The 72,089-nt window shown below is 29.7% G+C and overlaps 2 long non-coding RNA genes across 2 annotated transcripts; both read right to left on the reverse strand.

The window, feature by feature from the left end:
- Nucleotides 1-2,739: 2,739 nt before the first annotated feature.
- LOC147816880 (uncharacterized) lies at nucleotides 2,740-21,676 on the reverse strand. Its single transcript, XR_015428589.1, has 3 exons — nucleotides 21,582-21,676; nucleotides 10,962-11,040; nucleotides 2,740-2,879 (listed from the first exon to the last, which is right to left on the reverse strand). It is a non-coding gene; the product is annotated as an uncharacterized LOC147816880 (long non-coding RNA).
- A 1,688-nt stretch (nucleotides 21,677-23,364) lies between these two features.
- On the reverse strand, nucleotides 23,365-47,462 carry LOC147816881 (uncharacterized). The gene is made up of 3 exons (XR_015428592.1): nucleotides 45,525-47,462; nucleotides 43,285-43,367; nucleotides 23,365-23,738 (listed from the first exon to the last, which is right to left on the reverse strand). It is a non-coding gene; the product is annotated as an uncharacterized LOC147816881 (long non-coding RNA).
- Nucleotides 47,463-72,089: the final 24,627 nt, after the last annotated feature.

Consider the following 72,089-nt stretch of genomic DNA (forward strand, 5'->3'; position numbering starts at 1 on the left):
GAACTAGTGTTCCTCTACTGTTTTTTTCCTAAATTAATGAAAATAAAAACAAACTTTAATTTTCTTGTACCTTTAGTGATGTTCCGCATCAAAAGTATGTTAAAAATAAGAAAAACAACTTCCAACCAGTGAGGGAACAGCATGCTCTTTTACTGGGCATAGATTTCCCAGTGAATAAACAGTATGTGTTAATAAGTTGACACTTTAATTTTCAATTCATGATTACAGAAAAGAGTTAACATTTTCCAAGTATTTATATGTTATAATTTCAAGAATAGGCTTGTTTTTAAATATTTGTATGGCTTATAAATTCATAAAGAGCATTAAAAAATAACCAAAATGAAGTGCTCCTTTACTGGGTGTTCATTCACTGGTAAGAGCTATTCCTTCACTTGGTCTTCTTACTACTTATTATTTGAACCTCCAAAACTTTAAAACAATATTATGTAAGTTCTCTACAATTTTTTTTACATAATTTGTAATTAGTAACAAATATGTTGACACTGTCATTTAACTAAAATTACGAATTTTGAAATTAATAGGACTTTTTTAAAAAGGCAAGCGAAGCTTAAGTGTTCCTTCACTGGTTAGTTTACCCTACCTTTTACTTGTAGTAGCCAGCCGGCAACAAGAAAGAACATATGTCCTGGTTGTGGGATTATATATGCGCCAAATTTTTGAAAAATTTGTAATTGATTCCAGAAATTTTTTTTTATTTCTTTTTAATACGATTATCTCTTTATTATATATTATCTTTGTTCAGTATATCCTTTTAGTATATTATAATTAACTGAATGACCTCCAGATTGATTTGCCAATTACTGGTCCAATAACTACAAAAAATTGTATAGGGCATGTATTATTGTTTGCTAATGCGTGTTGGCTCATTATTTAATAAATTATTTTTTTACAAATTGGAAAAGCAAACACTTATCCTTCAATCAAAAACAATAAATATCAAGTGTAATAGATGTAATTGTTATAAAAACTACACACTTTAACGTAAACAGTTCAATTTTAAACCTAATCAAATTCATGTTCCTACAATAATAAGTTGCGTTGACTTAAAGTTGTAAATTCTTATTCAATGTAAAATTTAACAAATGAATTTAGTTATACAGTCAATGCTAAACTTATAACAGTCCCAAAAAATAAAAATGTGACTTGTTTCTACACATTGGTGCAAGATAACATGCTTTGTTACAGTTTACTTTATTATTATTTTTTTAATTTTCTATTATTAGTGTAATTAAAAAAAACTGAACTTGTTAGATATTTATTGACCACAGATAAAAATTTCAAATGATGTAACCCTTCATTTTACAGCTTTGCCTATAAATTATGGAAAACTAACATTAAGTTAAAAGTCATTATTTCTAGATCTCCAGTGTTTAACCTTGAAAATGATACCTTGTTGCTTAAAAAATATTAAGTTTAGATTTTTTGTCATCTGGTTGATCTTAATTTGGAATTGCAAAACTAAAAACCTGTACAGTGCTGAACAAAAATAAATAAATAATATAAGTTTCAATTTCCTTCTTATTAATAAACACATTTGAATAAAATTCTATTATATTTTATGATTACATATCATTTAACATGTTTCCCATACATTTTTTAGTTTTTGCCAAATTTTTAGGATAAGAGAAGAAACAGTTTCTGAAATACCATTGCTAGAATGCAAGCAACGTTTAAAAACCTTCGACATAGCGATTACTACAAAATTCAAATTTTGAGTCGAAAATCAAATATTTACCAAATAAAACCCAGTAAAATTAAATGTAACATTTGTTGATTAACATTGCTGTTTGCGATTTTAAGAAACAGATGGCTTTGCTGAGAAAAAATAATTCACCGATTTCATTGGATGGGAGTACAAAAGCTTTCAGAAAGGGTGCAATAAAAAATCTATTATTAAATTGTAAGCAACTAATTTTAATTTTTGGAGAATTTTATAAAGTGAAAAATATTAAAACATTTTGAATAATGTTGTCAAAAGAAAAAAAATACCCCCAGGGAATCAGAACATACTTGAATGATAAATAGATTCAGCCCACAGAATAGAACAAATAAATAAGTAAAATTAAAAAAACTCATGCTTTTATATAAAAAAAAGTAATCCCCTTCTTCCACCTCCACAACAATCTTTGCCTTTCCTAAACTGCAGTCTCCAAATAGGTCGAAGGTTTTTCCATTCAACCATGACAGGTCAAAGGTTTTTAGCAACCATGAGAGACAGTTATAAGTGGCATTCAAGTTTAACAGGGTTATAATGGAGCAAATTTAAACTCAAGCAAAATATTGCTTAGTCGATTATATTTCAACTGTTTGGTGATAAATTTCCATCTAAAGAAGTGAATGTAATGGATGGTAAAATAATTTAAAGAAAAATTCTAGCTGATAATTCCAGGTGGGTGGCCACCCTGTTACTTACTAATCCCATTAGTCACTGAAGACTGTATAGTGGTCCTAAATAGACCACCATTAGAATGTGATTTTGAATGCTGAACTTAAATTATAAAACATAAATAATTGAGAAAGTTAATACAGCAAGTGTCAGTTAGAGTAATAAATCATAAAGTATGCAAACTACTAAGGAAGAACTCCATTATAATAACTTCCAGCATGCAGATTCTCATAACATAGTTTAAGATAGTTTATAATTTCAGGGTGGTTATTTATAGTTTCATGCAAGAAGTACCAATGTTAAAATAATTCCACTATTTTCAAATACCTGGAGTTTGCTTCAAAAACTGGTCTAAACACTTCAAAAAAGTTTTCTTTGGAAAAGTTATTGACCGAAGGTACAGAGTCATCAAATTCAGGGTCTACGCTGTCGTAAGACTGTCGCTTTATTGGATTGCCTAAGATTTCATAAGCTGAAATACAAGTCAGAATTATACTACTTGATGCAATTAAATTTTGAAAGGGTGTAAAAAATGCCAATAAAAGATAACAATAACTATGAGTAACAGTCATTTATACAATTCCATACAAATAAAAATAATCCAAGCTGCATTATTATTAGTAAATAAACAAAATCAATGATGATCATAAACAAAAGAGCCGACCAGTCTGTGTAGGGGGCAGGGAACTGTCCTTGCATCAGAAAGGTTCTGGGTTCGAATCGCGGGCAAGGCATGGATGTTTCTTTCCCTCCTGTGTTCTATGTCCTTTCTCCTTTGTGTGTGAATGTGTGAATGTGACCCGCCCTATAAACGGGTTGTGGTAGTGTGACGTGGGCGACGCTGTTCCACCGCCGTGGCTTCGCCATAGGTGCCCACTGGGTAACGAAAAGAGAATTAGCAGTTCTGGCACTTTCTGTGGCCAATGGACAATAGTTCCAAGTGCCCGCCATCAAAAAAAAAATAATAAATAAACAAAAGACTAAACTTTACAAACTAGTTAAGGGAAAGATCTACTAAAATTAAACAGGTCAACTTATTAATCCTGAATAAAGTTCATGACAATATAGACAAATTATTTACAATATTTGCATAACTGGTGTATAGATGATAAATATATGTGTATGTTTGTATGCTGTTGATCAGATTTTATCCAAAAATCTAGAATAAGATTTTTTTCCATTGAACTCCACAATACAATAATTTATATTTTTGACAGAAAGAAAATGTATGATTTTTAAGCTACAATGAAATTAATTTTATGTGCCATTTAAATAAAAAATTTAAAATAAATTATTTAAAAAAAATCCTTTTTTTTCTTCTTAATTACCAATACTTATTAGGTGTAATCATAGGACTTATCATAGTGGTTTTTTTCGACAAAGTTAAAGGGCTAATATCGACTTCCGGGATCTCTCTAGAAGAGAATACGTCTCGAGTCGTTGTCCAGATTGAATCTATACTCATCGCTGAAGAAAATCAACTCCCAATCATCTTCTATCAAAGACAGAGGTGTTTTCTGAACCATGCTAGATAGTATTTTGTGGTTCAGTGTAAATGGGACGCAGGCTGCAGGACTCCTGGTATGCGGGCCACCTGCATTAAGTTTCTAGTACTGTTACACGTAAAATAGATTTTTCTGCTGCATTATGCAGGTTGCGAGACAGTTGTGACGATTTCACGGAGCCAGCTTTTGGCTAGAAATCGCTTATAATGGTCTTAACCTCGCATTGTTTCCCTTTTGTGGTCTTGATCAGGTTGGCGAACCACTGCTCTCCCCCACTCTCTCTCTGTGTGAACTATTTCCGTAAAATGAATACCATATTTCTCAAAACCAGAGATCCTTACGTGTTCAAGAGTCCGTGACTCAATCACAGGCCGACCGAAGACTCCCCGTGTAGCAAGTGGTGACTGGTGCACGTTAAATCTGCCGAGTCACGAAGTCCTCCATGTTTCCATAACAAATCAATACCTGTGGGGGGTACTGATCCAGGAGTTTCCTTATCTTCTGGATTGGCCCAAAATGACAAGGTTACAGAGTTGAACATTAGAAGTCGTGGACCCAAAATTGGGTCGGCTGTTCAGCGACGGATATAAAACAATTAGTCTGGGCTGGGATAGCCCTGGTTGGTAGGGCATGGGGCCCATGTCCAAGAGGTCGTGGGCTCGAACCCCGCCGACCGAAGACTCCCCGTGTAGTGGATGGTAACTGACGCACGTTAAATATGTCGGGGTCACAAATTCCTTCAAGTTCCCTCGACAAATCAATACCTCTGGAATTATGTTTAAAGTTAACATGTTTAAAGTTGTTTTTTAGATGTTTTAGATTATCTAGAAAATTTTGAAGTGCATGATTTATAGATTTTCCGAATCGAAAAGCGAATTGTTTGTCTGATAAAATGTTATATTTTTCTATATAATAGTTGATTCTCTTGGTAATAAGTTTTTTTAGAAATTTGCCTAGACAAGGAAGTAGTATAATTGGCCTGTATGATGATAATAGTTTCGGATTTCTATTGGTTTTCAGAAATAGCAAGACTTGCCCTTTTTTAAAATGATCTGGAAAGCATTTGACTAAGAGGCATTAGTTGAAAATTTTTAGAATTAGATTACCAAAAAATAGAAAAAGTTTTTTGACTATTATGTTATCAATACCGTCGATGCCAGGGGCTTTATTATTATTTAGAGTTTTAATTAAATTATCTAATTCATTGTACGTAAAAGGTGGGTCAAGATAAGAATTTGGGTAATGGAAATTGTCTATTGGGATTATGTTATTGTCTGGGAAAAGATTGTAATGGGGTGTCTATGTTATCTAAATTACTATTTAATTCATTATGAAATTTTGAAAAGTTTTTCTTAATTTTGTTATGATTACCGTATTTTGTTTTAAATCTAATAAAGGATGAGAAATAAAAGGAATTGTTTAGTTGGATTTTGATGTATTTAAATCAGACTTTGTTTCTGTGTCTAAACCTTCCCAATTCGAATAGTTGAGGAGCTCCTGACTATTTGTTAGCTTTAAATCTAGAAAGGAGGAAGATCGAGTAGTAAAGGAGAGTCTCCTGACAGTTTTTACGATAAATGATGAGGCTGCTCCATGTTAGTTAAGACTTAATACCCATTTTAGTTCGATAAAAATAAAAACATTTTTCAAATTTAAAACATTTCAGAGAAAAATAAGTTTTTTCAATAAAAAAATTCCTAATTTATTTCAGTTTTAGGTCTAAGTCTCTTTGAGTTTCAACTTAAATTTCGATAAATAAAGTAGTGATAATATCGCCATTAATTTCATGCGCTTTATTTAAAAAACAATAGCTAATCAAAAAGTATCACATTGTTCTCAGACACAGAGGTGCAGTTGAAATTACGGTATCTATGCTATTTACTAAGTTATTAGTAGTACTAAATTATAAAGGTTATCCAAAATTTGTACTAACAAAATATTTTATTCCTTGATGAAAGTCTTCTTGTAGCTATAACGATACCAATGAAACATTCATTGCCCCCAATCACAGTGCTACAGAAAGAGATTTGAGTGCACTGGCTAGTTGGAAAGTGATCAAAATTTCTATTGCAAAATTTTCTATTACAGACTCGAATGTAATTTAATAAAAATTGTATTAGAAAAATAAACGTTTTTAATAAACTTGGCAAATTATGAAAATAGTTTTGTTTTCTTAAGTAACAATATTTTAATTGGCGTTTTCCTACGCAAAAATAATTCACGTTAGTTTTAAAATTGATTACTTTAAATATGAATTTTTAAATGAATATAAATACTTCATAAAAATATGAATAGTATAATAAATGAAAAAGTAGTTTTTACCATTCTCATTTAAACTAATTGTAGTCATCAAATTACTTTTTAGATTAGTTGTAAAAAAAGTAAGCCAAAACATAAAATTAAGACACCGTACGAAAATTTAAAATTAAAAAAAAATCAACACTTGAGTGAAAAACCGAGCTAAGTGAAATCCATACTAACAAAAACTTTTAACAAAAAATATTATCTTTCTGTGGTATCCATAGGATAGAATCACTTAGAATCTAAGATTTTTCATTTATTTTTTTAAAAGAAAACATTCTCGAATGTGTAACTTTTTCTTCTGTCCTACAAATTTAATATATTATCATTATATTTTCGTGTTTTATATGCAAAACATTTGCGTCGATTAAAAAAAAATTGCATTTAAGGGCCCCAATCACAAAAACCATCTAAAATTTTTTTAAATATATCTAATTTTCTATTTATTTAATTTTGATCTATAAAACTTTTTTTCCCTAGACCTGAGAATACTATTTCATCGTTATCATAAAACTAGACTTCCTGCTATCGAATTCTTAGAGCGTTGGTTTCAAAATTGTATAAAGAAGCTGGGTTGCAAAGACAATGGAATGGTTATCACACTTGGCGACACTTCATTACAATCTCTTTTTCTTCTTACGGGTTGGAAACTTTTAGGTTTCTCAGTGTTTAATTGGTATTTTAATTTTTAAAAATTTAAGTGATGCTGGAATTAAAGATATATTAAAAATAAAACTAGTATAGCATTTTAATTAAGAATATAAATTGATAAATCGCGATTAAATAAAACAATTATGAATTGGTTTAGTTACAATTGGAAAAGCAATAAACTGCAGCCATTTCAGAATTTTTCTTGTTGCTATGGTATCAATATTCACGTTATGCCCCTTTTATCTTTTCCCAGCACAAGAGACATGAAACTACGCCAAAGAACAGCAAATTTTTGATGCACTGATTAAGCTATTTAAAGATAAAAATATTATTTATTTTTGGTTTGTTTGACAAATTATCTCTTAAGAATAATTTCTTTAAGAAGCTAATATTTTCTCAAAAAATTAACGATTTATTTGACAAGAAATAACATGAATAACTTATGTAGTATAGCTATCATAATTTTTAAAATCTAATTACTTCACAGTATAAATATTTTGTTTGACATTGTATTTGCGTATGAAAGATAGTTTGAATGGTTTAGAATAGTTTTGAAAGCAAAGGAAAAGAACATGCACTCGAAATGAAATTGTGAAATTTTGATAAATAAAAATATTTAATCACTCCATGTTAAATCAACGAGAAAAAGTTTTTTTTTCCCGTTTCGTTAGGGTAAATCTCGACCCATGAGAGAATGTCGTAACTCTCGAACGAAGTGAAATGGAAGTAAATTCTACACAAAACTAAAAACTTTTGAATTATCAATACTGCACAATTTTAAAAGAATTACATTTAATTATTATTATTTTTAATCCGCATGGAGCTCTGTTCAGGTGCAAACTTCCCCTAACCTTTCATGGCTCTGCATACGTTACCATTTCTAGTTCCATGATATACTATTTAAATTAGGAAAGAAAATTCATTCAATTCATTTTTAAATAGAATAAGTCCCCTAAGAAACTATAATTTCAAATAAAAGTTTTTTTTGTTTTAACCGATTAAATATCTTATTTAATAAAGATGAGGGGGACTATCTGATCAATTGTTTCCAATGTGATTTTTATTAGTTATTAGTTGTTTCCTTTTTTTGCATCGCACATTATTTTTTAATGTTATAAAATCGAAACTTAGGAAGACGATGACAATAGAATAAAAGAATCACCTTGCTCGAAACTGTGGGAGAAAAAGTGAAAGATAGGCGCTATTGTTAATTGGCGAAATTTGATTGCGGTTAAGAGTGCTAAAGAATGTATGATTTTTATATATATACTATATATCCGCCGTTGAACAGTCGACCTAATTTTGGGTTTAAGATTACTAATGTTCAACTCAGTAGCCTTGTAAAATTGAACCAATTCAGAAGACGAGGAAACTCCTCCATCAGTACCCCCAGAGGTATTAATTTGCTATGGGAACATGGAGGACTTTGCGACTCGACAGATTTAACGAGCATCAGTCACCATTTACTACAAGGGGAGTCTTCGGTCGGCGGGGATCGAACCCACGACCTCTTGAATAAGGCCTTACCAACCAGACTATCTTGGCCCTATGATGTCTGATTTAGAAAAGTGCTTTCCGGACATCCGTAGCTGCTGACACCATAATGCATGGCGTTTTCATCAATGTACGACGGTCTTACCTCGGGCTGAATGCGTTAATGTTGTCGACCGTAAACTAGAGCAGTTCTTGTGAGGATTTCATTTTGTTGAATAAAATAATTTTTCGTCACTTTATCGGTTTCTTTTCATTTCATCTCTTTCTGTCCATCATTTCGTGTTACAGCATGTTTTGTGCTCTAAGTGATTCACGACCGTAGATTGTGTAGGATGATTTGGGCTCATACAATTCGGTTCTATCACCCTCACTTTATACAACCCCTGGTCAAATTATTCGACGCACTAAAAGATTCTATGTAAAATACTAATCATCAGGTGATACTAAACAGTTTTATTGTTTTTATGCGACTGAAACCGGTTTGCACTTGTTAACGCTCGTGTACCAATGGGTTAAATGAGACGATATATAATATCAATTTGACGATTGGATAAATTAGAAGATACATATAGAATACTTATTTTATATCAGGTATTATAATAGTACTAGGAGTTTTCGCCCCCTGCTCGCTGGCGCTCGCCAACCTCCGGAACTGCTTTCGCAGTTCATTTCGGATTGCCTCGCAATCCGATGCTCGCTCATTGGATACGTTCTTAACGTCCAGCTTTTGTATACTTTTTTGAATACTGAAATTCCGAAAACTTTTCACTGTAGAAAATTCTAAACCTGTGCATTTCAATATTAATTTGAAATTGAAAACAGTTCGCATATTTTTCTTAATCACACTATTCTAAATTTCAGTTGTTGAGAAAAGTAACTGTTGTACGTTTTGTTTTAAAAGTCTTTCCCACCAGAGGGCTAAAACCATGTGTTGTAAAACAATATGAAATAGTACTGAACGCCGGATGTAAAGCATCGGCTTCGATGAAGATAATTTTGTGAGAATGTTTTTGATAATTCGGTGAGAATTCACCCGATTAGACATATGATATGCTCACTACGTGCTCTTGCGCGCCGAAGCCTATCAATTAAAACGTATTAGCGTTTTATATAATTTAGATTAGCCATATGATGCTCACTACGTGCTCTTGTGCTCCGAAGCCTATCAATTAAAAATGAAAACTGTTGCCAACGCGAGAAAAGAAATATCATCGGTTTTATTGATACATACGTATTAGTGATTTATATAATATAGATAGATATTACAATAAATAGACGAAATTATTATACGCACTGTAGTGTTTAAATAATGACACGTTTTCCATGAGTTTATATGCAATACTTTTGTATTTAAACATAAATGTAATGGATGTTTATTCAGGAGATTTTTTATATACTTCCTAATTGTATTTATTTTTAACGTATTGTATTACAATGTTACCCAATTGATATATGAAAGTGCAAATCGGTTACATCGGCGTAAAAACAATATATAGCATCACCTTATAATTATAATTTTACATAGTACGTTTAACAATTTGGGGAGGGACTGTATATACGTTCATAATATAAACTGTCTATTCACACAAACTCCGTGGAAATCCATACGGATTTTCTATCGCTTTTTGGTCATTTCAATGAGGTTTATGAAATACCATTTTGAATGTTATGATACGCGAATTTTGAATTTGATTTATCTATTTTTTATACGCCCAATACGCTACAGTTACATTTCAAAATCACATCATTATTCCGTACTTATTTTTGGCCATTTCCAAAAACAGGTTTAAGGTCAAAATATCGCATTCAAGTAATCACTTTTTTTAAAATTCACAACGTACTTATTCCATCTTTTTCTCCCCCTTTTTCAATTTCCTTTTACCGGATTTTCTAAGCAGCGATTTGGCTATTTCTGCAAAATTTAGTTTCATTTCCAATGTTTTGATGTGATGATATTACGCGAAGCAAATTTCGAATCTGAGTTATCACATTTTGAAGTGTGAAAATCAACTTTCGAACTTACATCTACATTGTTTCAATATATTTTTTTCTAAACATGTACTTTGAAACTCCACTATTTTCAACATATATCAATACTACAATTTCGAATTATAAAGTAATCACATATTAACAGGCTTAATTAGCGACTAATTAATTATGAATCCATGTCGTTTTCTGATGAATTCCTCACAGTTTTTCACATTCCTATATTTTTAATTTGAGATTACATACGACACCTGAATTTCGAATTATAGAATGAGCACATTCTGACGAATTTAACTACGACATTCACTAATAAATCGACGCTGTTAACTGATAATTTAGTCCATTTTCTACGTTTTTTTTTAAATGTAAGATTCTGATGTATGATATTATTACGACACGCGATTAAAAAATTGAATTATCACTTTTTGATATTGCTCTCGACGCTTTTCACACAAATTCATATCTGTTTCCGAGCTTTATTTTTATACAAATTTGATAATTAGATACAGCGCAACTTACTAGTTTGAAAACAATAAGTTTTTAAATTAATCTTTTTGTTGCCATTTTTCTGAAAATTGTCAATTTTTAGCAATTTATTGTAAAAATAGTAGTCTTACCTCGAACTTAGTAGCAAACAATCGAATTTTAGTTGCTATTAGTGGCTTTCTCTTCCCTCTTAAAAATAAAGGCCGCAACCTAAAATTACAAAGAAAACAATGAGAAATCAAATATTATAATAAGTATTTCAAAGCACACAAGTTCAAAAATTCAGGAGAACAGGGGGAAAGAGAAGTAATAATTTCCATATTTTTTAGTGGATGGAATAACTATTAAAAAACAAAGGGTTATTATTTAGAGGAAAAATTCAATCCCGTTTTCTAGGTAAAAAATAAGCTAAAACTCTTTTTTGTAATTTCTTTTTTGGTGGAAAGGCTAACGATTTTTTGTTTTGTTTTGGGAGAAAATATTCAGATTTTTTTTAAAAACTTAATTTGATTGTAACTTAGTTTTGGTGGGTGCTCCTACGCATAATAAAAATTTTTATGCTTTAAGATTTGGAGGTCAAATTCGAGCTTGTTTATAGGTTAAAAAGTAGCTAAATTTTGATTTAACCATTACTTATTTCAGTGGGTAGGGTAACGATTTCCAAATATGGGATAACGGTGGCTGAATTAAAACTTCTGGAAGCTTGATAAAATTTTAGTAAGTTTGTTTCTTTGTAAAATTAGCGACTTTCTTAATCGGGTGCGCAATACAGTTTTAGCATTTGGATTTTTTAAGAAATGCTTAGATTTATCAAGAGTTTATAAAAATCTGCTTTAGTCAGAATTTTTTTTCCAGCAGGATATCTACCGTGGGCTGATGCTGTCTTAACATTGACCAAAATTTAAAGGCAATATTAAAATTTTAATCTTTTTAACAAATAGTTGGGTACTTGCACTTCAAACAGAAGATCACAGATACCCACTCATGTGATCTATGACGTCTATGCCAGCTGATCATTTATAAGGAAAATAGCGTGTAGAGCTGGTTGGACAGATTAGATCACCATTTTAACACCAAAATCGAAACTTTTTTTAAGTGAACGTTAGATTGCAAAACAGCAAATTTCGACTCTATTTTTGAGTTTGAATATTTAGCTGAGGACGCCTCCTTGAGGTCAGTTGCTCACTTTGTCACAAGTGATGTAACATTGACCATGTGAGAATAACTCAATGGTACTAACATGATACGGCAATAATATTTGAAATGGCTCTATAAGCATAAAAATGGCACAATTATACAAGACAGATATAATAAAACATAACTCGGACTTTACTTGTAAATATAATATAAGCGTTGACAAAATCATTTGATTTGTATGTTTGTAAATATTGACTAAGCTTTGATAAAGGGCACTATGAACTAGAACGAATAAAATAAACAAGATACTTGAGTATGTAATGAATGAGATGATAGTTAGACAATTTGTACCTGGGGCTTGCAAATATTTTGACAAACTTCTTACTAGAAGTTCAATTTTATTACTTATTTATCTATGTATTATTTATTTTATGTATCTCATGTACTCATTTATTATATTTTATGTTTAGTACTATATGTAATGTAACATGCATCATTTTATATGATTTTACTCGAGCAATATGTTCATTACTAATTCTTTACTCTCAATTTTAGGAAACAAGGATCTCACGATGAAGGGGCCGGTCTTAGGCACCCCGACAGGATTAGATTAGACTAGAAAATCGGCTAATTTTCTCCACATAAGTTAGAATGATAATTAAAGAACAAAATACGTATTGCACAGCGAATTCGTTGAAATGTAATTCTTTCTCCTCTTTTACTTAACTTGAGAATATTTATTTATTGTAACCGTGATTATAATTTTGTTTAAACTTCGACGCATAATTAGTTTATGTTCTTTATGTTCCTGTGTTAAATAAGAAATATATATGGAGAATTAAAATATTTGCGTGAGAATGTGTCACTTAAGAGAATTGATACTTGACGGGATTGGCTTACTCGAAATAAAATGGAAAGAGCACAGTTGCTAACAAATACCAATGAACAAATACCAAGTTTGGTCAACAACCAAATTAGATCAAGATACCCATATTGCGTCACTTGCAGGTATCCCTTTAGCTAAAACTTATTTTAGTCATAACTTTTCGTTTGAATAGCTAACGGAAAGATTTGGTGATCGAGCGTGAGCTCACGATTTGGTACAATAGGCTAGTGTTTTTGAACAAAATTCCAACTTCTGATTTTTTTTTTTTGTGTGGCTAAAAATCAGTTTTTGTCGTTCGTCGTATTATTATTTTTTTTGAAGTGTTGACTAAGCAATTACTTTTTATAAGGGTAAAAATAAGAATCTCCATAAACTAATATTTCAAAACAAAATTATGTAAATTTAGTTTAAAAGTTAGCTCTAATCAGCGAAAAGATGCAAAAAGTTAATGCAAAAAGTTTAAAAGATGTAAAAAGTTTAGTGAGCAAACTTGGGATTCCGGAAGTTAGTCCACATTAGTTAGAACTACGAGGTGAGATGTTGAATTTGATTTCAGAGTGGTAGATTTTTTAAGATTTAACTGAAAAAGCAGTTTTGGCTCTAATTTTTATTGGGAATGAAGGTTTTTTTCTAACAATTTTATACAGCAGGCGAACGCTTTGGGGTAAAACTAAAACTTGTGGCTTCTATGTCAAAAATCAGTTTACATTTGCTTTGACTATAGTAAACTGACTGGAAAAAAATCTCAAAACCAAGAAAGAGATAAACTAAATTTAGTGGGCTTGTTTGTACAACTAAAAGATTATGTCCATTCAGATCTCGCTCTTAGCGCATAAGTTTGGTGCTACTAGCGTCACTGTCAACATGCAAATCAGGGTTGCTTTAAATACGTGTTCAACAGTTCGTAAACATTATTTTTCGTAAGCTTTTGACATAGTGAGTTGATGTTAGAGAATAATGAATTAATTTTTAATGTTACAATTTGTGTTTGTAAAATTATTGCAAGAATTTAAAGAAAAATTTGCTTTGAAAAATGCTTGTGAAACATATTTTCTTGCTTGTAAATGATTTTATTTTTATTTATCTCATAGTTCAGCTAACAATTTAGTAATAATGAATTTATCTTTTTCAAATATAGAAAAAAATATTTTTTCAAATTCCTACTGCATATTATAATTTTTTAAACTTTGGTAATGAACTTGATTCATTTTTTTATTCCGAAATTCATTTTATTTCAACTGATTTTGGTGGTTGAAATGCAAAGGCGAATTCTAAAATTCTTACATCTAATGCCTAGATTAGCGCAATCCGTTTCCTGCAATGGGCTTCGATGCAAAAATTTGAACTTGTTGTTTAAAATCCGATAAATATTTCTCACTGTCATAATTATTTTTTTGACTGGTTGGCCAGAAAATAACCTTTAGAGGCTAATGTTTTATTTTAATAAACTTCTGTTTCACGGTAAATGGGGCTATCAGAGAAATGAGCTATCAAGCAATGGGTTATCAATTTTAATGGATTACCATTCCGAGTGGGCTAATATCCGGTCAAACGTTTGTTCCAAAGATATCTTTGTATTGAATTTCCGAACAAAAAGTTTTGAAGGACTAAAGTTTTTTTTTTCTTCCAATGACCGCCTGGGGAATGACCTACGTCATACAGGCAGCTGAAGTGCATATTAGTTGGCCACTCTTTCAGGGGCACCCTATTAGGTGGGCCAACGTTGCTCTCACAGTTTAGGACAGAGAGGGAAAGAACATCCATGCCTTGCCCGGAATTTGAACCCAGAACCTTTCTGATGCATGAAGGACTAAAGTAAAGTAACGAAATTTCTACAAGCAGCTAACATTTTGAGTCAAAATTCAATATTGTGTTTTTTAAATTCTAGCATTTACTGTATCTTACTATTTATGCTGTTATCAACAAATATTTGATGTAATATTTTAATTTTTAATCTTCACATAACCCCCTTTGAGGGGGTCCAGGTTCTACTTATCGTTCTAAAATTCCAAATAAAACATAAGTCAACACTTGCTACTGCTTTTTTTTAACCGTAGGTTTATAGATCATTAAATTTGTAAAGCCAATTTCAGCCATAACTACATTTTAGTTAGATAGCTAACGAACAGGGTTGCCGGATTTAAGCCAGATAATACAAAGCTGGTGAGTTTTTATTGTTCCAACTACTAAAATAAGATCGGCTAAAAAAATTAAATGCAGGTTTTTATTGAAGAAAAATATTTTTCAAAAATCCAGGTGACGTAAAAGAAGCTTGGTAATTTTAATTACATGGTACAGTGCACACAAAAAAAAGACATCACTCTGAATAATATTTGTTCTAACGATCGGATTTTTACGTACATGTTCTAATGATCGAGTTATAATTACGTACAGGTTTTCATGTTCTAATGATCTAATTTCCAGTGTCAATCTTCATGGTTCCTGGGGGTGATCTCAAATATGCTAATTATTTAGGGATAACTACTAATAAAATTACGAAATCGGACACAGAAATGTACTTTCTCTGAATAAACATATATATATATATATATATATATATATATATATATATATATATATATATATATATATATATATATATATATATATATATATATATATATATATATATATATATATATATATTTGGATACTTAACCTTCAAAATATAGGGCATGGCCACAATCTGGGAAATTGGACCCCATAGTTTAGCCAGGAGAGAAATTCAAAGTACGACTTCTTAATGTTAATTTCCCTTTTTGCGTTTTTAGTCATATTTTAAAACTAATTAAGCACTTTAAAAAACAAACAAAAAAATGCACTCACTCATAAAACCCATTTACCCAAAGATAATTTCATGAAGAATTTTTTTTTTAATAATTATTACTTTTTATTATTTAATTTAATTATGGATAAAAAAAAATGAATCTTGAGGTACAATTTTTATAGCATTTTAATCTACGTATTTTTCTATATCAAAATCAGAAGTTTCAACCATTTTTAGTAGAAGCCGAGAAAAATCAAAATTGTTTTTAGAAAAATAATTTGACGAAAATGAAGAAATATATTAAAATGAGGGAGATTAATATTATTTAAATGCAGATAATTTACGACAAAATTAACTTACGCTTTCGCGTAGCGTAATGTTTGTTTCGGTAATAACCGATTGCTAATAGTTTTTTTTAAATTATAAAATACGATGTTTCTTTTGTAGTCCTAAAATATTTGTAGTACTAAAAATTTATTCGTAATTTAGTAAAGAAATTCGAATAAAAGATTTCATTAAATAAAAAACATTTCACTCAGCGAATGTCTAGTTTTATAAAAGCATGTTTTTGATAGAATAATTATACATCAGCTTTTTTAATTTTCTTTTTTAGTTTGTCTTTTCTATAATTGATACAATTTTAATAATATACATACGTATGTTTAGATTTGGAAAAATATATTTATCAATTTCTTAAGTATATATTTTATATTATTCATACAAATACGTAGTCAAAATTTTTAAGCATCTTAAAATTTTTCAGCATCTTACATATTGTCTTAATCTTAAAATAAATTTTTTAATTACCTGTCCGCGCGTGTTTCGCAGAACTATTTTACCAATTATTTAATTAAATTTTAACGATTCTCAAAATTTTTTTCTTTACGCTACCAAGTATATTATCTATCTATCTTCTATATTATATAAAACGCTAATACGTACGTATGTATGTATGTATGTATCAATAAAACCGATGATATTTCTTTTCTCGCGCTGGCAACAGTTTTCATATTTAATTGTTAGGTTTCGGCGCGCAAGAGCACGTAGTGAGCAACCAGATAACAATAACCAGAGTGAGCATTATCAGGTTGTTCTATTCAGATTCATGCACTAAAAACATGACAATATTTAATTTAAACTCAATTAGGAATTAATTAATTGAAGTGAGAATGCTTTAAAAGGCTGCTGTTGAATTGATATTTTTCTACTGGGAGCTACCTAAACGTCTAAAAAACGTTTAAGTGTTTGTATTGAATGCATTGAATTTTTTTATATTTCGCGTTTATTTATGCATTGAATTTTCACGCTTTAATATGCAGAATATTGGTGAAGCAATATTTGATAATTTATTTTGCTAATATGTTTCTTATTTAGCTAATGTTTTGATTTTTTCACCATGTACAATCTAAATAGCTAATATACTTTTTTAAAAGCCGATAAGAACATTGGTAGAATTCTTCTACATAAGTACAATACTATGTCTTTGATGATCAAAAAATACTATGTCTTTGATGATAATATATTACGTCTTTGATAATATATTATGTCTTTGTGCTAGAACATTGTGTTCATTGGCGAGCGAGCGCAGCGAGCCATGGTTCACGGCGTGAACCACATAGGATTGCGTAGCAATTCTCGGGGGTTGGCGAGCGTTAGCGAGCACGGGGCGGAGCCTCCTAGTATTATATAAAACGCTAATACGTACGTATGTATGTATGTATCAATAAAACCGATGATATTTCCTTACTCGCGCTGGCAACAGTTTTCATTTTTAATTGATTGGATTCGGCGCGCAAGAGCACGTAGTGAGCAACCAGATAACAATAACCAGAGTGAGCATTATCAGGTTGTTCAATTCAGATTCATGCACTAAAAACATGACAATATTTAATTTAAACTCAATTAGGAATTAATTAATTAATTGAAGTGAGAATGCTTTAAAAGGCCGCTGTTGAATTGATATTTTTCTACTGGGAGCTACCTAAACGTCTAAAAAACGTTTAAGTGTTTGTATTGAATGCATTGAATTTTTTTATATTTCGCGTTTATTTATGCATTGAATTTTCACGCTTTAAAATGCAGAATATTAGTGAAGCAATATTTGATAATTTATTTTGCTAATATGTTTCTTATTTAGCTAATGTTTTGATTTTTTCACCATGTACAATCTAAATAGCTAATATACTTTTTTAAAAGCCAATTAGAACATTGGTAGAATTCATCTACATAAGTACAATACTATGTCTTTGATGATAAAATACTATGTCTTTGATGATAATATATTATGTCTTTGTGGTAGAACATTGTGTTCATTGGCGAGCGAGCGCAGTGAGCCATGGTTCACGGCGTGAACCACATAGGATTGCGTAGCAATTCTCGGGGGTTGGCGAGCGTTAGCGAGCAGGGGGTGGAGCCTCCTAGTTTTTTTTATTAATATACTAATAATTTTTTTTTAAATTCAGATTTTTTTTGAAGTAAAATTCATTTTTAAATTATTGTCAAGTTTTCATTAAATGAAAACTTTCAATTATTACCAGCTAGCTGGGAATTGAATCTTGCTAAGAAATTAAATATTCTGCTGATAAAAACTCTTCTATGCTAAACAGCTATTCTATGCTATTTACTAAGCATACTATTAGGGTTGCTGGAAAGTAATGTCGTTTCGGTGCATTTGATATTTGTTAAGATTTTAATTTTAATCAATGATGTATTCACCCTCGTTAGCAACAACGATTTCAATGCCAGATCGAAAAGTAATGAATAGGTTTTTAAGACTAACAAATATTTATTGCGACAGAACGGCATTAATTTCGGGTCCCCTAATACTTTTTTTCGAAAAAAAAATCGCCTTTTTCATTGTTTCTTATTTTTTAAGAAACGAAAAGTAAATGCATATGCATGCACATCAAAAAACTACAACAGATTGCTTTCTTCTTTAAATGAATGAAAAATTGTGCACATACAATTTTATGTTCCAACTTGCTCTCGCCCGCTAATTTTAAGAAATTGCCCTCTTAAAAAGGTTAATGTTGAAAAAATTTGCTTAAAGTCAAAAACTCACCTTTAGAACAATAAAAACAATAAATTTTTATATCAGGAAAATGCCCGATATGCCTTATTTTGTGAAAAAGCAAACACTAAAAATAGAAAATTGTAAAAAGATTCCAAAAACGTAAAATTTTTAGAACCATCTAAAAAAATTGTTTTCTTAACTTTGGAATTTCCTTAACCCTTTGCGGTCGTATTAAGTTTATGCATGGGTGTCATGCTGGTCGGAATTAATTTTCGTTGAACGAACATTAACACATAATATGCAACAATGCAAGATTATGATGGAAAAATAAAAATTTTTAATTCTTTTTTAAACTTTAGATATATGTAACACAATATGTTTTAATTTTGTGTAAAAAATATATTTTAACAATTCTCCGTTGTGTGATATCTTTCAAAGCAGTCTCCAATATGAAGCCCTGGTTTTCGAGAACATGTGTCGGGAAAAAAAAAATTAGTATGACATCTTCCGCCTTTGATTTTTCTGTTTGAATATTCAGAATAATCTTTACATCTTCACCAGTGTCGCAATATATGTAGTTTGCCATTAAGCTGTGTGGCTAAGATATTTGATGTGGTGGCTGAAAGCAGACATACGACTGGAACAGTAAAAAAACGTTGGACGCTCAGAGTAGAGATACGACAGCAAAGGGTTAATACTAAAATAAGATATATCAAGAGATTTCCAGATAACAAATTATTTTATTGCTGTAATTAATATGTTCAGTAAATAATTTTAATATATATATTTTCTAAAAATCACCAATTGAAATCGTTCTTTTATTTCTCCGTAAAAAAAAACTGGAATGTTAATGTTTCATTTATGATCAATTGAAACGTGACAATTAACCCCAGAATTTAATTTGCTTGGTAGTAACATTTAATTGCCTGAAACTGTTAGAAACAATTAAACTTATTAAAAGTGCTAGATTAGAAGCTAAACGTATTTCTTTATTTTGTTAAGAGCGGCAGGAAAAAGGAGAAAAAGTAGTCCATTAAGCTTAATACTTATATGAATATCCGATTATTAGAAAGAAAAATATCCAGAGTCATGCCTTTTTTTTCGTGCACTGTGCATTATTTGGTATGATTTTATATGATAATTTGAAAATCGTTAGTTTTTTGAAGAAACAGGTGTAAACTTTAAAAGCATTAAGAGCAATAATTTTAAACTACTTGAAATTATAATAATCAATTTCCCACAACTTTTACAACAAAATATATTTTAATTAGTACTTTTAACAAATATATGATTTTTATAGAAAATTCCTGATAAAAATATTTAGCACAATTTATGAAAAATGTTTGCCTAAACAGGAATATTGTATGAATTAAAACTTGACTATAATATATTTAGAATAATCTTTCAGGCTGATTTTAAAGTAAGTAGGGTGAATTGCACAAACAAATGAATTACTGTATATTACTCACATTTTAACCATTTTTGTAATAAGTACCGTTAAAAAAAGTAAATAACTTCAATTAGGAAGACATTTTGTTTAGAAAAAATTGAGTGGAAAAATATACTTATTACTAAAGTTTATTTGCGCAGTGGAAATTTTAACTATTACAATCTTATTAATAATTTATTTTTACATTGGGAAAGATCGCGGCAACCCCCTATATTTTGATTATCAGAAATTCAAATCTGTTGAGAAAACAGCTATGTTTATTCAGAAAAACTAAGTTTTTGTCTCCGATTTCGTAATTTAAAATATCGTCCACACAAATCGCCATGTTTGACACCTGGGAAGCATCCCTGAGAAGCATTTAGTTTATGGTAAGTATTTAGTTAAGGAGTATTTAGTTAAGGAGAGTCTTAAAACGTGAAAATCCGATCATTGGATTAAAGTTATGCAGAGTGGTTTGAGTTTCTGGTGGGATAAAGGTTTACCACTATAAGCTAACATTTGAAGGCAAAAATCAAATTGTTTTTTTCAAGGACAAAAATTTTGTTTTATAGTTTGCTCCTGTTGCGACATATTATTTTGCGGATGGAATAAAAAAGTTTTAGGCAGTTTAATATGCGTAATAGTTTAATATATAATTTCCTGCAACGGGCTACTGTTTGGAAGTAAAAATGAATTGCTTTGTTATTCAAAATATAGTTCAAATTTATTTAATCCAAAATTTGTTGACAAATGGTCAAAGAGTATTTTTTATGGATTAACAATGTCATAAACTGGCCTTTAATTTGGCGACGAAATTTAAATTTCTTTTTTTTTCGTCGTCAAGTCAAGTCAAACTTTTAGTTGTTTTGTTAAAAATCAGTGAAGACCTGTGTTGGGCATTTTTTAATAGTCAAGCAAAGGAAACTTTTTGATGATCAAATTTAAGTTACCAATTTTCTATAATTTTTATTGCAATTTAAAACATTTTATTGCAATTTAAAACATTTGCCAGATAGTTGTTCTGTTTGTAAGGCGTCTCTGAAGGAATTCTCAAAAAAGGACATAAAAGCAATGCAGTTTTATTTATGATGTGTTTTTTTTCGAATAACTATTTGGACGAAATAGTTTTTCTTAAATTAATGAAGAGAAAAAAAGATTTGTGTAAATCAAAATTCTAGTTTATAGGAGCAATAGTTTAAAAAAATGTGTAGCATGTGTTTCGAAATTTGCAGTTTTATAGAGAAGACAGATAAGAAAAAGAAAGAGAAGTTAGAGAGAGAGAAGAAAAAATAAAAAAAGAAAAAAGCGAGAAGAAGAAAAGAGAGCAAAAGGAACAGGTAGCAGCAATTATGAGTGACGCTTGTTTTCCTTCAAAAAAGCATAAATAGTATTACTGAACCTGAAATAAAAACTAAAATTGTATTTTTAATCTTTATTGAGAAGTGAAAATTGAACTAAATATTTGGTCGGAACAAGTGGAGGTCTTAAAATGAATGGATCATGAGAATGAAATTCGTACCTGAGTTAAGGTTTATCACATGTTGTACCTCAATCAACGTCATCGCTCTTCATTAACGGAAAAAAAGGCCACAACTTGCTCTATAAAAACTGCAAAGAAAATTATAAGAGAACAAATGTGGTTATCGGCATTTCAAATCACAAAATTGAATTAAAAATTTAATAGAAAATTAACGACACTTATATTTTACAAAACGAATGTGTGCAAGATCACGGGAAAAGGTAGAAACGAAACAGCAACTTATAGTTTGTCTATTCAAAGAACTCCCCTTAGGACAAAGTCTAAAACAGTCTAATGCTGTGGAAACTAGAAAAATAGCAGAAATAGTTTATCACAAGAGGGTGCTTTTTTCTTCCCTGATTCCCTTTCTTTCACCAAACCTATCTTAAATATTGACACAACACTCTTACTTGAAATAGTTTAACTTTGTCACTGTCTCTGCTCCAGACGAATAGCGGGTGGAGTTCTTTCCATAGACAGACTGTATAGGAGATAGTTTAAGTAAGTCTTTCATGTGTTTTGAAGAGACGGACTGTGATTGCTTTGCTTAATTATGTTTATACGCATAGGTATAAACAATAAGGTAAAAATTGAAAAAGCCAATAAAATTTAGCTTTTAAATAAAGGACTGTTATTTTTAAAAAAAAAATATTTTGACTCTTTAAGAAAAGGGCAACTTTTATTGCTACCCTACTAAAGAATGCTTACAATGGACGAACATTTTAAGGACACGGATAAAAGTTTACTACCATGGAGACTAACATTTGAAGGCAAAATTCAAATTTGTCATTTCAAGGACAAAAAGTTTTATAATAGTTTGCTCTTGTTAGGTAAGAATATTTTGCGGATGGGATAACATAAATTTTAGGCAAATTAATATGTACTAATAATTTCCTGCCACGGGCTACTGTTTGGAAGTAAAAATGAAGTGTTTTCTAAATCAAAACATAGCTAAATTTTTTTCAATCTAAAACTTTTTTGACTAATGGCAAAAGTATACCTTATTAACAGCGTCGTAAGTTGGGGTTAAATTTAGAGGCGAAATTTAATTTTGTTTTTTCTTCCGTCGAAAACTAGCTAAAATTAATTTGGAATATTATTATTATATCTCTTAATATATTAATTATTATAGTTTTTGAATATTATATCTTATTTCGTGCAGAAATAACGAAACATTTATTGGGATATCAATTTTCTAAATTTGGTATTAAATTTAAATTTTTCGTTATTTTGTCAAAAATCAGCGAAATCTCGTGGGCATTTTTTCAGCGGTCAAGTAAACAAGAATTTTTGGTCAAATGAAAGTTAACGATTTCCTATAATTTTTATTGCGATTTGAAACATTTTAAAAATTGTCAGAAAATTTTTCTGTTCTTAAGGTGTCACTGGAGGAACTTTTAGAAAAGGACATAAAAGCAACGCAATTTTCTTAAAGATTTTTTTTGGAATAACTATTTGGGCAATAAAGCTCTTCTTATATTAAAGAAAATGAAAAAAGATTGTGTGCATCAAAATTCATATTTATTAGAGCAAAAGTTTAAGAAAATGTGTGCTTTGAAATCAGCAGTTTTGAGAAGGAGAAAAAGCCATCAAAAAGAACAGGTTGCAGCGTAAACAGTTTTTTTTTTGAAAAACATAAATAGTATTACTGTAACTTAAATTGCTTTTAAATCTTTATTGAGAAGTGAAAATTGAATTAAATTTTTGGGCGAAACAGGTGATCTTAAAATTGAGGGAACATGAGAATGAAATTCGTACCTGAATTATGGTTTATCAACCTCAATCAACGTCATCGCTCTTCCCTATCAGGAAAAAAAGACCACAACTTGTTCTGTAAAAATTGAAAAGAAAATAATAAGAGAACAAATTTGGTATTAGGAATTCCAAATAATAAATTTCAATAAAAATTTATTAAAAAAATAATTATACTTATATTTTACAAAACGAATGCGTGCACGGTGCAAAAGATCACGGGAACAGGGAGAAACGAGACAGCAACTTTATAGTTTGTCTATTTAAAGAACTCCCCTTAGGACAAAGTCCAAAGACGTATCCTGCTATGGAGTCGTGTCAGTTGGCAGGGGTGCCTGAGGCCGAAGTGGCACTTCATCATGAGGTGAAGATCGTTGAGGTGGTATGCCTTCTGGTCCTTGTAGCCTAAAAATAAAAGTAAGGATTAATAAGTGGGCACATTACCCGAGTAATTATCAGAGATAATGACAATTATACATACATAAATATAAATTCATAAATAATAATAAATATGAAAACAAAACACATAAGTATAAATAGGTAATTATTTAGATATATAGATAATCAAAATTATACAAAGTTTGTCAGTATAACAAAGTAGCAAAAAACATTACATCACATGACGCTTATTAATTAGTCAAAAGCTTTGACTAGTTAATAGTGCAATAACCGGAAAATAGCCGGAAACCAGAAAATAGTAATAATGGAAATAATGAAAACCAGAAAATAGCAGAGATAGTTTATCACAAGAGGGCGCTTTTTTCTCCCCTGATTTCCTTTCTCTCTTCACACCTGTCTTAAATAGTGACCCAACACTTTTAACTGAAGTAGTTAAACCTCCTCACCGCCTCTGCACCAGACAAAGGGCGAGGGGAGTTCTTTCCATAATGCTGCATAACAGATGGTTAAAATTTTTAATGTGTTTTGGAACAGGTGGACTGTGATTGCCTAGCTTAATAATTTATTTATTTTAAGACAAACACTGATCGTTAAAAATAAATTATAAATCATTAAGCATAAATATTGCTTTTTGTTTTATCTTTCCTCTTGTATGTGGTAGATCATTAAAGGTAGGCATGTAAAAACAATCTGACATACAGTGTGAATTTTCTTTCGCTGTTAGGTATATTTTCAGAAGCCGATATGTGTAATATGTTCCGTTGTTGAAAGGTACTCATTCGTTAGGAGGAATCAAGAAAATCGTTATATGCATGTGACGTTAAATTTTGATATTACGCATTGCCGATTAATTGATTTTTTTGTTCATCCCGTACTGAGAATGGGTATTCTCACTTGTCATAAAATAAATCTTAATGTTATGATTTTGCTGCCGGAAACAAGCATTGTTCAAAGGTTATTAGTCTAAAAATGTTAAGTCTGGAAAAAATATTGCGCAGAAGTGGTTATTAATTAAAATATGTTGCTCCTAAAACTGATATAGGGATGAATAAGTATATAAAATATGGAGTTGTATATGAAACAAAAAGAAATGGCACGATATGAAAATTTATAAGCTATGGATAGAGCGTTCGCCTTCCAATGAGGTGAACCGGGTTCGAATCCCGGCGATAACGGGTCGAGACGAATCCGCATCCGGCTTGCCTTTTGCCGTCAGGTTAACCGTGGCAGGTTTTCGTGGTCTTCATTCACCATGTAGCGCAAATGTGGGTTAGTTCCCTCAAAAAGTCCTCCACAAGGTATAAAATTTCTCCCAATATTTGATTCAGGTGTCTTCTGGATTGGGTTCAAAGTTACAAACTTTTATATTCTGATTTAAAAATACATAAATTTATTACTCCATTTTTGTTTTCGTTACAACTCTACAAAATTACTTTAATAATAAGTTACAACTCTACAAATCTGCTTACTTAAAGCAAAAATTCTGTATTAATTTTGGAATATCTACCATTCCGATAATAATTAGAGAAAGAATTTGTGAGTGTGTGTCTGTGTGTCTTCATTCACAGTTCCAGAATCATTAGATCCATCGTCCTGAAATTTGGATAGCGGCTCTAGGAGCCAATTTTAATCCTCAATCCTAAAATTCTTAAGAAATTTTCAGTTAGATCGTTCGGGAGAGACATGAGAAAAATGGAATTTTCTGATTGGCTTAGCATTTAGCTTATATTTTTAATTGAATTTAGAGCCTGACTAAAGCAGGGGCATACGGGGCAGTTGCCCCGGGCCCTCACAAAAGTGGGAATCCTAAATCTAATGAAAAGGTTATTTTAAGTTTCCTTCCCTAATGAACTTTTTTTTAAACAAAGTATAAGTACTATGCAAAATCCGTCAATTTTATGTTAGCTTCTTCATGAATCTATCATATGAACACAATCTATATTTCATGAATCCATGGCTTTCTAGGGCGGAATTCAGCTAAAGTTTCACAATTACGATAGACAAATATAGGCAATCAGAAGCCTGTATTTTTACGTATCGCAAAATGCGATATGTTTTCAAAAATACAGGCTTCTGATTGACTTAATTGAGCCATAGTCATTGCGAATATTTAGCTGAATTCAGCCCTAATGTCAGCAAGGATATGAATTTTTCGCAGCTAGATGACAACATTAACAATCAAAGAACCGTATTCAGCATGATGGACATAGAATTGTCAAAAAATCAATAAATTGGACGGAACGATATTTCGCCTGGGTTCGGTTCTAGTGGGGGGGGGGGCAATTAGGCTAACTCGGGCCCTGGGTGAACTCCAGCCAGTTCTATTTTTGAAGAATTTATAGGTAACATCGTTGATGGTTGGTAGCTTCTAGCTCTCTAGAATAAAAAAAAGGACCTTATTCCACATTTTTAATAATAATTCACTTGTTATATCAGATAAACTAAATGATTAACGTAAACGCTGTGCAGCATGAGTGGACTACTTCTTCTAAATGGAAACTCTAAAGTAGTCAGAAACCGAGTGCTTATTTTGTTAATAGTTATGCTTTTAAAATATGTTTCTATGGAACAAAATAAGTTAAAATCAAAGCTAATTGAAATAAAATAGAATAAGCTATGCACCGAAAAAAATTTTTTGAGAAACGGTAGTTCATTTATAATTCATTCACCCAGGAGTTGGTACTATGCTCCGCCCTCATCACGTGGTATTCGACGATTAATATTTTACTATTTTTGGGAGAAGGCTGAAAACAATCCTGAACAAGGTTGTTATTTGGCGATCGCATGACAAAAATATTTATTTATTTAGCAATCTTTATGAACATTTTTTAAACCTTAAATATTTCATACATTTGATGATATTTTTCTCTTTTGAGTGAATAGTTTGTTCTTTTTGAGTCATTTTGATGGAATATATTTAATTGCCTAGAGTAACGGAAGGTATAATACCAGATGAGAATGCGAAGTAAGTGATTGAAAAATAATTCACTGTTTGCACTTGGCGCTCATTAAGGGTTGTCTCAATTTCAAGCGCGGAGACGTTTCTTCTCTTACTCCTGCGATAAAATGGACTCTACGTCCGAAAGAGGTGGAGCCAAGTGCCAACTCCTGGTGAACGAAGTATAGAAGTAACTATAAAAAAAATCGTGATATTATTATTAACGTCAGTGATGATTAATTAAATTTGGTATTATGGTAACTGGTGTAGTTTTAATAGGTTGCAAAAATGCTAATATAGGTACAGTGTATTTTATTAGTCTGTTTGGTACCCATTAAAACTACGTTAAAACTGTGCAGTTTTATTATAGATACTGACTATGGAAAAGGATATTTTACGGTTCCTCGAAAGTGATAATCAGTGGAGAAAATTGCTCGATTATCGTGAATTTTAACTTTAAATTATTATCATTCATAAAACGTTGACAACCAGTACATTGATCAACTTTTTAATGGGTGAGTTAATTAAAAAATTTGTAGGCTAGTAATTTTCTACTATAGCTAACGCTTTGGCTATTACTTTTAATTGGCGCGGCTTCAAACCAAACGATTTCGGTTGGATAAAGGTTTTATTTTAGGGTGCAGGGGTAGCTAAATTTTTTTAAACAAAAAATAAGCAACTTTATTACACTCAAAATTTTTTAAGAACTTAGAAAAAATATAATTAGGATCTGTTTACTACTAAAAAATTTCTCTTCCTACATTCAAAGTTCATATATACATTAAAAAAAATGCAAAATTATTTTCATAGACATCACATGATCGTGATAAAACAACTAGTTTTTGATAAAGAACTCTTTTCTTGATTATATTAGCCACCATAAAAACAATTTATACACAATTTTTAATATATATTCAATATTGAGCGACTCATTTTATTTTTCAAATTAATAATTGCTTTATTTAATAATGTAAATAAAATAATTCAAAATTAATTAGTTTAACTATTGTTTAAAAAGGTTATCGAGTGTACTTTTAGATTTAATAGTTATTTGCAAAAGCATATTTCATTTCAGTTTCTCAAAACATAAACTATATTAATATTATTGATCATACCCAATTTATAAAGATATGTAGAGATCTGAGCAAACTGAAAAGACTTTAATAAATTCATATTACAAATATAAACTAATTAATGGATCCTAATAATTTTTTCATTGAAATTTGTTACTTGGTTCAGTATTTCTTGAATAAAATGATTAAAAAAATGTAAATAATTTTTAAATGTATATACAATGAGTATTGAAGCTATAAACATGTTTGTGGGAAGTAAATTATTATATGGTCCCCACACACATAATATTTAACCAAATTCAACAAAAAAGTTGTAATTGCCTTATTACGATAACTGGTTACCCAAAACGTCAAATGTTTTTGCTTTCTGAATTGACTCTGTTAAACGCCACATCATTTCAAATCGTGGGTTGCAAAATCTGTCTCAATTGATGTTTGTCGTCGGATTGATTTTCATATCCTGCCTATGTACAGTCCGCAAAAAAAAAAGATATCACCCTGAATAACTTTCGTTCTAATGATCGGATTTTCACGAACTAAGTGTTAATCTTAATGGTTCCTGGGGGTGACCTCAAATATGCTAATTAATTAGTGCTAACTATTAATTAAGTTACGAAATCAGACACAAAAACGTACTTTCTCTGAATAAACATATATTTTTTCTTACATATTTGGATTTTTAACCTTCAAAATATAGGGGGTAGCCGCAATCTGGGAAATATGGTCCCCATAGTTTGGTCAGGAGAGCGATCCAAAGTTCGTACACCTTAATGTTAATTTCACTTTTTATGTTTTTAGTCATATTTTAAAAACTAATAAAGCAATTCGAAGAAAATTTCAACCAGTCATAAAACTCATTTACCCAAAGATAATTTCATGAAAAAAATAATTTTTAATAATAGTTAATTATTTTTTATTATTTAATTAAATTAAGGATGAAAAATTTTTGAATTATAAGGTATGAATTTTTTATACCATATTAATCTACATATTTTTCAATTGAAAAATCTAAAGTTTCAACTGTTTTAATTTATTAGAAGCTGAGAAAAATTAAAATTAATTATTTTTAAAAAAATAATTTGGCGACAATGAAGAAATGATTAAAGGGGCGATTAATATTAAAATGTGATAAACTTGCGAGGAACTTGACTTCGCGCGCTTAGCATAAAATTTCATTCATATTTTTTTCGCTAATAATCGTTTGCTTATCTTTTCATTTTTATTTTTTTAAGCTATAAAATACGATGTTTCTTTTTTAGTCGTCTAAAATTCTATTTGCAATTTAGTAAAGAAATTTGAATAAAACATTTTATTGAATGAAATACATTTTATTCAGAGAATGTGGAGTTTTATTAAAGCATGCTTCTGATAGAATATGATTATACAACAGATTGTGCTTCTTTAATGTGATTATTTTTTATTTTTTAGTTTTTTTTTTCTCAATAACTGATAAAATTTCAATAATATACATACGAATGAATAAATTTGGAATAAAATATTCATCAATTTCTTGAATATATATTTTATAAATATTAATAAAAATACGTAGTCAACATTTTTAAGCATCTCTCACAACATCGCAAATTTCTCAAAATCTTATAGGGTAAACTAACCAGTGAAGGAATACTTAAGCTTAGCTTGTCTTTAAAAAAAAATCATAAAAATTTCAAAATTTATAATTTTAGCTAAATGACGTATTTGTTATTAAATGCATGTCGACATATTCGTTATTAAATACAAATTATGTAAAAAAAACTTAGATAACTTACATAATATTGTTTTAAGCTTTTGGTGGTTTAAATAATAAGTAGTAGATAACCAAGTGAAGGAACAGTTCTTAAAATTGAATAAACACTAAATTTTCCAGTGAATGAACACTTAATTTTGAGAATGTTTGATGCTCGTTAGGAATCCTTAGGCCACACAGATATCTGTCTCCTTGTAGATGCCTGAATTGACGTATGGTAACACAGGCGGGCATTAGGAAAAAAAATCTTTTAAGTTTTCGTGCCCCCATTTCAGTATCTTAAGGGCCTTACGAGCTCTGTTTAAAAAGAGAGTATCATATCAGATATATATATATATATATATATATATATATATATATATATATATATATATATATATATATATATATATATATATATATATATAAGAAAACAAAAATAATCATAGTAGCAGTATTTGGTGGTAAATGTAACTTATCGTAATTGAAGAAAATGTTGTGCGACAGTTTATGGTGAATTTGCGAACGTAAGTTTCAGAATGTATCGAAACATGTGGATGCTATTTGCTAATCATCTTTATCCAAAGAAAACCATGTAACCTAAATATCTAGCAAAATGAAGCAATTTTTTAAACAATGAATCATACAATATGCAACATATTATTTCAATATCTTATTCTTAAACATAACATATTTCAATGTTTTTAAAATGCCACTAAACATTCAGCAATTCATTGAGTTATAGAAAAAAGAAATATCGTAAATTATAGAAAACCTTGTGAATGTGCATTAGAATTACTATACAATCCACATTTTATTTTTCAAGCACTTTTTTTTCCTTCAAACTCTCATGCCTAGAAGACTCGATTAAAGCTGTAAAAATCATTATCCCTAAAATTTTGTATATAGCTATTATAAGTTATGTTAATTTGATTTTAGTATGAAATCCTCGAATAAACATAGCAAAAATAGCATAATCTAAATAATATCTTATAAAAAGTTCATGTATTTAAATTCTAAAAACTTATAAATCGATTCAAATTTTCTTTTCAAAAGAGATTAAAAAAAATTTTTTTTTTGTTTTTGTTTTGCTTTCTGGACATAAATGAACTTAAAAATTGTCTATTGCCTAGAAACTTCGAGATGTTTTCTATTAACTATTAATTAAACCTCTCAGAGCAATCACAAAACATTATTTCAATTTTTTTACAGTCAGAAATTGGTTGCCTAGCAACCTAGTAAAATTAAGCGTTCCTCTTTTGAATCAGTCAATGGGTTATCTTAAAATATTTATTTGCGCAGGCGACTTTTTTTGGCGGTTTTCTGGATTATCCCAATTATCTGGATTATTATTCTGGATTTACCCAATTGTTTTAAAATTTTGTCTACCCACTCTAATTCAAGTATCTAGATTCCAAATATGTAAAAAAAAATACATGTTTATTCAGAGAAAGTACGTTTTTGTGTCTGATTTCGTAACTTAATTAATAGTTAGCACTAATTAATTAGCATATTTGAGGTCACCTCCAGGAACCATTAAGATTGACACTTAGTTCGTGAAAATCGGATCATTAGAACGAAAGTTATTCAGGGTGATATCTTTTTTCTTTTTTGCGGACTGTACGTGTTTCAAGACGTCATAAAATAATTTTCTTTCTTCAGAATTCATATTTAAACTAAAAATCACCATCAAGCCAGTAATTATACGTTAATAATAAAAAAATATATAAAAATTTACTTTAAAATTATTATTATGTAAATACATTAAAAATGCCTGCTAGTGAAAATAAAAAGAAACACAGCAGCGGTCGCCATAGCAACGCATGCAATGACAACGCATGCGCACTGTTTACTATTACTCTTGAACACAGTTGAAAAGTGAGTGGACGCCATCATATCCAAACCAAGACCCATTTTGTCAATGGACAAAAACTGAGATAATTAAATCAAATAATTAAGAGATGAATGAAAGTTTTTTGGAATGACAAGTCTGAATAGCATAAGATTTTTAGTTACATTTAAAATAGTGAAGGGCCCTCACTTCATTTTTTTTTTTTTTAATTTTTTTTTTTTTTAGATCTTGCCTTCAAATATTATTAAGTTTTTTCATAAAACAAACTAAGAGCATTGGAAATTTTAAAAGTAATAATACAATAATAAAAAGTAATAAGTAAAAAAAAAAGTAATAAATGACAATAAAAGTTTTTAAAAAATTATGCAATTATTGGATGATCTCTCAGGTACAAAATCTTACGATAAAAATCTCAACTAACTCTTATATTTATCAAATTAAATGAATAGCAAAGATATGCAAATTTTGAGGAGATGAAGTTTTGTGGTTCTCAACTGTTCCGGGGACCCACATGAAAATACACAATTAGGAATTGATCCCCAAGTCAAGTTACCGGTACTGATCTATGAAAAGAAGAGTGCAAGAAGGCCATTAGCTTGCCAGTGACAAAGTCGATGGCGCTTCGACCGGAATGAAATTAACAAGACAAATAAAACTTTCCTTACTTTAAGGGGGGGGGGAATTGGTAATGTTTAGTTGGTCCCCGTGATCAGCATATATTCAAAAGATTTTTCGGTTTGATTTCAAAGGACGGAAAAAGAAGCCTGAAGTAAAGAATGTCTTGCAAAGTGCAGCACAATTGCACATGAGAGTGTAAGAATCCTTCCCACTCAATCCAGCTCAGTATACGCTCAAACGGACCTGTGAGCTCTATGGCAGAATTTTTTCGGGATTTCTGCGATAAAACTCTCTAGGTACTTTTAATAATAACAAATACACATGCTACTAATGTAAGGTAACAGAATCGCTGTGTTTGAAAAAAGAAAAAGAACTTTGTAATTTTTAATTGAATATGCATTTTATTATTATTATTATTTTAATATGAGCGATATTTTCACATTTTATTAGAAGAGAAGAGCATTAATTATTTCCTTTTTCGCATTTTGTGAATCATCCTCACATTAAAGAAGAAAAAAAACGTGGAATCCGTAGCAGTAACTACCGAAATAAAGATCGAAGACTGGGTTAATCAAATGCGTGTACCGTTTCGAGATTCGGTTGTAGCAATAAATACTATTGTATAAAATATATCGGATTTTAAAAACAATGTGGAAATCGATGTAATCATCGCCTTAAATAGTAAATACTCAAATTGGAGTTTCTCATACTGATTGTAATATATCAGGATATAAAACCATGTGAAAATCAATACCAATAACTGCCGAAAATACAATCGAAACAATATGAGCCATGGTGGCTCAGGGGATAGAGCGGTCGCCTTCCAATCCCAGCAATGGGTTATCGACAATAATTCCGCACCCGGGTCACATCGACCACAGTGCTGACGAAAAATATCCTCAGTGGTAGACGGATCATGGGTTGAAGTCCCCTTGCCGTCGCGCTAACCGTGAGAGGTTTTCATGGATTTCTTTCCCCTGTAACGCTAATGCGAGTTAATTCCATCAAAAAGTCCTCCATGAAGGCAGATTTCTCTCAAGACTCAATCCAGGAGTTCCCTTGTCTTCTGGATCGAGTGATAAATTACAGGTCAACGGAGTTGAGCATTGGTCATTGTAAATCTGAAAATTGGGTCAGCTGTACAAAGACTATTATAAAATCGAAACGCCATGTGGATTTACGATACTATAAGCGAAAATTGAGAGCGTTAAAAAGTGATTATTTAAAAGGGCGATTAGAATTTTAAGTGTAGAAATAATATTAACTGATGAATAACCGCAATTCTTTAAACCCCAAAGAAAATGGTAGCACTAGCAATTAAACTCTGAATCAACTGGTTATTCAGGGCTTTATTAGCAATAACTGCCGAAAAAACAATGAAATAGTCACATTAAATGTAAATAAGTGCAATAAAACTTGTAAAAGTAAAAAAGGGTAATAATATACGGATAAGTAAATAAGTGCATTAAAAAAAACATCAGGACTTTTTTTTTTAAAATGACGTGAAATCTCGTAGCAATAATTAACGAATGAATGATTGAAACACTGCATGGATTAATGAATATCGGCGCAAACCGAGTGTGTCAGAGTGATTTCTAGGATCTGCGATTCGAATTTCACGTGCTGTAATAACATCAATGCTAAGAATGAAAAAAAAAACCCACTGACTAGAATATCATAATAACTAAGCTGTAAGAAACATCGAAATTTTTAAAGAAAAGTAAAAATTCGTAGCTATAATGTCGAAAAGAGTGATCAAAACATATTTATGAAGGAATCGGTGCGAGTTGTGAGCGATGATAAAGTCAAATGGGTGATTCAGAAGTTTCGTGTGAGCAAGAGGGACAAATGTATCGCATTAATTAATTCGTTTGCTACAAATCTGAATTTGTAACTTAATCCCTACTCACAGTCATATTTTATTAATATGATGTTTTAAAAAAAATTAAAGAAAGAACATGATTTCTCTAGAGCGAACTATCTTTTAAACTTTCACAAATTCGGATTTTTTTATTTTATTTTATTATCAATTTATTTGAAATTCTACCTGATGCTAGTCATTATCGATTTTTTATAAATTCTCAAATGAGAACAGAAAAATCACGAGCATTTCTATCCCATCTGATTCCCGAGAAAGGCATCTTTTGAATATCTGCAAAGAAAAAATAATCCTTCAAAAATTCAAGAAGGAAAGAAAAACAAAATTTTTTATTTCCCAAAAGAAAAATCTTTCTGCGAGTACCATATAACGTTCTGTGGCAATGTCGCCACGATTCTGCCACCGGCCCTGTATTTCATTAAGCATGTAAAATAATTGGCACTTTCATACACCCTACGGACTGACTAAATGGATTGTGAAAACCAAGCCTTTAGCGTTATTCGTGGTGAAAATCGACGTAGTGTGAAAAAATGTAATTTTCGAAAATGGAAAATTAAACACTTTTTAAAAACAACCAATGGAAAAAGCACCATTAAGGGCTTTTAAAAACCGAAAATAGGCATCATTAAGCACTTTTTACGTTACGCACCCTGTTTGTTTTACAAAAAAGAGTTTTTGGCAAAATTTAACAATTACGTTTTTTTGAACAAAAAGTACATAAACTTGCAATAAATTAACTTTACATGAACTTTAGATAAATTAAATTTTGTTTTGGTGGGCGGGATAACCAAAATTTTTATGGATTAATTTCAGGATTATGCTAAAATTTGTTGAGAGGCAAAATTTAAACTTGTGGTTTTTTAGAAAAAGAATCGCATTAACTTGTCAGGGACATATAGTTTGTGACAGTTTGGTTAAAAGAAATCAGATAAAATTTCTCTTTTCCATATAAATTTTAAGGGTGGGGGAAACAAACCTTTTAGATGTGTAAACGAACAGGTGGGTGACCAACATGCACCTCTAATAGCACGCGTACCCAATCTGAGTCGCAGGTGAACTCACACCCAAAGTTAAAAAAGTATTTCTTTCAATTTCTTTTTTTTTTGTATCCGTCGTTGAACAGCCGACCCAATTTTTGGGCTTACGACTGCTAATGTTCAACTCCGTAGCCTTGTAATTTTGAACCAATCCAGAAGACAAGGGAACTTCTGGATCAGTACCTCCAGATGTATTGACTTGTTATGGGAGCATGGAGGACTTTGCGACTAGACAGATTTAACGTGCATCAGTCCCATTTACTATACGAGGAGTCTTCGGCCGGCTGAGATCGAACCCACGAACTCTAGGACATGGGCCCAGCGTCTTACCGATCCCGCTGCCCCGGCCTATTTTCAACTTTGTTTTTTTTTTCAGCTGAGGAATATGTAATACTTTACTATAGCTAATTAATTTGCAATACATTTTGATAAAAATCAATGTCGTTCATCGCTGACTGATGAATATCATTGAAAACGCAAGTACTTTCAACTTCAGATTTACAACCATTAATATAAAATTTATGATGAACAAATGATTTCTAACTTTTAGGGGCAAAATTTCATCGTCAATTTCATAATCAAAAACTCGCAATAACCATAATTCTTCTTTGTTGGGTGAGTTATCGAAGTTTTTCTTTTTTTGAGATACTGACTTTCTAAACTAGACTTACACTTGAAGCGAAATTCAAAATGCTATTTTAATCAAGAATTAGCTAATGCATTTTTCGGACATTTTTTAACGGTGGGAAAAACTGAAATTTTTGATTGAAAAACTTGAGTGTAAATTTCCGACAATGGGCTAACGTTTGGAAACGACATTTGGTTTGTGGGTCAGAAATTGGCTATTAAACTTGTTTTTTTGATCATTTGGCTAATGAAATTTCGTTGAGTTAAGTGACCTAACAAAACGCCTACAAATATTTTGTGGGATAATGTTGGCTAATTATTTACTGGACTTCACAATTTTTTCCTCTTGGATCAGAAATTGGTTAAAATTTGTTTTGACTTCTTTTTGGCGTATGAGGTTAAGATTTCTCAGATGGGCCTCCAGTCAATAATCAGACTTATATTTTTTAGATCAGAAATTAGATTAGATCAGAAATATTTTGGCCATATTGTGTGCAAATTAGAAATAAAGTTAAATTTTTCAACTTTTGATCAAAAACTAATTAAAACTTGTTATGACCATAACCTTTGTTTCGGCAGGTGGAATTGCAATTTTGTACAGAGGTCTAACTTTTGGAGACAAAGTTAAAACTTGTGGTTTTAAAGTCGGGCGGTTGATTCCGAGGTCCATTTCAAAATTACCTAAAATCTATTTTGGTCATTACTTTTGTTTAAGAGATGAGCTAACGAAAATGTTTGATTTGTTAAGTTTTGAGACAAGATTGAATTTAACATTTGCTCACTTTAAAGTTTAGCCATAATTCGTTTTTGCCAAACATTGTTTCGAGGGATAACAATTTCCTAAAATAAGCTTAAATTTCAGGCAGACACTGGCTGTTTGTTGAAATGGCTTATGGTGCTTTAGATAATAATTTAACAATATCTTAATTTGATCATAACTGTTTTTTGCCGGATGGCTTAACAATTATCTGCAATAACGCTAGAGTGCAAAACTCAAACTATTTTTTAAACCAAGTATCAGTTGAAATTTTTCTTTGCTGTCGTTTTTTTCCCTTTTTGATTGGAGGGCTAACGAAAAGTTTGGCCCGTTAATATGAGATAGCAATTTTGCACAATAAGCTAACAGTTCTCATTAGAATACGTAAATTTGATTTAAAAATTTGATTAGTCAGACAAAAGAATTTTGGCTAAAAAACACTTTTAAGCAAGTGAAAATCAAGCACTCACAGCAGCAAATGGGGACCCTGATTCATAGAAATTAAGGATCCACAATTTCGAGACCAATGGAATGATGTTCAGCGTTATACATCGGCTGCCTTTACATTACAGGAAAATTAGCGCACATCAATTTGAAGTTCGTGAACTGGTTTGTACACATGGACTGATTTTTTACGCACCAGGATTTGTACGCCAATTCTTCTCAATGGCATCGCAGTGACTTAACCATTTGAACATCGTGAATTTTTTAAACACGTTTTGTTTTTCAAAGAAATTTTTCAAATCTGATTGGCTAATGAAAGTTTTTGCTGCGATACGATTTGCATAGTCTTACGATATCCTATTACGGGTTAGCTCTGCATTGTAAAATTTGATATTTAACTCTAAAAATCTAACATTTTTAGTTAACAAAAAAGTTAACAAGAAACTATATTCGCCTGTTCTTTTAGTTGGGTTATTATTTTTTCAATAACTTTTTATAGGTGGGGCAAGTAACAAAAAATTTTGTTGACCAATGATTTCTGACAATGGCATAATTTTTCAATACAAAGTTCAATATCAAAAATTAGCTTAACTTATTTTTGCCACAAAAATATTCGGCGTTCTGCATGCAGAGGTATATAACACGCCTCACAAATTGCACCGAAGACTTCTAGAGTAACGGAAGAGACCGTTAACAGTATTATATTAGATAACGCTCAACAATATTTAAAAAAAAAAATGGGAATTTTTTTTTTAGCATTTACAATAAATTCTTTTTCGTAATTTTAGTTTATGAATATCTGTCACCTACCTATTGCTAATCCGAAATAACCATTGCTAAAAGTAAATATTTTTATCACTTACTAATGAGCATCTTAAAAACCTTTGACCACTTTCAACTTCAGATTTAAAACTGCCCGTCGAATAATGGATGAAAATTAAAAAGTCTTCGGCTTAAAAATGTTCAATGTTATTATTTGAAAACGGAATATTATTCTTGAAATATTTCAAAAAAATTAGCTTTTTTGTCATTAAAATTTTCTTACTCATTGTAAATGATTTCTATACTTATTTTGTTGCGTTTTAATATCCATCATAATGCATGCAATTAAGAAATTAGCAGGAAAATAAAAAATTTCCTTCTTCAAATATAAAAAAAGAGATTTTTCAGTTTTTCACTTCATATTATTGATTTTTTAAAAATATTTTGGCAATTTGATAGATGATTTAATTTTTTACTGCGATTTTTTTAATGTCAATAGACTTTTAAGATTAAAGGCCAGATAACTAAACGCTAAAGGCCGAATAAATGCAGGATAACTGTTTCCTGCAATGGGCCTAAATTTCGGTATAAAAACTCAAACTTGTGGTTTTTGTAAAAAAAATGAGCTTAAATCTGTTTTGGGCATTATTTTTAGCGGGTAAACTAATGTAAACTTTAGGTGCGTTAAAAATTTCCTACAATTTAGTTGATTTTGTAGGTAAGATGAGTGGTTTGTAGGTTTAATTTCTCTACATTTTCGTCACTATCATAATTTTTAGACAGTGTGGCTGGACAAAGGTTTTAAGGGCTAACGATTTATTCTATAAGCTCAGGTTTCGTAGTAAAATTTCAAATTTTGACTAAAAAATTGCTTAGATTTACAAAAAGTTAACAAAAAGCTGTATTGAGTCTTACTTTTTTCTGTAGGTGGTCACACACACAGCAATTATCTGTAGTGGAGTTTCGAAGGCAAAATTAAAACTTTTAGTTTTTCAAATTTGTTATTTTAGTTTTTCAATCTATACAATATTTTTGATCCGTGGTGTCTCAAGTGGTAGAGCACTCGCCTTTCATTGAGATGAACCGAGTTCGAATCCCAACGATGCTTGGTAGATACGAATTCCACATCCGGCTTGCACCAACAACAGTGCTGACGTGAAATATGCTCAGTGGTAGACGGATTATGGGTTAGAGTCCCCTTGCAGTTAGGTTAACTGTGGGAGTTTCTCATGGTCTTCCTCTTCGTGTAACGCAAATGGGATTTAGTTCCATCAAAAGTCCTTCACGAAGGCAAATTTCTCCCAATACTTGATTCAGGAGTTCCCTTGTCTTCTGGATTGGGTTCAAAATTACAATACTACGGAGCTGAACATTAGAAGTCTTAAACCCCAAAATTGGGTAGGCTGTTCAACGACGGTTATAAAATGTCGCGATTACTTCTTTCAGAAATAATTTTTCTTTCTTTTTTGAGAGTGAGGTATAATTTTCCTACAATGATCCAACGCTGAAGGGCAAAGTAATATGGGTGGTTTTTAGGTCAATAATAACCTGTCCTAGCCATATTATATTTTCGTAGCTGAGTTAACGAGAATTTTGGGTGTGTTATTGATTTCCTACAATATGTTGACATTTCGAGTAAGCTAAATCACGCTCAATTTTTTTTTCTTAATCAAATATTAGCTAATATATGACTTCTTTTGGGTGAGTTACCAGAAGTAACAAAATTTCTACAGGAAAGTAGCATTTTAAGATGAAATTCAATATTGTGGTTTCCAAGTCAAAATTTAGTTAAAACTTGTTTTGGCCATATTTTGACGGTTGGTTTGTAAATCATAAGATAGGTAAAATCAATTTTGGTCATAATTATACTACCCTACAGAAAAGGAAGAGACACTTCCAGATTTTGATATTGTTTTATATTTCTCATGAAATACTTTATTATTAACTATTAATTATTTATCAACTTTAGAGGTGTTCAGTTCAAGCGATTTTTCATACCATAGAGACTCAGTGTTCATTCACCATAGAGATTCTGGACCACTTAAATTTGATGAAACTTTAAGAAGGGGTGAAGGACACTTCAGGGTTTTTATTTAAATTTAGAATAGGTGATGGGGATTTGATTTTAAGAGATCACTTAGAAACATCATCTAAAAACGCTACCTACATTAAATGGAGAATTCAAAACGAAATAATATCAGTAATGAATGAAATAATTTTGAAGACCATTGTCTTCCTAGTTAATAAAGTGGAATATTTTTCAGTTATAGAGGAGGAAATGTTTAGCTGGTTTTCAAAAAAATGTCACTTTGTGCGAGATTCGTTGAAAATTATAATGAAAGAGAAGAATTTGTACAGTTTCTTCTTTTAATAAGCATTACTGGGAAAACTCCAGCAGACAATTAATGAAGAGTTAAAAATATTCGGAACAGATACTTATAGGTCAAGGCTATGGCGGAGTTAGTGGTATGAGTGTCATATATAGAAGAGCGTAGGCTATCATTCCGGAAAATTATTCCAAAGTACTATACCCAAGGCAAAATTTTTGAGGGTTTTCCACTGATGGACCAACATAATCTTGATGTAACCATCAATAATTCTATCATGAACCATTATAGTTTTGATGGTAACCAACATAATTAACCATCACCCCAATGTAGGAATTCGGACTGATTTATGATGGTCCAACATAATAGAAACTTGTTTTAATGTTTGTTCATGTTAAACCATTAGAAATTCCCATCATATTTTCTTAGAAATCATAAGTTGGAACGATCATGAACAACCATCATCCCAATGTAGAAATTCAGACTAATTTATGAAAGCCCCCCCCCCAAAAAAAATTTTTTTTGATGGTATATATTCCAGAAAACTAACAAGAATTCCTATTAAACCATCCTGGAAATGTATAGTTGGAACCATCATGGCTTGTTGGTTCACGAGAATTAAACTTCTCCTGAAGGTTAACCATCATCATTGTCCACCATAGAATGATGGAAGTTTGCTGGCATATCACAAACCATGGACGCATAATGGAAAATGTTGGATGATGGTGACCATTAAATGGTGTTGGAACATCATGAATTGCACTAAAACCATCAAAATCTTTTAATGGGACCATCGAGAATTATGACTTGGGTAAGTAAGTACATTACAATGCTCACTGCCTCACCCTTGCAGTGTCAAATGGATGTCATATTTCCCCAATTAGAAATTGTATAGCAATAATTCAAAAATCTATTTTTTTTTAATTTCCCGAAAAAAACAAAGAATTTAAAAAGGCAAATCGAAAAATATGAGATTAACTTAAAAATAAAAAAACAAGAAAAAATTGTGCCAGGCTAGGTGGATCGAAAGACCCGATTCAGTTTCAGCACTTATAGATCTGTTGAAACCACTTCTCAATACATAATATCTAATTGAAATGATTTCAACATATCACAAGAACCCCAGCTACTTCAATAAGAAAAGGCTATTTTTTTTAAACAAGTGTGTTTGCTCTTGATGCTGTCTTTTCCCTGACTTTGCCCCACAGCATGCATCTGCAACCAACACAACTGGATTTGATGCTTTATGTTCAGTCTATAACTAATGTTTGAAATTCTTTGTAAAGCATGAGAGATAAAGCAGATATGGATTTCCAAAAACTCTTCTCAAAATTGAAGTAATCTGTTCTAAGTTAATCATTCAAATAACTAAACCTTGCACCGTCAACCGACAGACAATGGGAAATAATTTTCCTGCAGACACAGTTAAAGATTACTTCAAACGAGCAATATTTCATACCTTTTTTGGATGAATTTCAGATGCCAAATTCACAGAGCATTCAAAGCTACTGCAAAATTTTCAACTATTAATAACAGCAACGAATAGTAAAGATAACAATAGCATAGAAATGATGTAGCAGTTCTTTTTATGATTTAGGTGTAAATATCAGGAGGGAAGTCATTTGGTGGTACAAATTTTTGGCATCTTGTAAAAAAAAAAAAAAAAAAAAAAAAAAAAAAAAAACAGTGAGTGCTATCGATGCTGTTTACCTGTGCAATAAGTCGCTATTCCAGGGAATCTTCACTTTATGAACCGTAATGACCAGTACCACCAGTCATAATATATAGCAATGAACTGTCATTTTCGACATCAAAGATTTTGAAATCATACTTAAAGAACTCCATGTCAGAAAACAGACTAAAATGTTTAGCCCGTTTTTTATTACATTTTCTAAAGACGATGTTCTGAATCATGTGGTCGAAAAACCTAGGAAACCGAACATAAAACTGAAGGGAAAGGTAAGAGGATGAAATTTTTTCTTTATTTTTACTCGATCCATATGTTTGGTATTTTACCAATGAAACATTAATAATTAAGTAACAGTAACAGATTAGTAACAAATTCAATTTATAGCTGAAAACTACTATTCATTTAAATACATTTTTTAAATCTTTTTTTATATTATTCATAACATCTTAGTATTAAACTTTTAGGAAAATTAGGACGAAAAAAGTTAATTTTAAACTCCTTTAGAAAGATTTTTCTGGGTGCGTCACTGCTCATATCTTACGCATTTTTTACAGATTGTTTTTAAATCTTAAAAAAATGATTTTCTAATTTAAAATTGCTCCAAAAATATTGTATTATTTTATTAATTACTTTTAAAGTTATAGCAAAAAAACGTAGGAAAAAAAGGTAGTTTTCTTTTATTATAAAAATGTCCTATCTCCATTCATATTTAAGCGAAGTTTACGAAATTTTATGCATTTATTGAAAATAATGAAGTATTCGATACAAGTTACATGATTATTGCTTGAATTTAGGGCATAGAGTGTTCAAAAATACTTGTTTTCTTTATTAATTTATTATCATTCCATTAAACCTCTGAAAGCTTGCAATCTTATTGTTAAGTAAGAAAAGTAAAATGTACTTATAATTTTGAAAGATTGGCTACTGTTTAAAGGTAAAAAACGAACTTGTTTTTGGGTCGAAATATTGTTAAAATTTATTAATCCAAAACTCTTTTTGACAAACAGTGCAACGAATAGCATATATGGGTTACTTCGTCTTCCATCTGACTTACATTTGTAGTTCCTTTCTTGAAGAAAATGTGCTAAAGCATGTGTATTAATGTAGCATATAATGCGTGTTATATTATTTTAATTATTACTTTTGAGTTGAGGGTAACGAAAGTACATGTTGAAGTATCGGTTTTCTAAAATAGGCTATAATATTGAGGTATCAAATTCATACTTTTTGGTTATTTGTATCGGAAATCGGCAAAAACTTGTTTAAGGCATCCACTCGTTTAACAGTTGGGGGAAAGCAGAAAAACTTTTGATGGGTTAAGAGGGGAATGACGATTTACTACAATCTTTGCTGAAATTTAACACATATTTTGGTACTTGTAAGAAAATTTTTGTTTGTTATGAAAATTGATTTCTATTAATTAGCATAGAATGTTCTTTAATTTGACGAAAGCTATTTTCAAAATATTGATTCGAATTATTCTTAGCAAATATTTACAGGTTGAGACAAGATTTACAGGCAAATATTTACCCTTGAGAAACGTCATAAAATCAGAGCAATTTTCTTTATGATTATTTTATTACTTTTTGAAGAAAATTTGGGCAAATTCTCGTTAAATTAATGAAATTACAGGAAGATTGTATTCAGTTGTTTGAGAGGATATGTTTCTGGTGTGCTGAAATTTGCAGTTCTGAGAGAAAAAAAAGCCAGCAAAAGAAACTAATCGCAACGTTGGGCACCAAGTGTTTTTAAAAAACAAAAACAGAAAATTCTCCTTCAACTAGAAAGTGTAATTTATGGAAAAAGAGAATAAAATTCTTACCAGAACTATGTAGCACCATATTATGCAGCGCAATCAATGTCTTAACTTCTTTCCGATCTAAAGAATAACGGCAACAAATTGTCCTGAAAAAATTGCAGAGAAAACAATAAATATAAACAAAGGTTCTAATAAGCATTTCAAATAATGAAATTTAATAAAAATTTATTAATTAATTCACAACACTTTTAATTTACAAAAGGAATGTGTGCATGGTGTAAAAGACTACTGGAAGAGCAAATAAGTAACATAGAAGAAGAGATGTCTTAAGTTTTTAAAATGCTTTGATAAGACTTGTTCATGATTAGTTCGTTAATATAAACACTGAACATAAAGAATAAATTAAAAAATCATTAAGCATACGTATTACTTTTCAGTTTTTCTTTCCATCACAATGCATGCATACGACTTGTTATTAAAGGTTGACACGAAATGACACAAGTCTGTATGTTCTCAAATGGAGTTCCGTGGAATCCTGGAGTTCCATGAAAAAGTTAGAGGTCTAAGACCTAGGACTTTTCTTAAAGTTTTTTTTAAACATTTTTGAAACCTACAGTTATACTTAGATTCAATCACTAAATCATTATTTACTTGATATTTCGGATGTCTTTAAGAAATAATTTAAAAAGGAATTAAGGAATGAAAATAAAGTCAAAGGAAGAGAAATGGTAAATACTTCTTTAAGAAAAAAACAATTTTTCCTGTAATGTATTGAATAAATTGTTAAAGAGACACACACTTATATAAAATTGCTTTAGTATTTTCCCACAGCGAACTTCACATCAAAGGGAAATAATTAAATTCGTTAGTAGAGAAATGTGCTTCAAACAGTTATTTTCAACATTCATATAAGTTCTTTATAGCTTTCATTTCAACAAAAGGCAAACTTCGGCTTATTTCATTCATTTTTACCTTATGTATATAGGATGAAAAAAATATCTTATCTAGATTCAGCTTAAGAATTGCGAATTTAACTTTCACCAATTACCAATTACCAATTAATCAAACCCAATTTAAGATACGAAATCGCATTTTTCAATTTTAAAGATATGAAAAACATTCATTCCTCTTTTTAAATATTTCGAAAATAAAATAGTCCTTTATTGGTTAATAAATTTATAATTGACTTTGAATAGTTTTCAATAATTAGTCTTCCTTTGGTTTCATATTCACAACTGCTAATGAACTTAATTTTATTTTTATTTTATAACTGGCGCTGAACAGTCGATGCAATGTTTTTGAGTTTGCGACTACTAATATTCCGTAGCCTTGTAATTTTGAACCAAATTCAGAAGACAATGGAACTCCTGGATCAAGTATTGGGAAAAATTTGTCTTTGTGGAGGACTTTTTGATAGAAATAACACGCATTTGCGTTAAATAGAGAGGAAGACCACGAAAACCTCCGATGGTTAGCCTGACACCAAAAGGATTCTAACCCATGATTCATTTACCACTTCGGATATTTTACGTCAGTACTGTGGTCGGTGCGAGCCGGGTGCGGAACTCGTATCGACCAGTCAAGGCTGGGATTCGAACCCGGTAAAAGAAGTTTGATCATTAAGGGTTTCACAGACCAAAAATATTGGAAACCGCTAAGCTAAAGTATCGGAGAATAATTTAAAATGTTACTTCGATTCAAACTCTTAGCTAAACAAACTGATTAATTTATCACTGGCTCAGGGGATAGAGCCTTTGCCTTTCAATGAGGTGACCAGGTTCAAATTCCAGCTATGGCTGGTCTATACGAATTCCGCATCCGGCTTGAACGAACCACAGTGCTGACGTAAAATATCCTCAGTGGTAGATGGATCATGGGTTAGAGTTACCTGGCTGCCAAGCTAACCATGGGAAGTTTTCGAGGTTTTCTTCTCCATATAATGCAAGCGCCGGTCAGTTGCATCAAAAAGACCTCCATGTAGGCAAATTTCTCACAGTACTTAATCCGGGAATTCCCTTGTCTTCTGGATTGGGTTCAAAATGACAAGGTTACGGAGTTCAACATTAGTAGGAGAGAGTGGGATCAATTGTAAAATTTTTTACTTAACTATTTTTAACTAACTTTATTAATTGACAGACGAGTAAAGTGGACTATCCTCTACTAGAAAAAAAAAGCCTTATTTTAAATGTTATTATATTAGTTATTAACAATTTTTGACAGTCGTGTACTTGTTTCAATTGTCCCACTTTAACTGCAAGATATGAAATAATTGACAAAATGGATTAAAATCAAACTTTACTTACAGAATAAGCAGAAATCATCATTCCTTAGTATCTAAACTCATATTAGGCTGTTCAAAATAAATCATTCTGGAAATCATCTCAGTTATGCAGATTCCAAGTAACAAACTAGATCCCATTTTGTCAGGTTGTTCCCTATTTATCAGACTACTGAGCATCCTACAAAGCTAAATTACATTATATTATAATAAACTAGAGACAGCATTGATATCAAATAATTTAAAGTCCCAAAACACCTAAAAGTTAAAAAAATCTGAAAAAATTAATAAAATCTGAAAACAAATTAAGTTAATAACATTAAAAGCACACAGTACAAGGAAAACGACTTAACAATCACTAAACTAATAAACACAGAGATAAAAAAACATGGGGTGAGAAACTAATTTACATCAGATCAAACCAAGAAAAAAAAATCTGAATAGCAGAACATTAAAAAAAAATCCCTCGAAATATCTATCAAACACATTAAAAACATTTTGAGAAAGAAATTGTAAAAAATAAATAAATAAATAAAAAGGTAGAAAAAAATTATAAAAATATACATTCTTTTTTATTAAATAATGGAAAATATTATAAAAGTGAACCCAGTGAAAGATGAAAATCAAACATAAACAAGATAATACAAACAAAAAGAAACAAAAACAACGAACACAAATTTCATTCGATGCACAGAACCATTAAAAATATAATTCTACCATTAAAAATAAAAACAAGATCACACACACTGGAAAGAAATAGAAGAAACATTAAGAAAAAGTGGTATACCAATTAGAAAAACAAAACACCCATTCATAAAGCAAAAAAAAAAAAAAATTGGGAGAAGAAACATTGGAGAAACTAATTGGAATACAAAACTGGAAAAAAAAATTGGAACACAGAAACAGGATGAAAGAACTTAGAACACAAATACTGATAGAAAAATTTGAACCACACATTGGAAAATCAAAATTGGAGACACAGAGAAACAAAACACCAATTCAAGAAGTTAAAAGGGGGAGAAAAAGGGGGGAAACATTTAATGGAGAAAAAAAGTATCGAGAAAACATAAATAACCATTGAAAATAAAAACTGAACACTCATTAGAAATGGAAACCGAGCACAAATCGGACACTAGGAACACAAATACTGTATGAAAAAATTTGAAGCACACATTGGGAAATCAAAATTGAAGACACAGAGAAACAAAATACCAATTCAAAAAGTTAAAAAAAAATGGGTGGAAACATTTAACAGAGAAAAAAAATATCGTTAAAAACCTAAATAACCATTGAAAATAAGAACCGAACACTCCTTAGAAATGGAAACAGAGAACAAATTGGACACTAGGAACACAAATACTGAATGAAAAAAATTGGAACCCAAAACACTGGAACAAAGAATTTGGAACACAAACAATGGATGAAAATATGTGGATCCTACATTGAAAGCATAAAAATTGAAACTCACAGTGAAAGAAAAAAAATTGAAGAGCACATTGGTAAATAATAATTGGTACACAATTTGGAAACTAAAATTTTTGACGCACACTGAAAATAAAAACAGAACACAAGTTGAAAAGAAAAAAAGAATACACAATGTAGTAAAAATCAAGGACACAAACTGGAAATAAAAAAGAAACACACACAGGAAATAAAAAATGAACACATTCTGGGAATAAAGAAAACTTAAAATAAAACTAGAACAACATGTTGGAAAAAAAATCATATTGAAAAAAACAAAAGGAAAAAAAATCGATGAAAAGCTGCCACGCTATGAATAAAACAGAAAAACAACCAAGTAAATGGAAACAATAAAATATAGAACGAAAAACAGAAAAAATAAAAACAAAAATTGGGAAAGAAACAAAAAAAGAATGCAAATGAATACAGAAAAAAACTGAATACGTAAAATATACAAATAAAGAGGGAGCCCGCTCAAAAAGCTAAACAAGGCAATGAAACAAAGGACGGATTTGATCGGATGTACTTGAAACGAAAAACTGAAACATTGAAGAAAAAAGGACAAAACACATTGACAAAAAATGATTAAAAATGGAAAAAATAGAAAGCCAAATGAAAACACAAATAATTGGAAGAAACAGAAAGAAAAAAGTTTAAACTATATTAAACAAATTTGGAAAACAGAATAGACTAAGAGATATTCATAAAAACTGACAGAAAAGTTATTAAAAAAACTAGAACACATAAAGTAAAAAAAATGAAAGAGAAAAAACAGGAAAATGCTGAGAAGAAACTAGTAAACACAATTAAAATAACTAGCGAAATAAAGTGTGAATACAGAGCTCATGAAACGAAAATGGTCTGACATAAACAAAGAGGAAATGTATTAAAAATGAAATAGGGTGACACAGCTGTTGAACTGCAGCAATCTACCGTACCGAAGAAAAAAGATTTAAATAAAAAGTGAAAAACGTCTTTAATAATTCATCTATTTGAAAAACACTAGAAAACAGAATGAAAAGAAGAATAGAGAAAAGGATGGAAAAATTGGATAAAAGATTTGGATCAATTGGATTGGAGAATCATGATTCGGAAAGTAAAATGAAAAAAAAAAAAAAAAGAAATGAAAAAAAAGAAACATAATTCGAACAGAGATATAATACTAATATGAAAATTAATAGATATAATAATTAGAATTTGAAAACGGAAATAAAATAAAATAAAATCAATGAAATTCGTCGCTTGTAATTCGAAAAAAAAGAAAAAGGAAATACGTCGAAAATCCGAGGAAAAAAATTAGAATAATGGATAAAAGCGATCGATGTCGAATGTTGTTAAAACGGAACGAACCAATTTCGTCGCATGTAAAAGCGGGCAAATTTCGAGCGTATGTTGCGAGCGGCAAGCTGGAACGAAAATGTGTTAGTCGTCGGAAAAAAGAAAAACCCGAAATAAATTTATTCTGTTTCATAACCAAAGAAAAAAATGCATTAAAGCCACTTTACCTCATTCCAGCAATAAATGAGCGTTTACTTCCAGTATCGCATCAAGCTTAACTTAGATAAATAAATGTCTTACCTTACAAGTGTGAACTTACCTATCAACATAAGTACAAAAATAACGACCTTCAAAAAGTCTTTTTAAAGTTAAATTAAAACTTACCAATACTTTTTAGTTACTTTATATTGATTCATTTCATGAATGTTAGACACATAATTGCTGAAGTTTATCTTCTGATTCTAGTTAGGAAAAATGAAGAAAATTAAACTCTATTCATAATGGCAAATCGTAATATTGAACTGCTTTCATTTATTATTACTCATTCATTTAAGAAAAATAGTTTGTTCCTTATGCATGGCAATTTATTTAAACAAGATATATTTAAACATTGAAAGTAAAAAACACATTTACAGCAACGATTGTTTTGAAAAATACTCTGAAATGTGTAGTCTATTGCGATGTATTATAACAGTCGTGAAACTTCTCAGCACCTTCGTTATCATTTGTAAACTTAATAAAGTTCAGAATAAAACATTGAAGTAATCTTTCATAGTCTTGAATTTTAATTATTTAATGTATTCATAGAAATCAAATCGCTTATATTAAATTGCATTCACATAGCAGAGCTACCAACATAGTTTCAAAGAAGAAAGTAAAAAAGGACCATCTTGTAGTTAAAAATATAACTTAAGAGGAAAATTTATATTTAAAACCATTTACATTCAGGTACTACAGCAAATCATTTAGCAAATCATTTCAGGTACTACAGCAAATCATCAAGTCTATTTTTTTTAGTAAAATGTTGCTTAAACAGGATTGATTAACAAAGGGAGGGTTCGATTTGGGAAATTCACAATGTAAGGAAACGTGGTTTAATAGAAGCATAGCTTGAGGGTGCTCACCTCTTAAAATTACCTCCAAAGAAAAGAATTTTAAAATGTAAGCATTCCTTATATAATGGTAAAATCTCCTATAGCCCTTAAGGGCATTTTTCAAAGTAATGTTAAGTTAAAACATACTTGGTGTTGGATTAATTTAGAAAAATAATTTAGCTTATTACCTAAAATTAATTTAATCTTTAAGACCATTTTTTTTGGAAGGGGAATGGGGTTTTTAAAATTTTACCAATTTTTATTTTATTTTATAACAGTTGTTGAACAGCCGACCCACTTTTTGGGATTACAACTACTAATGTTCAACTCCGTAGCTTTGTAATTTTGAATGCAATCAGGAAAACAAAGAAACTCCTGAATCAAGTATTAGGAAAAATTTTGCATTCGTGGAGGACATTTTTTGATGGAACTAACCCGCATTTGCGTTACATGATGAGGAAGACCACGAGAACCTGTCACGGTTAGTCTAAAGGCAAAGGGACTCTAATCCCATTATCCGTGTATCACTGAAAATATTTCACGTTAGCACTGTGGTCGGTGCAAGCCGGATGCGGATTCGTGTCAACCAGCCTTCGCATGGGTTTGAACCCAGTTCCCCTGATTGGAAGGCGAACGTGCTCTATCCCCTTAGCTGTCGCGGCTCAAAAATTTTACCCATTGTAAAAAAAAATTACTATAAACTGGAATGCTTGCTATTATAAATACAAAAAGAACTCCATGAAAAATAATGAAATTAGATTTAGGGGAGAGTCGGGTAGCCCCGCCCACTGTCAATTTCATATGTTCGTATGTATAGAATATCTTTTCAAGTCAATGGCCCATCGGTCATTAATTGTTATATAAAAAAAAGATTATTTTCAAAGTTTCAAGTATTTATGCAGCTGGTAACATGGTGAACAATAGTTTTGAAAATATGTTGAATACAGTAGTCATGAAATTAAAAAAAATTGGTTGAATATTTCGATTAAACTTCATTTTAATACTAAAAATATATTTTTTTCTATACATACAGCATTAAAGTATGTAGTCTCAAGTTTAATTTGCACAAAGAAAGAAGTTTATATGTGAAAAATTGTTCGAGTAATTACAAATTTACAAAACAAATCGGATTTCGGGTAACACCGCTCACATGATTGTTGGATATCACCGCCCAATTTTATTTCGTCGATAAATGTACGATTGCAAAGATTATTATTTTATTGCTTTAAACTTGAATGTAATATGCATTTTTAACAACAAATATTGTTGTTATTAAATGATAGAATTAACTAAAAGTATATAAATATGTAATAAATAAAATAATTTTGTGATAAAAATGATAAACGAGATTTATCTGTTGTCAATACATTGGTCATTTTCATTTACACCTGAAAAAACAGTCAAAAAGCATAATTTTTGAAACGGGGCGGGGCTACATGACACATTTTGAAAAGAACTGAGAAACATGCTTGTTTAAATTTCTATTTTTTTAAGTTAAACTATTCTTTTGTTGGTTTATTCTTTTTGCATTTTTTAATTAGATGATAAAATAATAGAAACATACAAAAATATTGATTACTCAATATTATACAGAAATATAAGCAATACTCCTTAAGTGGGCGGTGCTACTTAACATAACTCTTCATTGTTTTTTTTTTTCCTCTTGTATTTTTTGTGGTTATAAGCAAATGGCTGCACAAATAACAGGCGGGAAAATAGATTCTCATCGACATTGAAAAACTTCATAAAGTAGGTGAGAATAATACTTACGAAGGCCTTATAAAGGTTAATAAAAACTTCACTTGTTAGGAAATCTCACCCCAATTTGATATTTAGACAAGATATAATAGATTTTATATTTAGATGAAAGCAAGTTTTGATATTTAAAATTGTAATTTGATTAAACATCTCTTTAATGAGATAATAATAATAATAATAATAATAAAGAGTTTTAATAACTTTGGGGAGAATAATGTCAAAACAATTGAAGATCAACGGGTGAGAACTGTTTAGGTCCATTTTTCGCAAAACTGATTGGATTTCCGTTCGTTGCATTTTAAGAATCTGATCTCCCAGAGAATTATTATGTAGTGAAGATAGGCAGTGCAGTTGATTAATACAAGTGGCTACAGTCCATGCGATTTCATTTTTTTGTCTGAATCAGCTCTTGTGGACGTTAACAGTTCTTTCCCTTTGATCTTCAAGTGTCAAAAGTAAATTCAGCAACTTGATAAATTTGAGTTATTAATTTATATTGTTTCTAAATAAAATAATTAAGACATCAATTTCAAACAATAGATCTAAATCATAAGATATGTTTCTGTGTACTCCAATAACAACAAGTCTGCTATAAGTTTCGAAGTAACCAACGAAAAGTTAATATTAAAAGGACATTTATAAAACATTTAAAAAGATTCCACCATTCCTTCCGTTATTGCAACAAAAAAAGGAGAGAAAAAAAGAGGAAAATTCAGTTTAGCAGCTGATTTAGTAAGCAATGAAATAGGACAATGAAAAAGGGCAAAGGGCATTTTTATTTACATCTGGAATTCGAGCAGAAAAGGAAAAATCTAACACCATTTCAACTCATTTCTTTCTCACAATCTTAACCTTTTGAGCCGCGTTGGCTCAGGGGATAGAGAGTTCGCTGTCCAATGAGGTGAATCGGGTTCGAATCCCTGCAATGGCTGCTCGCTACGAATTAAACAGTCGGCTATCGCGAACCACAGTGCTTACGTAAAGTATCCTCAGTGATAGAAAGGGATAATTTAAAGTCCTCTTGCCATCAAACTAACAGCGGGAGGTTTTCGTGGTTTTGATCTCCATGTAACGCAAATGCGGCTTAGCTCCATCAAAAAGACCACTACGAAAGCCAACTTTCTCCCAATACTAGATTCTAGAGATCTCTTTTCTTCTAGATTGGATTCAAAATGACATGACTGCAGAATTGAACATAGGTAGTCGTCAACTCAAAATTAGATCTGTTCAAAGACCAATATCAAATAAACTCTTAGCCCTTTAAGTTTACAAAGCAAATACGAGCGCTATCAACGGCTAACTTATTTTCCTACTTGAAAAGAGAAAAGAAAGGCAACAAACTAATGCTCTTTTTGTTGACCACCTATATCATTTAACTTCTCTGTTTACTATGGAATGCAAAATGCAGTGCTCATAATAACGTCACACTATAAACTCTAATCTTTGTTATCATTTTAACATTAAATTATTATACACAGCCCGCTATGACGACATTACTCAGACGAAATTCTCGTTTTGGCTAGCTATAAGCAACTTCGCATATTTAACCATAAAACAAATAAAAAATAATGAGGGATAGTTATTGATAACACTGAAAGTTTACTTCAATAGTTATGTGCCAATAAGGGAAACAAGAGACTAGTTGACGAAAAAAATAACACATTCGTCTGAAGTGCGTGACAGGATTCCAGAAAGAAACATAAGTTCTTTTCTACTGTAGGGAAGAAGATAACTTAGCCATGGGTCGCCTACACGTATTTGTTTTATTAATATGACAAATTAAGATTGGAACGAGAAAAAAAGGTCAAATTATGTTCATTTTTCACGTATATGTATCGATACCAGACATAAATAAATACATCTTCCATTTTGAAACGTTTTGAAACAGTTTTGCTAATTTAAATACATGAAAAGTGTATTTTTATTGAAAGAAATACTAATCGCTACAACGAAAATTCCATTATGAGTTCTCTTGATCACTCACTTTTACGATATTAGAACAGTGAGGGTCACCTTAATTCGTACTTAAAAATCTTGAGTACTTTAAAAATTGATATTTTTTTCTTTTCATGAAATAACTCGAAAGCTCTGAAAACTTTTTGAACTATTAATCCAGTAAGGTATACAATATAAGTATCAATTCCTCATAAAATTAGTTTACTGCCAAGCAGGTGATACCCTTCAAATTTTAAACGTGCAAATAAACATATGTCACATCGATTTTGAAAGAAAAAAAAAGCTAAGTTTTGCTTGTTAAACACCCGAAGTCTTTTCAGAAAAAAAGTTTAAGCATATAATGAAAACTACAACTTGAATGTGAATCATAGTAATAAATAAAATATTATTTATATGAAACAAAACTATTTCGCAAATATATGCATTTAATTTCACTTCACGCATCTGATTTGAGCCGTTTCAAATTGTTATCGGAAACTGAACTTTCAATAGGAATGCTTTCTCTTTAAGCAACTTTCTGAAGATCTGTTTATAACTGTAATTTAATTTTTTTTAATCCGAGTCTAATAGTTTTAATTAAACAGTTAATCTTTTAAAAGAAAATTAGAGAAAACCTAATAATTTTCATTCAAATGCAACAAGATTGTTTAATATAAATTGCAACCATCTATTAGTTTTGATGACTGAATTGTTAATTGGATTAAAATCAATTTAAATTAACGGAAAAAAGAGATCCATTTAAAATTTCCGTGCAACTAATCTGTATCAGAGTTGATATTTTATTTTAATAATAAATAACTATATGACCCCCAATTCACACTTATAAAGTTTCATGGTACGAAAATTTATTTAATCCATTTTTCCTTTGCATAATTTTATCAAGAGTTTCAAAATTCCTGAAATTATGAACTGGGTAGTGGATAAGATACTTCAATTATTTTTAACCTACTTGTGGATAGCGCCTTTGTTCAAAGTAAAACATTTTGTTACTGTAAAAAATTTTGTTGTAAAAATTTCTTGTAAAAAATTTTGTTGTTTAACTTAGAATTGTTAATTAGGCCTTATTGTCAGATTTGTTAATCATTCATAAGAGGACAAAAACAGACTTAGACAAAAAGACAATTTAGGAGTACTACATAAGTGTCAACGGTCATTGAGAAAATGTTTTTTTTTCAGTGGTAGAGTTAAATAGTTTTCCTTATATAACATTTCAATGATTTACACATAATTGCTGGCTGAACTTTAAGTCATCATTGAGGACCAATGATGTACAAATACACGGATTTTAATAATCAATATGAAAGAGTTTGATCATTATCTTTAATAATAAAATGAAGAGTTTGTGAGCCTGTGTGTTCCTCTCATAACTCCAGAATCGTAAACAAAAAGGTTCTAAAATTTAGATAGAGGTTTCAAGAAGCAATTTTAACCTTCCCCATCCTTAAAATGATTAAAGAAATTTTTTTTTTAGTTTTTGGGGAAGGGCGTTTAAAAAAAGCATATTTCTCATGGGTTTAGCATTAGCTACTGTTTTTTTTTAATTTTATTTTATAACCGTCGTTGAACAGCCGACCCAATTTCATGGGTTTACGACTACTTACGTTCAACTCCGTAGCCTTGTAATTTTGAACCAATCCAGAAGACAAGGAAACTCCTGGATCAGTACCCCCAGAGGTATTGATTTGTTGTGGGAACATGGAGGACTTTGAGACTCGACAGATTTAACGTGCATCAGTCACCATTTACTACACGGGGACTCTTCGGCCGGCGAGGATCGAACCCACGACCTCTTGGATATGGGCCCAGCGCCCTACCGACCAGGCTATCCCGGCCCCTCATTAGCTATTGTTATAAATAAAACTGTTGACGATTCTGTTTGATTATTTCAAACATTTAAAAAAGCAATCGTTGTGATAGCAATGCAACTATTTTCAGCTATGCAATCATTATCACTGTGAATAGTGATAACGCTTGAGTTGAAATAATGTAATAACGCAAGTATTGAAGAAAATTTCGACTGCAATTGTTGCCTATGTTTTATTTGCCTATGTATATTAATAAAGCCTGAATTAGTGCTTGCGTTAAAAAATGGGGTTTATTTAAAATTAAATTTCTCTAGCACTATTTGCTATTTCTTTTAAATTTTGTACATTATCAGTTAAAATTACATTCCTTAAAATTGCGTAAAATTTTGCACACCTTACTGTTCAAACATTTTTCAACTATTATGAAATAAAATAATAAGTAATTATTAAAAAATTTTTTATGTGGAATTATTTTTAGATAAGTGAATTTTATGACAGTGGGCCAAAATTTTTCAATTATCTTAAAAAGTTTTCTAGTAATGATTAAGTATGCAAGAAGTAAAATTAACGTTAAAGGGATCAATTTCTTAGCCATTCTTTTAAACAAATTATTTTTCAGATTCCGGCTATCCCCCCCCCTATTTTGAGGGTCAGAAATCCAAATGAGAATCTGGCCCTTGAACCATTCAAATTTGAGTCATACTAAGGGAAAAATTCTATCGTTAAATCGAAGGTAATTCAGAAAATTAAGTTTTTTTTGCAAACTGTACGTGATTTTCGTTCATAAAAAAGATAGCTTAAGCCACTGATTTTAATGGTTAGAAAATAAAAAAATTCCTTTTAGTTATTAAATTTTAGGAAAGAGGTTTCAAATCATAATAAAATCATTATCGTATAATTATTAAACTTACCTAATATACGAAAAGACTAGATTGCAGAATTTTTAAATATTTCTTGCTCTCTTCATCTGTGTAAGATCAGAGAACACAAAGCGAACGACTTCGATAAGCTAAAAAAATCTAAAATATTTATTAGTTTCTCCTGAAAAAAAAACGCTATATTAAAATCAAAAATAAAATATTTCAAAAGTAAACATTGCTCAACAGTTTATAAAGAGTAAAAAGTAGACATTTGACTACCGAAGTCATAAATTTGATAGTCAACTACAATTATTCTTGAAGAAATTTTGATAATGATTAGTTATTCATTCAACGCATTTTCGTTACCGTTTGAGGTTGATAACAATGTGCGTTAATATCACAAATTTGTAAATTTAAATTTTGTTGACAAATCGCAATTTTTTAATTAGTTTTTGCTAAACTTATGTGATCAAACGTTAATTTTTTTATAACGTTTAATAATCAACTTATCTACATGATCTTTTTCTTTAAAGTTCGAACTCAGAAGGCATTGAACACTTTCCATTATCCGCATTACTTAAAATATTACTTTCTGTTTTATGTATGACACAAAACAGAATAAATTAAGTTAGCTACACATACAGAACAGTTTTTTCATAGACTAATATTATAGGTAGACTGCTCATCTATGATTGCCAATTGGCAACTAGGATAACCAATCCTTGCTGTGTTTGGGCAGGGCTAAACTTACCATTTGGTGAACTTAGGCAATCGCAAAGAAACACCAAATAAAATGGGTGAAAAATTCTTTGATTTCATTCAAAATATTTTCGAAAAGAGAAAAAGTTTTTAAGCCTCGGTGCGTATTTTTTTTTTACTTAGTACCATTTTCTGCTATTTTCCTTAAAAAATGTCATTGGTGTTTAATATTTTCTTCAGTTTTAGAAAAAGATAAAATGCATGCGATAATCTATTTTTTCATTCATTGAGCACTGTTAATTGAACTCAACGCAACAATAAAATAAAATAAGAAAACATTTTCTTATAAAAAATTAGTACGTCAAAATGTTTTATCTGAAATTATCATGCGAAAATACAAATTAAAATTTTATAATATTTCACAAATTTATTTATGATCGAAAAATGTAACGTTAAAAAATAAATTTATAAAAAAAAGATTATATTTATTTTTAAAGTATATTTTTAATAATCACTTTGTTAAAATTGAGCTCAAAATTACTTTGATGATACTTTTTTAAAAAGGAAATAAAGACTTTAAAGCTGTAAAGTTGCAAATAAGCAGCATTTTTAAAATTCAAGTTATTGAAGAAATTATAAACATTTGAACAAAATTATGCTGTAAACTTGAAATTTTTAGCTCAATGTTTTGTCTTCATTTATATTTAAATTTAGACAGATAATCAAAGCTATCCTAATTCATATCCAATTCTTTTAATTTTCGAATACGTAAAAGTTAAAGTTTACTTGATTTGATTTAGTTCAGGATTTTTAAAATTTAAAATTTAATAATAAGATACAGATGAATTTAAACATACAATAGTCCCCCTCAGCTACAGCTTTTCGTTTGTTATTTGAGTTTTTTTATAACACAAGTATAACAGAATATAGCGATTTAATACTAAGAATATTTTCCTAATTAATTCAAAATTGGATTGAAATTAAAATGCATGAATTATTTATTAGAAAATAAATATTACTTTCAGCACGAACTCTTAAGTTGGATTTTTTCAAAATTCTTTTCAATTTTTCCAATAGTCCAGTTTTTTTAATTGTACATCAGTTACTTAATCACAACTCGTCATTTTTCTTTAAAATAATCCTTACATTTAAAAAAAAAATAGACGAAACATACCAATTAAACGAAACATCAAGGGTAACAAGTTTACTTAATACTTCACTCTTTAATAACTCGATTTAGAAATATATACGTTTGCTAGCTGTACAGATAAAAAATAGAAAATTTAATAAAATTTCTTAATAATGAAAAATAGCTAGCTATCTTTTTTTCCTTTTTTTATGCTTCAGTTCACCATTTTTTTCCTAATTTTTTTTAACCTACATAAACTATGTTTCTTAAAAAAAATATTTTCACCAAACCCATTGAAAATTAATAGATCTTGCAGGTATCGGTCTTGATTAATTTATTGTAATTAATCTTCATCTTTTAGGGGGAAGTTAATTTTGAGAGGAAGGGTGGGGCTACAGTCTAATCTGATTTTATTAGTCTATGGGCAATTTTAAACTCTTGATCTGAATGTTAAGCCAACAATTACATTTTCTAAAAGCTTTCTATTTAAGAATACACAGAAATATTACAAAGCATATTTGAGAGGACTAATATAAGTTATGAACACTGTAAGCATATAATAACTCAATAGTAATAGACTTACAGCCAACACAATTTTAATTTGCATAATTGTTATCTCAGAGCAACACTTTAAAAACTCTTTCCTTAAAGAACAAGAGCCATACTATCATTAAAACCACAAACCCGAAATTGTATCACTTCAACTTTTTTATAGTGTAACAAAAATGAGGAAATGGAAAAAAAGAAAATTTAAGGTTTTTAAAATCAAGTTAAGAAAACTTAAAATCTATAAATATAGAAGTGCCAACTTTTGCTAACTAGAAATCAGTAATATACAATAATATATGAATATATATAACCTACAATAATATATGTAACCTAAACATATATAACATAAGCAATAACATATATAACCTAAACATATAACATAAGCAATCATATATATAACCTAAAGAAATTTCCTATTAACTTTATTTAGGTATGATATTATGTATGAATTTAGTGTTTAAAAAATGCTTAAATGGTACTTTTTCCTGAATGTTAGATGCAAGCGATAAAATTTCAGAACTCTCGGTAGTTTAGGGGGGAAAAATACTTATTTTTAACAGATTACTGCGAAAGTTCTGAAAAACCATAAGTTTTATTACACAACAGTAACATCTTAATCTAGACTACGGCACCTTAATAATTATGGATAAATCGTACTAGTTGACACCTCTTTAAATAGAAGAATTAAATAGAAAGTTTCGAAGCATAGAGCTAGTTTTCTTTACCCTAATGTATCAAATATTTATTTCTTAATATTCAAAAAACAAAATCGTTAGAGTTCTTAATTCTTTTTTAATTGTTAGATTTCTTAATTAGCATGTTTTATTCAATTAAGATAAAAATCCAAGTGCAATTAAAATTAAAATAAAATTGGAAAATAGGCACTTTTGAGTCTCTTCAACGTTTTATGCACGCATTCAAGTTGTTTATACGTAATAAAAATTAGTGTCATAACACTAAAAGCTAAACACTAAAAATATGTTCCGTAAATTGATGTTTTAAAAATATGAGTTTTTAGCCGAAGAAAAATCAATTTTTTTTAAAAGTCAAATAGTTACAAACAAAAAAGCATTATATTTAGGTTAACTTAGGTTAAATATCAAATCACCACTTCTTTCTCCTTTTTGAAATTTTTCGTATATTTGTGCTGAACGGAATTAATTATGAAACTTTCTATTTAAAAATAAGTTTACACAGTTTGGACGAAATCTTATCTTCTAATCAGAAGCACATAATGCACAATTCGCATGCGCAAGCATTTATGTATTTACATTACACAATATTGTAAAAACGCGAATTTCAGACTTAAAAGGATTCAAAATTTAAGTAACCACAGTTTGGCTCTTTCATATCCAGGAAGGAGAAACATTTAATTGAATAATTTATTAAAATTTTCCTACTGAAACTTTCTAAATTAGTAAAATGAGAGCAATATTTTTTTTTTGTCATGAACTGTAATTCTTTTGGTGAGAATTGATTTTTGTATATTCGTTTATTGCAGCAATGTAAATACAAAAATGTAACAATAAAAATGCACTAACGTTCAGATTTTTATGCTCAGATTGCTCGATTATAATTTTTAAATCTAACAAAACAATTTTTACAATTTTCTTACTTCAGATAAATTTGATATGATGTTTATTTCGGTTAAAACATTAAATTAAGTATATTAAATAAAGTAAATTTAAGGTTTTCCTTTTTTTAAAGCTATATTTTAGATGCCTAAAATTTTTAAGTTTAAAAATGAATTTTGAAAGTTGCAAATCATATCAGTTACATTTTGACTTCTTTCTCAGATACTTAAGCATCCTTTGTAAGATATTAATTTTTAGGACATTTTTTAAAAGACAATTTCAATTTAAAACCCTTTCAAGCAGGGATTAGCCATTATTTTAGTGAATAACTCAATTATTTAGAATACTGAGTTCTCTGCAAACATACGTTTTTTTTAAAAAAAAACGTAATCAATATTTTTTTATTTTGTAATATAAAACAAATTTGAAATAATGGGAATTTCGTAGAACTTAGCTGAATCCAGCGATTTCGAAACGATTCAGTTAAATACCAAGTATGACAAATTGAATTCCCATCCAGTATCATATTTAATATTTATGAAATAAGAGTTTTACTATACTTTTTTTTAGAGAAACCCATGTGTTACAAAAACAGGGGAAGAGAAATTGTTTCTTCTCTCAAATAGGAAAATAAGGAATGCTATAAATAAAAAGTTTAAATCGAGTTTGTTTGGGATGAATAACATTTTTCTTCAATTCGAATTTAAGTTTTTAAATACATTTTATTCAATTTGTCATACTTTATTTCTTACCTTGAAAAATTACAGGAGTACAGAAAAGAGTTTTCGAAACCTCTGTATTTTTCGTAAGCATAGAACATATCTACATGCACTTAAAAATGATAAATAGAAAGTTTCTAAACTTAAGGAAGTTATATTTATTGCTCCGGTTTTCAGAAAATTTACTTCCTTGAGAGCAACCAATTTCCTTAATATGTTTTATTTTTTAATAGCATGTGTTAAGTAATGTGAGATATTTATATATATATAAAACAATGTGAGATAATTAAATAAATAAAACAAATATATAATATGAGATATTTATATAAATAAAATAAATGAGGCTTATAACTTTTCTAACCATCCACATTATATATTATGCTTGGTTTTAAAACATTGCACAATTTTTTTAACAAATAAATTGCCTAGTTTTGTTTCAAAATAAATATAACGCTTCCTTAAATTCAAAACAGAAACTTTCCAATTTGGAAAAACAAATGCATTGGAATATAAATTTGGAAAATATTCTATTTTCGCACATTAAGCGAAAAACAAAAAAAAAATAATAGTGATGTAATTTTTTAGGTGAATTAATTCTAGGTAGGTTGTATTGACTTCAAAATCAATTAAAATAAATCAAATGCTATTAAAGTAAACACTCAAAATATTAATAATGAAACTTATTTGAAATTGTTTCTTTCTGAAAGCATCTGTTTTTCCATACATTAAAAATATCGTCAATAATATATAGATATATATAATAAAAGTAAATAGAAAGCTCTAGAATTTCAAATCCATGAATGTATAGCAGAATTCCTTTCGTTTCAATTACATTAAATTACTCAAAAAAAGTATTTTAACAAATACCAATTGAATATGTTTATCGTTGTAAGTAAAGCTGGATAATGAAACAATTCTCCTTTTTCCTACAATTTTCCAGTTATCTAAAAAAAATATTTTAAATTCAAATAAAAAAAAACCAGATGTTAAGTGAGGTGATCCACTTATGGAACGGAGTGATACTTAGGAATTTTTAGTTGGCCATATTTTGTAATTCAATTAAATCTTAATATCTCAGGAGACATCGATAAGAAAATTTAAAAATCATCAAAAGAAAAATTCTCTGTCATTAATAAGAGTCCGTCCATCTTCGTTTTTGTGAAGAAAATGTGAATTTATTGTAGAGATACCAGACGCGTGGGAATTTATTTAAAAAATAATTTTCAATTCCTTAAAAAGCATAAATTTAGCATTTTCTTTTGCAGTTACATATTTAAAAACTATTCTTTTAGAATAAGAACTGCAACCGAAATTCTAGTCATTAGCAAAAAATATTAAAGAAAATGCATCGAGGCATGATTAACGCCAAAAATTACGAATATATAAACGAGGATGGACGTCACTGGGGCACCCGGGTACGTGAGGCCCGTATTTGCTTAACACTACAATTTAAGTGAATGCTGTAACAATTGTAGACCAAAGAGGACAACAGCTTAGGTCCATAAAAGCTGATTCTGAGAAAAATGAATTTTCTAGGCTTGTTAACTTACAGGAATAAAATATCTGATTGAAATCAAAAAGATGAAAATATGAAATTAAAAATTTCTTAAAAAATAAAAACTTTTAAGAGATTTTAAATTTTTAAAATTAATGAAAATAATTTTTTTAAAAAAATATAAATTTTTTGTGCAATTACTTTAGCTTGCTTTCGCTTTTAAATGGGATTTTTTTTCCAACAGAAATACAAAAGCTATTCGAAATATGAATTGTTAAAAAAGTAAAGATTTTCAAATAAAGTAAAAATAAATCAATCCGCATTGTAGGGTAAAGCAAACCCCCTGGGGAAAAAATATGTTTTTGAGGAAAAAAAATAAATTAGCCAAATAAACTACATCTTTTAATAGAATAACTCTAGAACTCAATAATGAGCTTTTGTTCTGAAGATCGAATTCTTGTTTTGAAACTGCGTTTGTTTTATGCTTAATTGCATTGCGTATTCCTTAAACAAACATATAATGAACAGATCATAAATTACAGTCTCATTGGGATTAGACAAACCAAAATCTTTTCTAATTACTTAATGTTCCTATTTTGTTATATAGTTTCTTTGCCTTCTGAGTTCACAATTACGAAATGTTTCAGTTCACAATCACCAAGATTTGTAAATAATTCATTAAAATCTATAAAAAATAGCTTTGTGAGATGCCACGTCGATTCTGCATGTCGTTTGAAACATAATGAGAGCAATTCCTTGCTCGTGGAATTTCTCACAAGCTCGTATTTTTAATCAAACATATAGTACAAAGCTCAAATTTTAACTGTGGCACAATTGAGTGAGAAGTAAGCTTTAAACAAAACTAAATAAATAAAAACATTTAAATATTAGGAATCCATTAAAATGAAGATAAAAGGCAATTTTCGATCAGGGGGGTTAATTATCAAAATAATTCTTTAAAATCAAATGTTAAAATCGACAGTAAATTGACTATGCATTTTCAAGAAAATTTCAAGCACTGCACTGATGACAGTAGGAATAATAACCTGTAAAATAGCATGTCTAAAAAAAGAATAAAAAATTAGGTAGGTTAATAACACTCACTTAAAATCTAGTTATTAGAAATAAGCAAAATCTATGGAGAGAATGATAAAAGGCAATTAAGGGCTAAAGGTAAAGGCGAAAAAAAGAAATGATTATAGAAAAAAAAACCGTAATTTAAAATTTAAAAAAAAATATTGAATGAGAAAAATCAGAATAGCAAGAAAAGAATAACGAGAAAAAGGAAATCGGGAGATTTAAAGAGGAGTAAAAAACATGTAAAAAGGAGGAAAACATACAAATAAGAGAAAAAATGTGCAAAAGGAAGTAAATGTGCAGGAAAATTGTAAAATATATAATTAAAATTTGAACTCTCCCCACCCAATTTGATATTATGCATTAATTTGAAAGTAACTCGAGAAGAAAAATTTTGTATTTTCGTAAGAATAGGGAGGGGAAAAATGCCGAGTGGTGCCTAATGTCCCCACTTATATACTCTATGGGTGTGGTTGGAATATCAATCACAGCCCCTCACCAATGGAATGTTATAGGTCATATATATGAAAGCACTACTTCATGAAAGCACCACCGAAGAAACTGTGGTAGCACAGAATTCCTCAATGATGAACTCATGGAGAAGTGAATCCATAAATTGGCCTCTCCGACATTCCATTGAATGAGGCAATGATGGATATTCCAGACGTTACTTGGAGCATATATGTGGTCACATCAGATACTTCAGCGAAAATACAAAATTGTCATCACTTTTTGGTTTGCTTTTGTTCACTCCCTCTTGCAAACAATAACCATGAATTTTAAATTTAATTGCACGGAAATAGAAACAAAAAGGGGAATTTACATTGTATTCAAAGTCTAGATATTTTTTTTTTGAGTTCATTGAGAAGACCAAGGGACACCATGACTTCATTCTTGATCGAAAAATGGAACTTTTCAAGGAAACATTCTTAATGTCGTGTTAGAAACCCTTTCTTATTTTTCTAGCATTCGAAACAAGCAATCGAACATTCTTATTTTGATTCTCTCTCACACCATCTCCCTTTCATCAGTTTCTGTCAGTTTATTATCTATGCTAACCACTATTTTCATTGCGATTCCTAAGCTTTTTACTGATAAGGAAATGTAAGGGAGGGTAAGAATTTTCCTTTAAAAAATAGATTGTTGACGCATACCAAGTCTTGCTAATTAAATAATGGGACATTTCATTTATATAACAAGTGTTAAGAATATGTATTACGTGGAATATGTATTACGTGTCAAGTATGTGTATTACATGCAATACGCTACCTTACGTATTAAAATTAAACATAATAATTAAATTAAGGTGTCTAGTTATCCTTTCCAAACAATTTTAAGCAATCTTGAAGTTTCCTTCTTTGGTAAAAATTAACCTGATATTGCTTGTAAATACTAAATGGATGCAATTTCAGTTATGCATCTCAGATCTTAAAATTATTTTCCTATTTTCCTTGTACTCACAATTTGATTATCACACGGGCACAAGCCATAACCCCAAGAAAGCATTAAGCATACTCAGTCTATATTTTTTGTATTGTGCACACCATTTCAGCACAGTCAACAGGTTCAAATAATTCGCTGTCAGAAACTACCTATCCATGTAGGATACATAATTGGAAGTCGAAACTCCCACATGCGTATGATAGAGAAGGGGATAAATAAGCGAGGAAATTTTATCCTTGCGATTATGAATATTGAAAGTGAAGATATTTTCCCCTGAATTTTCACATCAAACTTATAGAATTTCCCTCCGTTTTGTCGGTTTTCTTTGTTCTATTTTACCACCGTCTTAAGAAACAATTTGGTGAGAAATGGTTAAACTCTTATAGATCCAGCTCCCTTACTCCAATTTTTTTTCAATCTATAAATATCATTATATCCTAAAACATCATAAAAAATATTTTAAAATTTTTATCAATCATTATAAATTTAAACAGCGATCTATTACATATCGAACATAAAGTCTGGAATAATATCAAGCTTTAAAATTCTTGCTCTCAGGTAACGTAAACAATCATGTTAACATGCACGCAGCGTTAGCTGTGATTTTTTGTGTTATCTTGTAAGAGAAGGCAAATATCCAAGGCAATAATCGTGCTAAAAATGTCATGTTTAATAAAAATATTTGTTGGAAAAAATTCGATATTGATTTTTACTGTTTACTCGTTTGAACTGACGAAAAATGAAAATGGTATTTACGATATTCAGATTAACACACTCAACAATAAGAGCGAGGTTTGAGTGAAGGTCGTAAAAGAATGCAAGCCATAGTAAAAGGATTAACTGAACAATAAGTATAAGATATCTATTTTCATAACAGCCTTTCAGTGATATTTTCTAGATTCAATGCAAAATGTCTAAAATTGTCCAAAAATTTCAAAATCTTAAATTATCTAAAATTCTAAGAGAAGTATTCACACTTTTCTGTTTATTAAAATATTTCATTAGTAAAGAAAAAAAAATTTAACATTTTATTTTTGACCATTACAGAAAATTAAAAAAAATAAAGAATATGAACCAAAAAAATTAGTATATTTAAAATTTTTTGACATAGATGATGTGGGGGAAGCGCTCAATCATATTAAACAAAACTTAGACAAATAACCAAATTTATCGAAATATTCAAAATTTTTAGACAAAAAAAAATAACGGGACTGTTTAAAAATTAATTTTATATAGTTTATATGTCTGCAGATTAGTTCCAAATTTAAATTGAATTAGAAGTTTTTGCATCTACGAAGGGAGTAATCCTCTCTTCCCCTACTGTACTTATTAGTTTCCTCTTTCCCAAAATGTTTTTTTTTTCCAACATATAAAATTGAAGTTTTCAACAATTTCAAGATATACAAAATAATCTGAAATCTTTTTTCTTTAGTTTTACTTTAGCATATAACGAACAATTTATTCCTACTTTTCTGCCAATTCAACGACATAATATTTTTGATTGAAAACAAGTTTAAAGAAGTTTTTTTTAAAAATAGCCTGGTTGAAAATGAATAATTTTGATCTGGATGTTTATGCAGATCCCAATGAAAAAAAATTAGCATTAAAACAAATATGTTTGTAAAAAATGTTAAACTTGACAGTTTTATGTTGAAACGTTTCATCTTCGAAATAAAATTTATTTCTATTTCACCCAAGAAGAAAAAAAATCTGCATCACCCGTGACCATTTCTGCTACCATGTTTACAAAAATATAGTTTCTGAAACAATTTTCTTTCTGTCATTGCTGATTTTTTAACGCATATTTGATCATTTATTTTGATTTATTTGAAACAGAAGGTTTCTAAGAACTTTAGTTAAGCTTGTTTCGAGACTTAACGTTTAGTTTTATCTATAATGTAATCCTAAACCAGGGAAAGAAATTAAAATGTGTCTGTTAAGTATTGATGGCTTATCCAAGCTAGATTACTTGATGACCAGTTAATAAGAGCTACATTTCAAACTAAGGTACGCCAGAAAATCAAGCCACTGAAATAATGAAAACAAAAGAATTGGTTGAGACAAGACAGAAGTCCAATTCTCATCTTTTTCTGGAGCTTATACGTGGAAATTCTCTTCTGCAAGTTATTTATTTTTAAGTTTTTAGGGGGCCATTGGGCAGAAGTGATCAAAAACGTTGCCATAATTTCAGTGTTATTACCGATATGGATATCTCTCCCTTCAACGGACAGCGGTAACTGATTTTGTCAACAAAGACGCAAGTAGTATTTAGTACTATTAAAGGATCTCAAAATCAAAATAATTATGAATAGAAGATTTCAAAAGAGCTGTCTATAATTTTTTTTTGCAAAAACAATACTGGTTATCGAAACTATGACTTTCAATACTTAAAAATTTTTTTTTAAATTATCAGACTTGCGTTAATTTTAAGAAGTTTTTTTTAAAAAGTGATTGCACCAAATACAACTGCAATTTATACTGATGAAATATTTAAGTCTCCTCAGTAAAATGTATTCAAAGAAAAGTTACGTCACAAACATTAGTTAAATTTCTGTTCACATATCAATCATGACCTATTAATAAAAATAATTAGTTTAATTAACTGGAACAATTATGAAGCTGCATTATTTTCCTACTAATCATGTGAATCATCATTTATGAGGATTGGCTTCTATGATAAAATTAGTAGAAAAATGATAAATTTGTAAATATTGTTCCATCTAAGTTGGATACTAAATTTGACATTTTAAACGCTATTTCAAATATTTTAGTTATTTCAGGTTTCAGTTATAATGTAATTTAAATCAATGACTTAGCATCCTTTTAAATTGATATTGTTCAATATGACTTCGAAGGTGAATATGAAAATAATATTTTTTACGTTAGTAGTATGAATCATACTTTCGTACAATCGAATTTTACTTGGTGTAATTCGTTGTCATTTGATTTTTTAAATATTTTTCAGGCCAATTTCATAAGAAACAGTAATAATTTGGCAAATATAAAAACCAATTATCTTCTGCTCCAAAATTATTGAAAAATCACAAAATATCTACTTTAGAAAAATAGATGAGCAACCAATCGAAGCTTTAAACTTTTATAATTTTTTTTAGTTCAATTATAAGCTTAGAATAAAAATTATAGTAAAATTTTCTCTTTTTGAGAAAAATCTAACAATTCAAAAAAATTGCAGCTATTTTTATTTTTAAATATCAAAATGGTTTGTATAATCTGCAACGTTGTTTTATTCACTTGACTATCGCATGAAAAATAACAACCTTTCTGAAAACGGATTGCTTGAAAAAAATACAAAAAATTAAACGTAGGAAAATTTGGATAAAAAAATGAAAATTTTCTTCAAGAAATTTCGCCTTTTAAAAAAACAACTACAAATTTTTTTGGGACCGAACACTCGTATATGTATGTAACCAGTTCAAAAATCTATTTCATTAATCAAAAAATTCACAGTATATTTGCTTTAAAAATTATAAATCTTAAAAAAAAAAAAAAAAAAAAAAGGAATCTCAAAACAAACTTTTTCTTTAGTAATTAGGTGCCCCGGTATAAAGAGTTTCCGAAGACATTTTTCCCTTTTTTAACAAGCTTTTTTAAAATCGCATAAAAAGGCTTTTAGTTTCTGTGAAATCAACTTTTAAAATATTTTCCGTTACGTCGAGCGATGCGTGTTATTCGCATACTCCCTTTTTCTCACTTTCTACCTTTAAGGAGTCTTTCTTACTTATTGCGGAAATCAGGAGTCAAATTCATAAAAGGAATCAGACTCATAAAGGTAATTGATTAAGTGAATGATAAGGGCAATGTTTATTTAAAATTTAAAAAAAATCGTGCAAATTTTATCCCATCATTCCGAATTTTTTACAAGATATTGCCATCACTAATTTGAGTTTGTGTCAGAAATTTCCTAAAAATCTTGATTTGCTTTACAGTTTTATTATTTTTCTGGAAAAAAAATTACTATTGAGTTTCAAATATTAATTTAGAAATTTTTTGAAAGAAATAGTTTATAAACACTTAATCTGAATAAGTGTTTTCAGGATAGCGAAATTATCTGATGGGCAATTTTTCGAAATCCAAATATTTTAATGTCAATATTTGGTGAATTTTTTTAAAACTAATTTCGAAAACAATTTTCGGTCAATAGAACACTTGTCATTAAGTATTATCTAAGGAATGAATTCTAATTTTAAAGCTCTAAAAAAATCCTTTTCTATTTTTGAAAAAACTATCAGTGTAAAAGAAACCATACGGTTTCATGCCATTTATGAGCTACTAAAGTGCTAATTACGTTGCGATTTACATTAAAAAATTGACCAAGACAGTAGCTATGAATTAAAATAAATAGTTCAATGCAGGATCAAGATTATTTTATTTAAAAGAATTTGCTTTTCTTTCATGTAGGAAAAAAAATTATGCATTGAAATAAAAAATCCTTTCAACTTTTTATGTTTCACTTAAAATAAGCAGAGAGCCCTCTTACTTTCTCATACTTATTTTATATCACCGTTTCATTTCATTACATTGAACACGTAGAGATGTTAAGACTTGGGGCAGTAAGAGTGCTTACAGCACTTTTGCTATTAAACGCTACATTCAACAAACATAAAAAAAAAATACTGTTAAATATTTAATTAATCATTAGCAGGAAAAATAGTATTAATTATAATAGTATCACTGAACACACACTGCAATCTAACACCATTAATAACCACGAAAATTTCTTTTTTAAAAGTTCAAAAATAGTTTACACAATAACTATTACTCATTAAGATCACTATTACCAGTTCACTATTGCTAGATTACTATTTCTGATAACTTTGTTAACCAATATTATACACTAAGAAAGGTTTAATTCTTAATTTATTTATGTATGCATAAAATTTTTTATTTCTTATGTTATTTTTTCTTAAATTGAACATTAGAATACTCACCAAATTACACTTCAATACTAGAGTGGATATTTTGAAAATGCCTAATCATATAGACTACATTGTTTTATCAAAAATGTAACTTAATAGCATAAATAAAATAAATGTATTTTCCTAGAATTTTCTTCCTCAAACATTTCACCTCTAACATTCAACATTTTCCTTTTCAAATTTAATGTGGCAAATTTCCTTTCATTAAATCTCTAAGTCCTAAATCTCAAGCAAATCATTCAACTCGTAACATCAAAAAGTCTATCCTGAAAGTGAGTGACAAATCATTCGATACCGCCAGATTGCTTACACTCTCGAAATAAACTCTATTAACTTATTAAAATTCTGGATTAGTATATTTTGAAACACAAATCCCTCGTACTTTTGTAAGACTTTGAATACGGAAAAAATCGAAAATGTTTTCTTAAATATATCTTTCTTACAAGAGTTTTATTGAAATCTAAATGGTTAAAGACTCAGAAAAACGTATTGGCAATTTCATGGATTTTGTATTTTTATTATTTTAACAAAGGCATTAGTAATTTATACAATTTTTATGTACCAGTAAAGTATCGAGCATTTTTATAGATTTATCACAACCTCAGATTATAGATTTATCACAGTTTTACTACGTTTAATAGTTACAAATTCATAAAATTTCAACTCATTGGTTGTTCCTTAGATTTAGCATTTTTTATGGCTCCAAAAAAGCAAAATACTTTGACTGGAATGGGTTTTTTCACTGATATTTGTAGCTATATAGAGAGTAATATTATATAAAATGCTGCATTTACGAATAAATAATGCTTCATTTCGAATTTACATTTTTATTTTCAGACTTCTTACACTGAAAAATTTTTTTTTATAAAGGGTTTAAAAAAACTTCAAAATTGCCATCTACACAAAAAACCATATGTGTAGATTATTTCTGCGAACTTCTAACAAACTGGGTAAAAAAAAACAGCAAAAATGCTTAAACTTTTTTGTTTTGAAAAATTTGTCTTTTTATAATCTGTAGAAATGACAGTTTACAAGTAAAATGGGAACTAACTAATTGTTTAGTCAACAATTCAGTTTTAAATATCATTGGTAAAATATTAGATCAAAGAGGGGAAGCACGTTTAAACAAGAAAAACGTTATATTTAGAATATTAATTCTCTTTTAGAAATGTGATTCATCAATTTAAGAAGTCGCATGTACAAAAAATATTTAAAAGGCATTAGTTAACAATTAATTATATTTTTGTATGATACCCATTTTCCAAACTGAGAACAAACTGCTTTTTGTGTTTGATTTTTTACGCTTCGCACTTAACCATTCCTTCGAAGTGAATACCTTCTATGCACAGTCAGTACTGTACGTATTATTTTTCTCATTCTCACTGTTTTTAAGTAAATAGATTTAAGTAACAAAAACATTTTCGAAATAAATATCTGAAAAACTTTTAAAGTTTGAGCTAAAAGTAAAACGCATCAAAATATCTTTTGTATGGACGTTACTCTCATCAACAAGTTTCAAAAAAGTATCTAAAAAAAACTATATGAGTATCTCAAAACAGTGAAAAAGAAATCAAGCTGTGACTAATTATCATTAACTAAACTGAACTCAATGGAGCGACATCCCATAGAGGGCCAAGGCCTACTGTGATCATCTCAGTTTTCCTGACCTTGGGTTCTGGGGTGCAAGAGCAGATGTTCCGGTTAGGTGGTCAGCCGAACGCGAAACCCCCAGTGTTTAGTTCCCAAGCATGCGTGGTACTCATTTATAGACCCACTGAAATTATCATTACCTACAGCAGATAAATTAAACACTCACCAACAATTATTTAATAAGGAAATTTCAAAAATAACAGTACACGATTAGTTTTTTTAATTTAAAAAAATCTTTTGTTTCAAAAAATATTTTGTTCATAAATGACTAAAGAGCTTTAAGAATTTTAAAGTACTATAATAGTCTGTAAAAATTTTATATTTTAAGTACTTTTTTTCATGCTTAGCAAGCATCTTTTTTTAATATATATTAAATATATTTTTCCTCATTAAATTCAGGGAAAAAAAAGCGTGCCTCAATAATACTTAAGACATATTACTTTGTAAATAAAGTTAAACTAAAAAGCTTAGTTTTAGAATATAACAGTTTCACTCATTTTTGTACATTTACCCGTAGACACACTCATAACTGAAAAAATTTGATAGCACATTTCAGAAACTATTAATACTTAATAAATGAATAGATCTCTTAATACTTCCTGCTCATCACAAATTAAATAAAAAAACTTTTAAATTTGAAATTTAATAATAAATTTTATATTATACTTGAAGTATAAAACAATCAAAATATATCTTTTTTTAATTCATAATTTGGTATTTATTAAAAATGCTCCAAATATCTCAATCTGTTAATACATAGAACCTAAATGCAAATCCTGGTTCCATAGTAGATTTTGATTAGATTCCTTATCCTGACTCACACGGAATGCAAAGTAGGCATAAAATTTCCCCAGGAGTAGATGAATCATTCCTTTAAAAGTTCATTATTTTAAAGGTTTCCTATTTTAAAGGTTCATTACTTTCGCGCTATCAGTGAAATGTTTTTTAAAAAGAATTTTCGTCAAAGGCACATATAAATACCGCTAGTTATTTAACTCGTAAATGCCCACATCTCCTTAAAAGAAATCAAAAAATTAGATGGATGTCTAAATGTTGTAGATTAATGAGTTTACTGCCTCTTTACTGAAATTAATAAATATCAGTTA

The sequence above is a fragment of the Parasteatoda tepidariorum genome, chromosome 1 (assembly GCF_982258835.1).
Source record: "Parasteatoda tepidariorum strain Cologne lab strain chromosome 1, Ptep-v5.0, whole genome shotgun sequence".
Taxonomy (NCBI): Eukaryota; Metazoa; Arthropoda; class Arachnida; order Araneae; family Theridiidae; genus Parasteatoda; species Parasteatoda tepidariorum.